The sequence below is a fragment of the Bufo gargarizans genome, chromosome 3 (genome assembly GCF_014858855.1).
Source record: "Bufo gargarizans isolate SCDJY-AF-19 chromosome 3, ASM1485885v1, whole genome shotgun sequence".
Lineage (NCBI taxonomy): Eukaryota > Metazoa > Chordata > Amphibia > Anura > Bufonidae > Bufo > Bufo gargarizans.
The window spans coordinates 479,353,651-479,407,116 of record NC_058082.1 but is presented as its reverse complement, the minus strand read 5'-3'; the positions used below and the strand labels follow the sequence as shown (position 1 = coordinate 479,407,116).

The 53,466-nt window shown below is 45.7% G+C and overlaps 1 protein-coding gene across 1 annotated transcript; it reads right to left on the bottom strand.

The window, feature by feature from the left end:
- Positions 1 to 3,699: 3,699 nt before the first annotated feature.
- Positions 3,700 to 52,565, bottom strand: TMIGD1 (transmembrane and immunoglobulin domain containing 1). Its single transcript, XM_044287935.1, has 6 exons — positions 52,514 to 52,565; positions 44,841 to 44,910; positions 34,995 to 35,273; positions 32,262 to 32,537; positions 20,242 to 20,345; positions 3,700 to 4,292 (listed from the first exon to the last, which is right to left on the bottom strand). The coding sequence occupies exons 2-6, from the start codon at positions 44,896 to 44,898 to the stop codon at positions 4,260 to 4,262; spliced, it is 750 nt and encodes a 249-aa protein (XP_044143870.1). The 5' UTR covers positions 44,899 to 44,910; positions 52,514 to 52,565; the 3' UTR covers positions 3,700 to 4,259.
- Between the last annotated feature and the right edge of the window lie 901 nt (positions 52,566 to 53,466).

Here is a 53,466-nt window from a genome sequence, read left to right as displayed (position 1 = left end):
GCTGAGAAAAATGAAGCTTTAGTATATGTAAATGAGCCTCTAGGAGCAACAGGGGCGTTACCATTACACCTAGAGGCTCTGCTCTCTGCAACTTTTGTTCCCCTCCCTGCACTTTGACAAGGCCAGGCAGTGAAAATGTCATCAGCCTTGGCCCTGTCAATCAAGGTGCATAGAATAAAGCGCAGTAGTTGCAGAGCCTCTAGGTGTAATGGAAACGCCCCCGTTGCTCCTAGAGCCTCATTTGCTTATATTAAACCATCATATTTCTCAGCAATGCGGGCACATATGAACATGGGACCAACACAGATGTCTTCAGCTGCCAAGCGCCCATGTAACAGGTCAGCCAGTGTCATAGGTACAAAACTGCTGACAGATGCCCTTTAAGGTAAGTACAAGCATCTCCTTAGCGATAAGCATCTGTGCGCTTGGAGAGAGGCGGTCGCAATGGCTGGACAGGATAAGAATAGGGAACATGGCTTCACTTTTAGAGAAGTGAACTGGTTGTCACCTCCTGGCCACTTCCTATTTGCATATAGGGAACCGCTGCATCACTCAGGAGTAGCGGCATTTAGCAGGTATAGACAGCATTTTTCCGAATTGTGACAGGTCCTCTTTACCTCTGCCCTTCACGGTGATATGTCCCAGCTAGCTGAATTCTTCATGTTGGTTCAGGTAACACAACCCTTCATCTATAAAGAAAAAGGGGGTCAGTCAGCCCATCCCAATGCGCAGGGGCACGGTGCTATGGCTGAGAACAACACTAAAACAAAACATACAATGCGACAGCTCTCTGCAAACCAAATAAAGTACAACATGTATTTGCCAAGCATCTGTAATTTATAAGTATAGCATTAGCAATTATTATGCATTTTTGTACTTTATTTGGTTTGCAGAGAGCTGTTGCATTGTATGTTTTGTTTTACAACCCTTCATCTGTTTATGATTCAGTTTTACTATAGTGCAGGGATCAGCAACCTCTGACACTCCTGCTGTTGTGAAACTACAACTCCTAGCATGCACACTTGCCCAGCTGTTCTTGGAGCTCCCATAGAAGTGAATGGAGCATGCTGGGGGATGTAGTTTCACAACAGCTGCAATGCCAGAGGTAGCTGACCCATGCTGTAGGCCAGGGGAGCACAACCTGCGGCCCGGGGGCCACATGCAGCCCCTTTATACCATTCTGTGTGGCCCCCATCTGGTAACAGACATGTATGTCTGTCTTGTGGCTGCTCACATGTATCTTTCATGTATTCTCCCATTAGATGGGAGTCCTGGAAGTGTAACTAGACATTAGAATTCAATATGTCATAAATATAGTATTTCAGTTGGTAATACCCATTTAAGTTTTATTTTCAGCCCTTGGAATTGGTTCAGGCAGACAATGTGGCCCCCAGCCAGAAAAGGTTGTGCACCCCTGCTATAGGCTGTATAAGATGTATTATTTTTTTTTTTCTAGTCTGCAATGTAAGCTGCTGCGCTGACATCTAGTGGCCAAACTGAAAACTTCATTTTATTACATAGATTGACAAGACAAAATTAAAAAATAACATACTGACAAAAGAAGTTTTTGACAAAAAATTTTATTTTATTTTTTTGCTTTAGACAAAGATCCTAATTGATATAAGATTTTATAATACAATTATTTCCTATTGTCGCCAAGGAAAACAAATATATTCTAGAATAGGTGAAGAATTCTAGAACCTTTTGTCCTTGGGCAGATAAGTAGCCACCAGTGGTTTATATCATTGGCCCTTCCATTCCCAACCCATACATGTTGTACCATGGGGGGCTGGCGAGATAGTGGTCTGCCAAACTGTCAGCTATCAACAATGTATGGCCAGCCTTTGAAAGTGAGCTTGTGATTATCCGGCCATATAATCAGTTTATACTAGAGATGGCACCAAGAAAGTAATGTTTTGCTATTTTCAATAAAGACAGAAGTAAATGCATGTACTGCAGTCTCTTAGATGTTGATGAAACTCCATAGACAAAGACAGTTTCCCTCAAGATTGCACATCTTGTTCTTAAATTAAATGGAGGTCGCCTATGTAAAATGCCAGTCCTTTAAGGGTTAAACAAACATACCTGAGCATATAGTGGCTATCATATGCAGAGAATACATAAAGCATACCTGTGAAAACTTCTGCTGTGCCATAGGGAAGTTTACATTGGTGGGTTCTTGAGCTAGGACCCCATGCTATTGCTATCGCGCGATGAGCCCCTATGGATTGTGGCATGGACATCTCCAGATCTCTGGGCGGAATATGAACAGCACTTCCATAGATTTCAATAATGTCTATGTGTGGAAGCCCCCATAAGAGATCTGGAGATATCCAAGTCATGCTGCCTATACTTAAAATGTTGGTGAGGCCGTCTGCTCACCACTGGGTCTGGTTATACAGAAGTGGGAGGTTTGCCTAAAAGGGTTGTATAGAACTTGAAAAACATGGCTGCTTTCTTCCTTAAACAGAGCCGCACTTAAAGAGGTATTCCGCTTATAACAAGTTATCCTCTATCTGCGGCGACCGGGTTCGGGCGCACTACTGGGGTTTTCCTAAAGTATATATTTGTCGTGATGCAAGTTGCAGTGAAGCAACAAGGGCACAGGGCCCCTTTTTAATAGTGGTACCCAGGTGTAGAAATGCCAGAGTGGTGTAGGGTGGCCTAAATGTCCCTTTAGGTGTACTTGTGCATGTGTCACGGTGCTCCTACCTGGATACACTGGAACCCCAGCCATGGCAGTCCGGAAGCGCAGAAAAGGGGTAGTAGTAGTAGGGGATGAAGAATAAATAGAGTCCAGACCTTGTGATGAGGTTGATAACAGCTTTACTTTAATAAACTCTTCTCTAAACAGTTTACAGGCTTTATCTTGGTTTCCAACAGGTTTTGGCATTAATGGTGGCAGGCAAACTCCTCACTGCTATGTCTGTTGCTCTCTGGCTCTACTGTGCTAACAGGATAACTGTAGAATTTAGCTTTAGCTATATGCTGCACTTTACTTCTGTAGTCTGTCTCTTAAGTTATACCAGGGAACTTTTTTCCTGGCTTCTGAGGCTTTTAGCTGTGGCCTTCAGATGCAGCTGAGCTGAAGATGCTCTAGCTGTTCTAGACAAGGCTCGTCCAACAGTGGTTACTCTAGACCAGGGATGTCAAACTCGTGGCCCTCCAGCTGTTGCAAAACTACAACTCCCATCATGCCTGGGCATACTACAGCTATCAGGGAATGATGGGAGTTGTAGTTTTGCAACATCTGGAGGGCCATGAGTTTGACATCCATGCTCTAGACTCACTCCTAACTAGCTAAGCTCCTCCGTAGAGGAAGAGAAGACAATGGGAAGAGGGGTTCTATTCTGGGTGAAATAGCTCTGCCATTTATGCCGCCATCTGCTGGTGAACCAGGCATATTACACTTGAACATAACAGTTACATGGAAATTAAGTAACTACTTGCCTTTACCATGTAATAACAATTCTGGAGCAGCTGTTCTTACGACTCGTATGTGCCAATCCTTTATTATTCCTCCTAGAAGTAACAAGTGAATTGCTAGCAGTTTGCAATGAAGGTCCAGATGGGTTTTTTCCAGTTGGGGATGTGTACCTGCACAGTCTGACACTGGCAGCACTGATTGGACAGTGTCAAACACTGCAGGGGCACAGCCCCAACTGGTAACACCCATCTGGACCTACACTGTAGACTGTTTGCAATTCATTTATAATTTCTAGCAGTAATAATAAAGGGATAGCACAACAGAGAGTTAGAGGAATAGATGCTCCAGAATAGTTTTTTTTCATGGGGAATGCAAGTAGAAACTAAAACAGACATGTCAGGAATGGTGACAGGTCCTCTTTAAATTCAGACTCAGAAGGCGCTATGCAAGTAATATAGCAGCATTTTATAGACTGTCTTAGGCAATTACACTGCAATTCACAATGCCACATCGATAATCATGAATTACACCAGGAGCGGAGATGGTTTTGTAATGTCCATGAGTCAGAATTAGTTTGATGGTAATATACTGACTGATGAGTTCAAAGCCCATTGTGCCTCAACCCCAAAGAAGGAAATGCTGTAAAACAATTCCTGAGCATCAGTGGAAAGGTTACAATGTCGGTAATCGGGTGGAGTATAAAGAGAACAGCTGTAACCTGAAGAAAGTTTCTTGCAAAGAAGGAGTTGCAGTAATGAAAGCAGACATGGAGTACTTATGGAAATCAATGGCTTCTCTTGATAAAGATCCAGCAGTCTCTTCTAATACATCACTACATGGCGGTCTCGTCTTCTGCCTTCTTGCACTGCAAATGGAAACAAGATGTTACCAATGGTGGAATGCGTAAAATGTCCCTTTGGGGTTTCCAGACTCCAAATGGTGGTAAATAGCTTATAATAAGTTCTGAAATTACATTTCACACAAGGGAGAAATCTGCAAGGTAGTGGTAGGGTATAGGCTAGGGCGAATGCCACGCTTTCCTGAAGAGAACACCTTTTGTTTGAAGGGCAAAGCTTTACGGTTGCAAGGCTGGAAGAGTTAGGGCTATTTCACGCGAGCGAGTCCATTGCGGGAATCGCGCTCCGTGTGTGAGTGCGATCCTCCGCTCTGGACTTGCAGGAGCGCACAGCATTATTATGATTTATAATGCTATGTGTCTCTGCGTGGCCTTTTTTCCACAGAATCCTAGTGACATCAAGCTGTCAGTATGATTCTGTAGAAATAAGGTCAAGCAGAGGCACACAGCATTATAGATCAGGATAATGCCGGGCGCTCCTGCAAGTCCAGAGCGGAGGATCACACTCACACACGGAGAGCGATTCCCACAATGGACTCGCTCGTGTGAAACAGCCCTTAAATTTGCAGTAAGGTGCATGTCAGAACATCAAGAGCAGAGAAATGTAAAGGTATATACAGGAAAGCTCAATGAAGCAGTGCCCATGGGACCTACTTAAAGGTCCTCAGGATAGGCCATCACTATCAGATGGTCAGGGGCCCGACTCCTGGCACCCCTGCTGATTTTATTCTCTGTTTATCAGCTTGTCGTCACAACCCGGTGGTGAGCAGTTGTAATTACAGCTATGGCATCCCCATTAATTTCAATGGGACGGCTCCAACCTATTCACTTAACAGGACAGAGCCGTCCCATTGAAGTAAATGAGATGGCTTAGGTGTAATTACTGCGAGCGCTCCTTTCTCGTCAAACAGCCGATCAGTGGGGCTGCCAGGAGTCGGGTCCCCGCCGATCTGATATTGTGAACTATCCTGAGAATAGGTCATCGATATAAAAAAAAGCGGACAACCCCTTTTCTCCTTATAGTTGTGAGTTGCACCATTTTTGTTCCAGAGTTTGTTGCACTGGTAGGCCACACTGGTCCATACTGGTAACGGGGCCTATGAAGTTCTGTAAATCATCTCTATGGGTTATTTCAGGGGCTCTTGGAAATTAACATATTAAAAAATGAGGGACCTCCGTTACAAAGCACTGCGTTAACCCAATAATCATACTCTAGGACTATACTGATTTGTATACTCTGCTCACGGTATCCCAAAATGACTCATTGCCATAGAACAGGCATGCCCAACCTGCGGACCTCCAGCTGTTGCAAAACTACAATGCCTGCACAGCCTACAGCTATTAGAGCATCCTGGGAGTTGTAGTTTTGCAACAGCTGGAGGGCCACAGGTTGAGCACCTCTGCCATAGAATTTTTCCTCTCCACTTCAGTCTCTTGAACAGATCTAATGCAATGCTCGGGTGCTGCCCTATAATAAAGGTGACCTATTTAAAGGGCACAAGTGGCTCAGTCGTTAGCACTGGTGCCGTGCAGCGCTGGGTTCCTGGGTTCGAATTCGATCAAGGACAACATCTGCGTGGAGTTTGTATGTTCTCCCCATGTTTGTGTGGGTTTCCTCGGGGTGCTCCGGTTTCCTCCTACACTCCAAAGCCCTACTGATAGGGAGCTTAGATTGTGAGCCCCATTGGGGACAGCGAGCAAGAGTAATGTTTGTAAAGCGTTATGAGTTGACCCATGTAGGAAAGATACTGGTGGTGTCACAGATCTAGTACAAGCAGCTGGGAAGATCATGACCCCATTTTCAACTCTCCACTTATACTGTATAATTGTCATGCGTCACTAGCTGTGAACCTTTGAGTGCACATGATCGCGTAGGAAAGAAGCCTTCACAGAACATTCCCAGCAAGATGCAGCAAGTCCGACTGAGGAGCTGGAGTACAAGGATCATGAGCTAAGGAATGAGTTCACACCCTACGATAAACCTTAAGTAGGGCAGCCAGTCTATACTTGGATACTGGATTACTGCTATCATCAGATCTGATAGAGATCATATCTGTAATCCTTTACATCTGATGTATGTGAACATAGCCTAATACAGCATGGGACCTGAAGTTGGATACATTTCACTTTGCTCCCTATACGATCAGGGTATAAATTAGGACAATGAGGTCTGCAGATATCATTTATTGCTGCACATGTATTTTCTCTGAGAGTTGATCTAATGCTATAGTCGTCCTGTTTAATCTGAAACAACCGAGAAAAAAATTCAAATAAGTGACTGATCTGATAGTGTGAAATGGGTCTCCAAGACATGACACCATCTTGTGGAGTCCTGGTAGGCCAGCAGATAATTTCAGGAATGGGGCCATCCTCTGTATATTAGAAGTCACATGTTAGAGCGGCATGCAACTTATCTGACATGAGAAATGGACAGATCTTCTAAATCAGGGGAGCACAACCGGCGGCCCTTGATACCAGTCTGTGCGGCCCCCAACCATCTGGTAACAGACATGTATGCCTATGTCTTGTGGCTGCTCACATGTATTTTTCATGTATTTCTCCCATTAGATGGGAGTCCTAGAAGTGTAACTAGACATTAATGGTATATAATGTGTGTTTAATATGCCATAAGTACAAAATTTCAGTTGTTAATACACCTTTAAATTTTAATTTCGGTCCTCGTCAGTGGTTCAGTCTGGCAATGTGGCCCCCAACCAGGAAACCTTGTGCACCCCTGTTCTAAAGAATGGGAAGCGTGTCATTTCCAGCCATAGAGAATATTCCTTTACTTCACCAGTACATTTGATCCGGGCTGATATCTAGAGGTTAAGTAACTGGATTTCCGAAGTAACCCCAACTCTAATGTGCTCTCCTAGTTCCATATGTGATGATAATTCCCAGAAGTCGCTCTTTCAGAATGGAGTATAGTGAGTATGTCAATCCACATAACACATTTCACCACCTGTTGAAAACCCACTGCCGCCGTAAGATTATACTGCAGGTGTCTGAAGGAGGACACTTACCTTGCTGCAATTCCTGTTCTGCTATACATAAGAGCATCTGCTTTTGTCTGTGCTTAAATGCAAACTGTTGCTAAGAAAATGCAGTGTAATCTGCAGGCAGCGTATTATAGAGCAGGAGGAGCAGAGCAGATAGGTTATTTTGTGGGAAATGATCCTGTATAAGGCCTCAAGTGTGGCTGTGGGGAGGCCAGCATGATGAGGAGAGGCGTCAGCGAGATAGGTTAGGCAAGGATTGGTGTGTTTAAAGGGAGGGGTGGAGTGCCAAGGGAGTCTTAAATAGGATGGCAGGAGGGGGGACAAGGTCCATTTTAGAAAAGAAGTTAGCCAGACAGAGAGCACAGTGAAGTGCAGGCAGCTCACCTTAGAATGGCTGACATAGATGCGCTGATTCGCCAGATGCACGAGAAGGCAGACGTGCAGAGACCAGAATGGTTACAGGCCCAGCTTCAGGGTTTGCTCCATGTGGAAGATGGAGGGGATGGGTCCATGCAGTCAGAGACGCACCAGCCACAGCGGTCACAGGGTCCAGAGCAGGTCCCCAGAGTTCGACGCCGGGTCAAGAGCCCCTCCAGGGACCCTTCACGTCGAGCAGCAGAGCTGCAGCCTCCTGCTTGCTCGTTCCGTCGTGGGAGGAATCCATGTGCACGGCGGGACTCCAACAGAGGCTGGGTCATCACCAGCACTCCCCCTGCTGGTGAAAATGGCGGCGCAGGACCAGGTTTAGCGGGTCCCCTGGCGGATACAGAGGAGGCCGCCCGGTGCAGTTATGGGAGCGAGGCCCCTCCTTTTTCAGTACCAGTGCCAGCATGAGGTCGACTTTCGGAAAACAAGCAGCAGGATGCTGGCCCTGCCCATTCATCAAACATCACCAGCGCATCTGCTTTAGGGCCACTGGGATCTGCATCCATCGCTGGCACTGGCCTGCCACATCTGGACAATGGATCTGCGGTGGGACTGGATACAGGATCTTCGGCTGGTGGATCACAGCGCCCAGGCAGCCTAGTGAGTTACCAATTGGACCTTTTCTATCTATCGTTAGTAGCCTGGGGGTTGGGGGACTTGGGGAGGGGGCTTGTCAATGTATTAGGGGGTTTGGCGTCGGTAGCAGCGGGGTGGAGGCTGTTTGGCGGGTCGCCACTCCCTGCCTGGGGTATAATGGGGACTGGTTTCAACCCTTTACATAGTGTGGGGACAAATACAGTCTATACACAGGTTGCGGGCATTACAGGGGCCACGTCATCTGCGGGATCGTGTTCTGTATTAGTACAGAAGCAGGCGGGGGGTTCGCTTCAGAATGAGCCAGTTAGGATGGACGGCGCTGCACAGGTGGAAGTTTATGTGTGCTTTGAGGGCCCATTAGGAGCACACTTAAAGGGGTTCTGCACTTTCATTTCACTGATGATCTATCCTCTGGATAGATCATCAGCTTCTGATCGGCGGGGGTCCGACACCCGGGACCCCCGCCGATCAGCTGTTTGAGAAGGCAGCGGCGCTCCAGCAGCGCAGCAGCCTTCTCACTGTTTACCGCCGTGCCGCCCGCCCACTGACGTCACGACTTGTATCAACTAGAGTGGGCGCGGCTAAGCTCCATTCAATGAACAGAGCTTAGCCGCGCCCACTCTAGTTGATACAAGTCGTGACGTCAGTGGGCGGGCGGCCCGGCGGTAAACAGTGAGAAGGCAGCGGCGCTCCTGGAGCGCCGCTGCCTTCTCAAACAGCTGATCGGCGGGGGTCCCGGGTGTCGGACCCCCGCCGATCAGAAGCTGATGATCTATCCAGAGGATAGATCATCAGTTAAATGAAAGTGCAGAACCCCTTTAAAACAGAACGTAAGGGATTGAATTGGGAAAGGGGAGTATGTAGAATTTTTTTAATGCTCCCCCTTGAACGTTTTAATCTGGACAGGGTCAAAAAAGACAATGGTATAAAAGAAGAGGAAGAAAAGCTCCGGTATCAATTGATTCCACGCACATTTTCTAATTGGCTGCAAGCTTTTGCAGTTTTATTAGGGAAAAAGCGCTCAAATGTTCCGCTCTTTTTTTCTATCTTGACGCGATTAGCGAGGCATACCGCATTTATCGGGGCCAAGCCTGGCTCCACTATGACAAACAATTTTGTCAGCGAAAGGCTGTGCATCCTAACAATCGTTGAGACTACAAGGATTTTGTGTTCTGGTTAAAAGTCATGGCGTCGGTTAGAACGGCTCAGTCGTTTCGTGGGGAAGTGGGAGGATCCAGTCAATCCACTTTTGCTACAGCTTCGGCAAAAGGACTGCTTTTTGTTTAACGAAGGCGGGTGTAAGTTTGGGGTCAAGTGCAAATTTAAACACAAATGCACATGGGGTAGATGTTTCAGAGGAAATGAGCAAAAAATTGGGGACGCCGCTTGAAAAGGGGGGTGACGCCAAGGTTGTGCTCCCCTGCTTTAGAAGATCTGTCCATTTCTCATGTCAGATAAGTTGCATGCTGCTCTAACATGTGACTTCTAATATACAGAGGATAGCCCCATTTTTTAAATTATCTGCTGGCCTACCAGGACTCCACAAGATGGTGTCATGTCTTGGAGACCCATTTCACACCACCAGATCAGTCACTTATTTAATTTTTTTTCTCGGTTGTTTCAGATTAAACAGGACGACTATAGCATTAGATCAGCTCTCAGAGAAAATACATGTGCAGCAATAAATGATATCTGCAGACCTCATTGTCCTAATTTATACCCTGGAAAAGATGGAGCCCTTTCTAAATAGGTACCCTGATTTGGCGGCTGCGCATTTGTTAAAGGATGGGTTCCAGTTTGGTATTCGTATTTCATTTGTTGCGGGGAGGCGTTTAAAAAAAGAAAATAATTTGTGTTCGGCGCATGAGCAAAAAGAGGTAGTCACAGAAAAGCTGTTTCTGGAACCGCGACTGGGACGGATGGATGGGCGTTTTTTGGAACCTCCATTGTCTGATTTGTGTTTGTCCCCTTTGGGGGTTGTGCCCAAGAAGGAGCCGAATAAATTTTGTCTCATTTATCACTTGTCGAAGAGTTTGTCGGTCAATGATGGGATAAGATCCCGACCTGTGTTGGGTGGTGTATACATCATTTGACGCAGCAGTCGGGTGGGTGAGAAAATTCGGAGAAGGGGCATTCTTAGCAAAAACCGATATAAAAGTAGCTTTCCGGTTATTGCCGGTGCACTCTGACAGTTTACATTTGTTGGGTTGTTCTTGGGAGGGGAATTTTTTTCGTTGACCGTTGTCTCCCTATAGGGGGCTCTTTTTTTTGAGTGGGCAGTTGCAGACGTGGCCAGATGGACTTCTATCATCCATTACTTGGATGACTTCCTACGTATAGGTCCGCCAGGCTCGATGGTTTGCTCCTTATTGTTACATACGCTGAAGACTTTGTTTGCAGTTTTTGGAGTCCCGATTACGCGATTTGCTGTCGCTTTTAGCAAAACTAAACTCTGCTTGTTGGATCATACTGATGGGCAGAGTTTTTTCACGGCGTTTGTCAATGGTGACTTTGAAGGCGTCAGCACCTCACCACTATGTACAGTTGGGAAGGGAATTGAAAGCCGACTTGCAAGTATGGGGTTTCTTTTTGGCCTCCTAAAATGGGCGGTTACTAGTTTTGAGCGAGGCGGTGGATTGTTTTGATTTTGAAGTATTCTCAGATGCGGCAGAAGGGGACGGAGTTTGGGGTATACTGTCAAGGGCAGTAGTGCGCAGAGAGATGGCCGGAGGGGTGGTTTTCAAGGGGTTGGGTTCGCAACCTAGCTTTGCTCAACCTCTTTCCCATCATGGTAGCAGTTTTCCTTTGAGAGAAAGATTTTGTAACCTTAACCACTTCAGCCCCGCTAGGTGAAACCCCCTTCATGACCAGGCCACTTTTTACACTTCGGCACTACACTACTTTCACCGTTTATCGCTCGGTCATGCAACTTACCACCCAAATGAATTTTACCTCCTTTTCTTCTCACTAATGGAGCTTTCATTTGGTGGTATTTTATTGCTGCTGACATTTTTACTTTTTTTGTTATTAATCAAAATGTAACGATTTTTTTTGCAAAAAAATGACATTTTTCACTTTCAGCTGTGAAATTTTGCAAAAAAAACGACATCCATATATAAATTTTTCGCTAAATTTATAGTTCTACATGTCTTTGATAAAAAAAAAATGTTTGGGCAAAAAAAAAATGGTTTGGGTAAAAGTTATAGCATTTACAAACTATGGTACAAAAATGTGAATTTCCGCTTTTTGAAACGGCTCTGATTTTCTGAGCACCTGTCATGTTTCCTGAGGTTCTACAATGCCCAAACAGTAGAAAAACCCCACAAATGACCCCATTTCGGAAAGTAGACACCCTAAGGTATTCGCTGATGGGCATAGTGAGTTCATAGAACTTTTTATTTTTTGTCACAAGTTAGCGGAAAATGATGATGATTTTTTATTTTTATTTTTTTCTTACAAAGTCTCATATTCCACTAACTTGCGACAAAAAATAAAAAATTCTAGGAACTCACCATGCCCCTCACAGAATACCTTGGGGTGTCTTCTTTCCAAAATGGGGTCACTTGTGGCGTAGTTATACTGCCCTGGCAATTTAGGGGCCCAAATGTGTGAGAAGAACTTTGCAATCAAAATGTGTAAGAAATGACCGGTGAAATCCGAAAGGTGCACTTTGGAATATGCGCCCCTTTGCCCACCTTGGCAGCAAAAAAGTGTCACACATGTGGTATCGCCGTACTCAGGAGAAGTTGGGGAATGTGTTTTGGGGTGTCATTTTACATATACCCATGCTGGGTGAGAGAAATATCTTGGCAAAAGACAACTTTTCCCATTTTTTTATACAAAGTTGGCATTTGACCAAGATATTTTTCTCACCCAGCATGGGTATATGTAAAATGACACCCCAAAACACATTGCCCAACTTCTCCTGAGTACGGCGATACCAGATGTGTCACACTTTTTTGCTGCCAAGGTGGGCAAAGGGGCACATATTCCAAAGTGCACCTTTCGGATTTTGCAGGGCATTTTTTACACATTTTGATTGCAAAGTTCTTCTCACACATTTGGGCCCCTAAATTGCCAGGGCAGTATAACTACGCCACAAGTGACCCCATTTTGGAAAGAAGACACCCCAAGGTATTCCGTGAGGGGCACTGCGAGTTCCTAGAATTTTTTATTTTTTGTCACAAGTTAGCGGAAAATGATGATTTTTTTTTTTTTCTCTTTTTTCCTTACAAAGTCTCATATTCCACTAACTTGCGACAAAAAATAAAAAATTCTAGGAACTCGCCATGCCCCTCACGGAATACCTTGGGGTGTCTTCTTTCCAAAATGGGGTCACTTGTGGCGTAGTTATACTGCCCTGGCAATTTAGGGGCCCAAATGTGTGAGAAGTACTTTGCAATCAAAATCTGTAAAAAATGACCGGTGAAATCCGAAAGGTGCACTTTGTTATATGTGCCCCTTTGCCCACCTTGGCATCAAAAAAGTGTCACACATCTGGTATCGCCGTACTCAGGAGAAGTTGGGGAATGTGTTTTGGGCTGTCATTTTACATATACCCATGCTGGGTGAGAGAAATATCTTGGCAAAAGACAACTTTTCCAATTTTTTTATACAAAGTTGGCATTTGACCAAGATATTTTTCTCACCCAGCATGGGTATATGTAAAATGACACCCCAAAACACATTGCCCAACTTCTCCTGAGTACGGCGATACCAGAGGTGTCACACTTTTTTGCTGCCAAGGTGGGCAAAGGGGCACATATTCCAAAGTGCACCTTTCGGATTTTGCAGGGCATTTTTTACACATTTTGATTGCAAAGTTCTTCTCACACATTTGGGCCCCTAAATTGCCAGGGCAGTATAACTACCCCACAAGTGACCCCATTTTGGAAAGAAGACACCCCAAGGTATTCCGTGAGGGGCATGGCGAGTTCCTAGAATTTTTTATTTTTTGTCGCAAGTTAGTGGAATATGAGACTTTGTAAGGAAAAAAGAAAAAAAAAGAAAAATCAGCATTTTCCGCTAAATTGTGACAAAAAATAAAAAATTCTAGGAACTCGCCGTGCCCCCCACGGAATACCTTGGGGTGTCTTCTTTCCAAAATGGGGTCACTTGTGGCATAGTTATACTGCCCTGGCAATTTAGGGGCCCAAATGTGTAAGAAGTACCTTGAAATCAAAATGTGTAAAAAATGGCCTGCGAAATCTGAAAGGTGCCCCTTTGCCCACCTTGGCTGCAAAAAAGTGTGACACATCTGGTATCGCCGTACTCAGGAGAAGTTGGGGAATGTGTTTTGGGGGGTCATTTTACATATAACCATGCTGGGTGAGAGAAATATCTTGGCAAAAGACAACTTTTCCCATTTTTTTATACAAAGTTGGCATTTGACCAAGATATTTTTCTCACCCAGCATGGGTATATGTAAAATGACACCCCAAAACACATTCCCCAACTTCTCCTGAGTACGGCGATACCAGATGTGTCACACTTTTTTGCAGCCTAGATGCGCAAAGGGGCCCAAATTCCTTTTAGGAGGGCATTTTTAGACATTTGGATCCCAGACTTCTTCTCATGCTTTAGGGCCCCTAAAAATCCAGGGCAGTATAAATACCCCACATGTGACCCCACTTTGGAAAGAAGACACCCCGAGGTATTCAATGAGGGGCATGGCGAGTTCCTAGAATTTTTTTTTTTTTTGAATAAGTTAGCGGATATTGATTTTTTTTTGTTTTTTTTCTCACAAAGTCTCACTTTCCGCTAACTTAGGACAAAAATTTCAATCTTTCATGGACTCAATATGCCCCTCACGGAATACCTTGGGGTGTCTTCTTTCCGAAATGGGGTCACATGTGGGGTACTTATACTGCCCTGGCTTTTTAGGGGCCCTAAAGCGTGAGAAGAAGTCTGGAATATAAATGTCTAAAAATGTTTACGCATTTGGATTCCGTGAGGGGTATGGTGCGTCCATGTGAGATTTTATTTTTGACACAAGTTAGTGGAATATGAGACTTTGTAAGAAAAAACTAAAACAAAAACAGACAAAAAATTTCCACTGACTTGTGCCAAAAAAAATGGCTGAATGGAGCCTTACCAGGGGGGGGAGTGATCAATGACAGGGGGGTGATCAATGACAGGGGGGTGATCACCCATATAGACTCCCTGATCACCCCCCTGTCATTGATCACCCCCCCTGTAAGGCTCCATTCAGACATCCGCATGATTTTTTACGGATCCATGGATACATGTATCGGATCCACAGAACGCATGCGGACGTCTGAATGGAGCCTTACAGGGGGGTTATCAATGACAGGGGGTGATCAGGGTAATCAGGGTGATCACCCCCCTGTCACTGATCACCCCCCCTGTAAGGCTCCATTCAGACATCCGCATGATTTTTTACGGATCCATGGATACATGTATCGGATCCACAGAACGCATGCGGACGTCTGAATGGAGCCTTACAGGGGGGTTATCAATGACAGGGGGTGATCAGGGTAATCAGGGTGATCACCCCCCTGTCACTGATCACCCCCCCTGTAAGGCTCCATTCAGACATCCGCATGATTTTTTACGGATCCATGGATACATGTATCGGATCCACAGAACGCATGCGGACGTCTGAATGGAGCCTTACAGGGGGGTTATCAATGACAGGGGGTGATCAGGGTAATCAGGGTGATCACCCCCCTGTCACTGATCACCCCCCCTGTAAGGCTCCATTCAGACATCCGCATGATTTTTTACGGATCCATGGATACATGGATCGGATCCACAGAACGCATGCGGACGTCTGAATGGAGCCTTACAGGGGGGTTATCAATGACAGGGGGTGATCAGGGTAATCAGGGTGATCACCCCCCTGTCACTGATCACCCCCCCTGTAAGGCTCCATTCAGACATCCGCATGATTTTTTACAGATCCATGGATACATGGATCGGATCCACAGAACGCATGCGGACGTCTGAATGGAGCCTTACAGGGGGGTTATCAATGACAGGCGGGTGATCAGGGTAATCAGGGTGATCACCCCCCTGTCACTGATCACCCCCCCTGTAAGGCTCCATTCAGACATCCGCATGATTTTTTACGGATCCATGGATACATGGATCGGATCCACAGAACGCATGCGGACGTCTGAATGGAGCCTTACAGGGGGGTTATCAATGACAGGCGGGTGATCAGGGTAATCAGGGTGATCACCCCCCTGTCACTGATCACCCCCCCTGTAAGGCTCCATTCAGACATCCGCATGATTTTTTACGGATCCATGGATACATGGATCGGATCCACAGAACGCATGCGGACGTCTGAATGGAGCCTTACAGGGGGGTTATCAATGACAGGGGGTAATCAGGGTGATCACCCCCCTGTCACTGATCACCCCCCCTGTAAGGCTCCATTCAGACGTCCGCATGATTTTTACGGATCCATGGATACATGGATCGGATCCGTAAAAATCATGCGGACGTCTGAATGGAGCCTGACAGGGGGGTTATCAATGACAGGGGGTGATCAGGGTAATCAGGGTGATCACCCCCCTGTCACTGATCACCCCCCCTGTAAGGCTCCATTCAGACGTCCGCATGATTTTTACGGATCCATGGATACATGGATCGGATCCGTAAAAATCATGCGGACGTCTGAATGGAGCCTTACAGGGGGGGTGATCAGTGACAGGGGGGTGATCAATGACAGGGGGTGATCAGGGAGTGTATATGGGTGATCACCCGCCTGTCATTGATCACCCCCCTGTAAGGCTCCATTCAGACTTCCGCATGATTTTTACGGATCCATGGATACATGGATCGGATCCGTAAAAATCATGCGGACGTCTGAACGGAGCCTGACAGGGGGGTGATCAATGACAGGGCGGTGATCAATGACAGGGGGGTGATCAGGGAGTTTATATGGGGTGATCATGGGTGATCAGGGGTTTATAAGGGGTTAATAAGTGACGGGGGGGTGGGGTGTAGTGTAGTGTGGTGTTTGGTGCGACTGTACTGACCTACCTGAGTCCTCTGGTGGTCGATCCAAACAAAAGGGACCACCAGAGGACCAGGTAGGAGGTATATTAGACGCTGTTATGAAAACAGCGTCTAATATACCTGTTAGGGGTTAAAAAATTCGGATCTCCAGCCTGCCAGCGAGCGATCGCCGCTGGCAAGCTGGAGATCCACTCGCTTACCTTCAGTTCCTGTGAGCGCGCGCGCCTGTGTGCGCGCGTTCACAGGAAATCTCGCGTATCGCGAGATGACGCGTATATGCGTGACTGTGCGCAGCCCTGCCACCTCCGGAACGCACATGTGCGTTAGGCGGTCCGGAGGTGGTTAAAGTGCGTTTCCAGTGCGATAATCTGGGAGTGGTACAGGCGATTAATTAATTGTCGGCATTGTCGCCCCAAGTTGTGCAGTTATTGCAACGGTTGGTCCTGGAGCGTTTGTCGCTTAATGCTTGTGTGGTGGTGGCAGTTCATGTTCCAGGGGTCCAAAATTGTATAGCTGATGCGCTTTCTCGTTTCCAGTAGGAGCGATTTCGGCTGCTGGCGCCAGAGGCGGAAGAGGTCCCTCTGTCCTGTCCAACTTTTTTCTTTGGGATCTTCTAGAGGAACAGTAGCAGGGCTGATCCGGTTGTCGTTGGCCCAGAATACGTGGGACGCCTAAGCTAGGGCTTGGATTTGTTGGAGAAATTGGTGTAGCACGACAGCGTGGAAGGTGATTTAGAGGCCCTTATGCTGTTGTTTCTGGGGCATTGCAAGGACGAGGGCTGGTCAGTAGCGAAATTGAACAGAGGGGTGGCAGGTTTAGCTTTTGACTTTCGCTTACGTGGTTTGCCTGATGTCACTAAATTCTTTTTGGCAGCTCAGGCTTTGAAGGGTTGGAGACGCCAAAGGGGAGGTGAAGATGATAGGCGACCGGTATCATTCACCCTGTTGTTACATTTGGGCAGGCAGGTGGAGACTGTTTGCAGGTCGGATTTAGAGGTTTGTTTGCTCGAGCTAGCTTTTTCGTTGGCCTTTTTTGGAGTGTTGCTTTTGGGGGAATTAGTTAGCGGTAGTGTCCAGAGACCAGGTGGTTTGTTGCAGGAGGAAGTCGATCTTTATCCTGATAGGTTGGAGTTTAGAATTAAACAATCAAAGACGGACATGAGTGGTCCTTTTATACAGTTCCAGGATGTGCAATGTGCCCAGTGTGATATTTGGGGGATTACTTGGCAGTTAGAAAGGGGACGTTTCCATTTTCTTGCAGTTTTTCATCGGTGTTTAGCTCGTCTAGGTTTGAATCTTGCAGGTTATACAGCTCATTCTTTTCGCACAGAGGCAGGGGATGAGGTTGTCAAGCGTATTGGTTGGTAGGAATCCCTTCGTTTTATGTCTTGTGTATGTCCGGCTCACCTTTAAAGGGGTTGTCCGGGTTCAGAGCTGAACCCGGACATACCCTTATTTTCACCCCGGCAGCCCTCCTGAGCCTGGCATCGGAGCATCTCATGCTCCGATGCGCTCCAGTGCCCTGCGCTAGATCGCGCAGGGCACAGGCTCTTGTGTTTACATTAACACACTGCCGGGCGGTAACTTCCGCCCAGCAGTGTGTTCGGTGACGTCACCGGCTCTGAGGGGCGGGCTTTAGCTCTGCCCTAGCCGTTTTACTGGCTAGGGCAGAGCCAAATCCCGCCCATCAGTGCCGGTGACGTCACCGGGGTTCCTGTCAGCCCCATAGAGAGCCCCGGTACGTCACCGGAACTCAGAAAAATGCCTTTGCCCTGCGCGATTTAGCGCAGGGCAAAGGAGAGCATCGGAGCATGAACTGCTCCGATGCTCATGTCAGGGGGGCTGCCGGGGTGAAAATGGAGGGATGTCCAGGTTCAGCTCTGAACCTGGACAACCCCTTTAAGGGGTAAGAGGTTATGTTGTGTTCTTTGTTGGCTTTAAATGGCAGTTGATTTCTAAATCGGGTTAATATTAGTGGGCGCCCTATTTTTCTCTTCTTTCTCTTTGCAGTATGGCAGCCGGCCCTAGTTTGGATCATGGGCCATTCGTTTGTTTTTTTGGGAGCATTGTGAGCAGTGGTACAGCAAGATGGGCGACAGATTTCTCAAGAGATGTGGCGGTGATCCGTTGGCTAGTAAAAAGAGGTATGGTGTGCAGTAGTGTTTTACCAGAGGTACATTGGTTTGTTTGCTTGGACAGACCCCCAGATGTTTTGGTCTTATACGTAGGTGGAAATAAATTTGATTTATTGTGGATCTGGGCATTATTCCCTGGCTTGGTAGCCATTTGGTCCAATGTGGTGCTGGGCACGGTTGGCAGACCGTTTGAACAAAGCCCGGATAAAAGTGAATCAGATGGTGGATTTTTTTTATGTCACGAAATGGGGCTGTAGCCGTCCGACATGGAGGATTGGAACAAGGCTCAGGGGCTTTTTGGCACAGTGATGGGGTGCATCTCAATGGGATTGGAATTGATCTCTGGTGTCTCGGCTTGCAAGAGGGCATTGAAACCGCTTTGGGAGTTTGGAGGGACGCACAGGCTTAAGGGATCAAGCTGGTGCGTTCTTGGTGGCGGGAGGTCCTCGGAGTTGGTGGAATAACAGGTTCTCGAGGATGGGAGGGCTCCATGTTTGGGGATGGACTCCCATGGTTGGTAATTTCAGGGCAGGTTTTAGGTCCATCAGTGGTGCCTCCGAGCTGGCGCTCATAGGCTGGGGGCAAGATGGAGTACCCCGCAGAGGAGGTGTCATGACTTGGAGATAGTTTGCCATGACACTTTCACCGAGCATGCTGGTTGCCAGCGGCAACGTGTTGTTGCATTGCATGCGTGTGTGTTTCCCCTTTAAAGCTGTTGCCCTTCCTTTCTGGTGTGCACAGAGTTAAGGTGTGAGCAAGGTGGAGCTGGGTGTGGTCTCAGGTCTCTTCATATACTCAGGCGCTGCCTCCTCTCCTCTTTTTTCTCCTTTTATGTCTCTTCATATACTGAGATCATTGTTATGTCTGTCTTTGTATTCCCTTTGTTTCTATTCCTTTTCCTATCCTCACTTGTTGTTGTGAGAATGGTGTGTTATGTACAGGGTGTTTGTTGTATGTCATTTGGTGTTCCATGTCTGGTCTATTTGGTGTTTGTAGTCCAGCATGGTTGTTTGACATTTCCTGTTTGTCTATACCTCCGAAAGGGGGTCCCTGGGGTTCCCCGGAGGGGGAACTACAACTCAGTTAAGCAGTGCTGTCTGGATCCGCCATGCATCTTGCTGCATGGTGGTCCAGGCAGTTAGTACTGCTTCTGTGTTTGGTTTTGGTACTGGGTCCAGATTTGTGTATTTGGGCTTCAGTGCTTTTCACAGGATCCAGTGGTTGTGGTGCAGACAACTTGTTCCTTTTAGTTGTTGTGGGCAGGTAAGTGACGTTGTGGTCCTGTAGTCTGTTGTCACTCTGCCACAGGACACTTACCTGTCAAGTTTGTCCTCTGCTTACTGTCTGCTCCTCTCTTTGGTGTTAGGCCTGCAGAGACTCCTGCTCTTCCGTGTCATTATTTCTGGGACATAACGGGAGTGGGGTGTGGGCTTGGAATCAAGTGCAATAGCCAATACCTGCGTCATGCGCACAACCGTGTCCGTTTTGCAGTCCGCAAATTGCGGATCTTCAAAACATGGAATGTCCGGCACTCAATAGAACAGTCCTACCCTTGTCTGTGATACGAACAAGAATAGGACATGTTCTATTTATTTTTTTTGCTGGGCCGCAGAACCTCCTCCTGCTCTATAACATGCAGCCTGCAGATTACACTATATTTCATGGCAACATGTTCGCTTTAAGGTTTGTTTGTGTGTGTATATATATATATATATATATGTGTGTGTGTATATATATATATATATATATATATATATATACGCACACATATCTATAATAAATTCTATTTCTTTTAAAGTATTTCAAGACTTACTCTAAATATTTTATCTCTCCGTGCAAAAATTGCGAAGGCGATTATGAGGGCCCCAACCACCACAGCTGCTGCGATTGCCTCCACAGGAAGTTCCTCTTTTCGATCTGTAAAAAGAGACACCACATATAACATTTTATTTTGACCACAGTGCCAAATTATCTGCGGACAGGAACCAAGAAAAATCTAATAAAATATTATTACTACGGAAATTATTATGGAAGGTTTGAAACAATATATAAATCACTTACTTAGGGAACCCGCCGAACTACAATCTAATGGAGGAATGCTGTCTTAGTCAAAACGGCAGAGACAGAATTAGGGTTCTTAGTACAGTGATGTTACTTATCTGCCTGGAAGGAATCTGTATTATGGTGTGTCCATATTCTGCAATGTGCTCATGCCAAACCTTCATTGCATGCCATAAAGGCACCGCACAGAGTGCCCTCGGGTTCATAGTGCATTCTACATGTAGGAGAAAATCTATGGCACACCATGGCACTTATCTCTCTATGAGCACCCACCTCCAAGAGGTGTGCAGATCTCAACAACCAAAAATGTAGTGCATTCTACAACTTTAGATAAATGTGTCCTGAGGATAGGTCACCAAAATGTACTGGCTGCACAGCCCCTTTACGGACTAAGCAAAAAAGTTAACATAACATAACATTAACATCAACATAGCCATATGAGGGCTTGTTTTTTTGCAGCTTGAGTTGTACCTTTTAATGGAACAATTTAATGGTTAGTAGAATATATTTAGAAACTGTAACAAAAATTGTTTGTGAGGTGGAAATGGAAAAAAGCGCAATTCCGCCATTGTTTTTTGGGTTTAATTTTTACGGCATTCACTGTGCGCTAAACATTACAATTTTATTCTGCAGGTCAGTGACAATACTACAGCAATAGCAAATTTAAATAGTTTTTATGTTTTACTACTGGATTGGTAATTGGATCTTTCACACAATGTCCCTCTTTGACCATCCAAAAGGTTTTGTCGTATGCAATCGACACCCTGTGACTACGTCATGGAGGTCCCGATCAGAGCTCATGAAATCATAAACACTCATTTAAGCCATATTCTTATAAGTTTGGTAAGAGTTTAGTTATAATAAGTGTTTATGAGGCCAGGAGAGCAGAGATAAGGCTTCACATGAGCAGTCAGCTGATGGAACTCAGAAGGGACAGTCTGCAAATAGATTGATTTTTAACCACATGTATCACAAAAATTGCTGAAGATTTTATTAAAACCAATTAAAAAAATTCTTTTTAGCTCAAAACGATAAAAATGCAATTATTAACAAAAATTTCCCCAAAGGTGTCCATAGTCTTTAATACAGTGCACTGCTCGTGCCGGTAAAGGATTTATGCTTTCTCGATCAGGATAACCAGGTACCTGCTATAACTACCAGCATCAGTGAATACTCCGATGCCAGAGGTTTAACCTCTTAGATGCGGGGTTCAATGGTGACTGTCATATCTAAGCAGTTTACGGAAGGGGGGGCTCACTTACAAAGACTTTGGGGCCTGCCTATGAAGAAGCCTATGAGGCCAAGCCCAATCTAAGGCCCCCGAGCGTTCCTCCCGCAGCGAGTCCGTATTGCAGCACCCGGCCTGACCGCCCAGCACTGACGGGATTCACATAGAATTATATTGATTTATGATACTACATAACCCTTACAGTTCTGGAATGTACTGGATAACACTGGCAGTATTATTAACACTGGTCACTATGTGACCCCCGGCAGCACTAGGAGGTTAAGCTGGGAGCTGCGTTGCGGACTCGCCGCGGGAGGAACGCTCATCTCCAAGGGGCCTAAGAAGCGTGGTGTGAGTCTCAGATGGCACCTGTTGGGCACAGCATAGTGGCACTGAAATGGAAAATCTATGGAAAACCTGCAATTTTAATTTTGCACAGTTCACTTTGCATTAATTTCCGCAAACTACCAGTGGCGTCAAAATTCTCACTCCACCCATTAATACCATAAGGGGCAATTTCAATATGGGGTCATTTTGCGGTGGTACCATTTTTTATTTCATCCCAGAACCTGTAACGTTGTCAGCAGAAGCTATCACCACACTGGGCTACAAATGTGCGTGGTGCTCTTTTACTCCTGAGCCCTCTCCTACACAGACAAAAGGATAGGGCCTCATGTAGGGTATTTCTAAAACCTGGAAAACAGCATAATAATAAGTGGACTTGCTTTTCACACTGGTGCACGATGGGCACAACTTATTGGGCACCAAAATGGCATATCTGTGGAAATTAAAATTTTTACTTTGCACCCTCTGATGCATTTATTTTTGCAAAACACCTGTGGGGGTCAAAATTCTACCTACATCTTTGTTAAATTCTGTGAGGGGTGTGGTTTCTAAAATAGGGTCACTTCTTTGGGGTTTGTTTTTTATTTAACCTCAAAGCCTCTGCTGTTATCGGCCAGTTGTAGAATTCACCAAGTAGGACTTAACTGTACATGGTGATCTTTCTCTTCTTAGGCTACTTTCACACCTGCGTTCGGATCAAACGGATCCGCACCGATAATGCAAACGCTTGTATCCATTCAGAACGGATCCGTTTGCCTTATTCTTTCAAAAAAAAGTCAAACGGATCCGTCCTGACTTACATTGAAAATCAATGGGGGACGGATCCGTTTTCAATTGCACCTTATTGTGTCAGTGAAAACCGATCCGTCCCATTGACTTACATTGTAAGTCAGGACGGATCCGTTTGGCTCCGCATCTTCAGGCGGACACCAAAACGCTGCAAGCAGCGTTTTGGTGTCCGCCTCCAGAGCGGAATGGAGGCTGAACGGAGGCAAACTGATGCATTCTGAACGGATCCTTATCCATTCAGAATGCATTGGGGCTGAACTGATCAGTTTTGGGCCGCTTGTGAGAGCCCTGAAACAGATCTCACAAGCGGACCCAGAAACGCCAGTGTGAAAGTAGCCTTAACTGTGCAGTGTGCGCAAACAGCAGTTGATGACCACATAGGTGGTGTTGTCTTACTGCTTTTTCTCCTAATACCACTTATCAAAATGAAACATCTGAAGCTAAAACTACATATAATTGAAATCAAATGTAATTTCTAAATTTCATTTCCCAATCTTAAAAAATTCTATGAAACGCCTGTGGGGTCAAGCCAATCACTATACCCCTAGGTGAATTCCTTGAAGGGTTTAGTTTCCAAAATGCGGTAACTTTTTGGAGTTTTTAACTGTACTGCAAATGTGACATGGTGCTCAAAACCCATTCCAGCAAAATCTGCCTTTCAAAAGCCCAATGGCGCTCCTTCCCTTCTGAACCATGTAGTGTGCCAATACAGCAGTTTGCAACCACATATTGGGTGCTGCCGTACTCAAGAGAAAATTAGTACCAAATGGCGGTGTGCTTTTTCTCCTGTTACCTTTTGTGGAATTGAAAAATATGCGGCAAAAGCAACATTTTATTGGAAGAAATAAAATTTGTAATTTTCACAGCCAAGTGTTTTCTAAATTCTATGAAATACTTGTTGAGCCAAAATACTCACTACATCCCGTTACTTATAGAATACTGAGGCAGTTAAAGAGGAGCAATAATCTGAGCTTCCACCCTGTCCTTGTCACAGATCCGTATGGCTATCTAGTGGAGTATAGCTGGCCAAATGGACCCCTCCCCTCTTCCCCTATCTGATCCTTCCCTATTTCTCATTTTTCTTATCTCTTATTTATTATTTTGGTTATTATTTTACACCTTTTTGGTTTGTTTATATTCCGTACGGCAAAACTAAACTCAGTGATAGAGGTCTGACTTTCACTCTTTATATCAGAGAGAATGATAACAATGTCTCCTAAAAATGGTGTCAGCCGCTTTACCTTTATTTGCATTTGTAAACTTGAGATATTTGTGAATTACAATGTATGTCATCAAATTCAACTGTACAATTCTGCTGATCAATAAAAAGAATTTTGGGGAAAAAAATACTCACTACATCCCTAAATAAATTCCTTGAGGAGTGTAGTTTACAAAATGTGGTCACTTTTTGGGGGTTTCCACTATAGGAGTACCCTCAGGGTCTTTTCAAATGCTACATGGTACCTGAAAACCATGCCAGGAAAATCTGCCCTTAAAAACCAAATAACATTTCATTCCTTCTGAGCTCTGCCATGTGCCCATACAGCAGTTTATGACCACATATGGAGTGTTGCACTGTTCATGAAAAAATGCATAACAAATTGTGTTGTTTTTTTTTCTCCTGTGAAAAGCAACATTTTATTGGAAGTTTGGGAATTTTCACAGTCAAGTGTTTATAAATTCCATGAAATGCCTTTTGGGTTAAAGCGCTCGATACACCCCATGATAAATTTCTTGAGTGGAGTAGTTTTTTAAAATGGGTTCATTTTTGAGGGGTACCTCAGGGTCACTTCAAATATGACATGGCACCCAAAAAAACATTCCAGCAAAATCTGCCCTCCAAAAACTATAGAGTGCTCTTTCCTTTCTGAACCCAGCAGTATGCCCATATACAACAGTTTACGACCACATAAAGGATGTTTCTGTAAACTGCAGAATCTGGGTCATAAATATTCAGGCTTATTTTGCTGTTAACCCTTTGCCTGTGTTGCAGGGAAAAATGGATTAATATGTAATTTCACCTCCATTTTTCTTTAATTCAAGTGGAACGCCTAAAGGGCTAACAAAGTGTCTCAAATCAGTTTTCAATAATTTGAGGGCTGTAGTTTGTACGGGGGTCATTTATGAGTGTAAGTGTCTTAAAGTCACTTCAGAACTGAACTAGTCTAAAAAGCCTTCTAAAATCCTAAGAAAATAAAATGACATATCCATAATGGTGCCAACATAGACATATGGTGAATGCTAATAACCATTTTATGAGGTATCACTCTCTGTCCTAAAAGCAGAGAAATTCAAAGTTAGAAAAATTGTAATTTTTCCAAATTTTCTGTATATTTCGGATTAAAAAAAGATAAAGTTAAAACATATTGACCCAAATTTACCACTAACATGAAGTACAATGTGATATGAAGAAACAGTCTCAGAATTGCTTGGACAAGTAAAAGCATTCCAAATGTATTACCACATAAAGTGACAGGGCAGATTTGCAAAATGAGACTGTCAGAAATGTGAAAAATGAGTCCTGAAGGGGTTAAATCACATTCTGGGCAGTCACCTGTAAACTTTACTCAATGCCAATCACAAATGACGAAAACATGGTAGTATGGTAGACCAGGTATGCACATATCTGAGTTATCTATTGACAAGCTTAGATATCAATGGTTAACTCCTGTGGATAGGTAGAAACTAGGTGGCTGATTTTCAGTACAACAGAGAGCAGATTCCACATTCCACCACTGAAAATGAGGACATTAAAACATTTTACAGTTCAGATCAATCAGATAAAACAGACATTAAGGCTGGGTTCACATCACGGTTTATGCCTCCGTTTGACGTACACATTACAAAAAAAAGGGATACAAAAAACGCGGCACATCACGTTCTTGTATCCCGCACAGTCCAGTAAAAAAAAAGTATATATACAGGTCCTTCTAAAAAAATTAGCATATTGTGATAAAGTTCATTATTTTCTGTAATGTACTGATAAACATTAGACTTTCATATATTTTAGATTCATTACACACAACTGAAGTAGTTCAAGCCTTTTATTGTTTTAATATTGATGATTTTGGCATACAGCTCATGAAAACCCAAAATTCCTATCTAAAAAAATTAGCATATCATGAAAAGGTTCTCTAAACGAGCTATTAACCTAATCATCTGAATCAACTAATTAACTCTAAACACCTGCAAAAGATTCCTGAGGCTTTTAAAAACGCCAAGCCTGGTTCATTATTCAAAACCGCAATCATGGGTAAGACTGCCGACCTGACTGCTGTCCAGAAGGCCATCATTGACACCCTCAAGCAAGAGGGTAAGACACAGAAATAAATTTCTGAAGGAATAGGCTGTTCCCAGAGTGCTGTATCAAGGCACCTCAGTGGGAACTCTGTGGGAAGGAAAAAGTGTGGCAGAAAACGCTGCACAACGAGAAGAGGTGACCGGACCCTGAGGAAGATTGTGGAGAAGGACCGATTCCAGACCTTGGGGGACCTGCGGAAGCAGTGGACTGAGTCTGGAGTAGAAACATCCAGAGCCACCGTGTACAGGCGTGTGCAGGAAATGGGCTACAGGTGCCGCATTCCCCAAGTCAAGCCACTTTTGAACCAGAAACAGCGGCAGAAGCGCCTGACCTGGGCTACAGAGAAGCAGCACTGGACTGTTCCTCAGTGGTCCAAAGTACTTTTTTCGGATGAAAGCAAATTTGCATGTCATTCGGAAATCAAGGTGCCAGAGTCTGGAGGAAGACTGGGGAGAGGGAAATGCCAAAATGCCTGAAGTCCAGTGTCAAGTACCCACAGTCAGTGATGGTCTGGGTGCCATGTCAGCTGCTGGTGTTGGTCCACTGTGTTTTATCAAGGGCAGGGTCAATGCAGCTAGCTATCAGGAGATTTTGGAGCACTTCATGCTTCCATCTGATGAAAAGCTTTATGGAGATGAAGATTTCATTTTTCAGCACGACCTGGCACCTGCTCACAGTGCCAAAACCACTGGTAAATGGTTTACTGACCATGGTATTACTGTGCTCAATTGGCCTGCCAACTCTCCTGACCTGAACCCCATAGAGAATCTGTGGGATATTGGGAAGAGAAAGTTGAGAGACGCAAAACCCAACACTCTGGATGAGCTTAAGGCCGCTATCGAAGCATCCTGGGCCTCCATAATACCTCAGCAGTGCCACAGGCTGATTGCCTCCATGCCACGCCGCATTAAAGCAATCATTTCTGCAAAAGGATTCCCGACCAAGTATTGAGTGCAGAACTGAACATAATTATTAGAAGGTTTACTTTTTTTGTATTAAAAACACTTTTCTTTTATTGGTCAGATGAAATATGCAAATTTTTTTAGATAGGAAATTTGGGTTTTCATGAGCTGTATGCCAAAATCATCAATATTAAAACAATAAAAGGCTTGAACTACTTCAGTTGTGTGTAATGAATCTAAAATATATGAAAGTCTAATGTTTATCAGTACATTACAGAAAATAATGAACTTTATCACATTATGCTAATTTTTTTAGAAGGACCTGTATATATTTTTTTACAATGGTAAAAAAAAGTATACTTTTTATTTTTACAATGGAACTCTATGGTGCATTAGTCTGAGGCATCCGGTTAACGTATACATTTTTTTTGTATACATTAAAAGGATGGGAAAAACGTGATGTGCACTGACCCTTAGTGGTTTTCAGAAAAAAGTGCAACAATCTAGTATGTCGAATAACAGCTATATTAAGCCATGGTTCACGTCTTTAGTGTTTCCTTTCTATCCAGTGAAGTCATTATAGACATTGCATATCTTTTGCATGCTTTCATCCAGAAGCTAGATAATTTCATGATCAGGGAGTGCAATGCACCAACAAGATGTATTGGGGGTCTGAAATTTACCTTCTATCCTCTTCCTGATTTAGGGCTGATTAACACGACTGTATGAATGGGTTCGCATCTGTTCCACAATTTTGCGGAACTGGTGAGGACCCATTAATTTCAATGTGGATGAAAAGATGCGGACAGCACACCGCATGCTGTCCGCATCTGTTGTTCCGTTACGTGGCCCCGCAAAAAATATGGAGCATGTCCTATTTTTGTCCGCAAGAATAGGCATTTCTATAAAGGGCCGCCCGTTCCATTCGCAAAATGCACACGGAGGGCATTTTTCTAGCCTACCCTGTTTGCGATCTCCAAACACCCCCCTTCCCCAAGTATTAATGGTTGAGGGGATGTTCAATTGACGATGGATAATTTACTAGTATCAGACACCTAAACTAACTGCAGTGATTGCAGATGATAGCAGGAGACTAGAGGAAAGAAAAAAAAGAGCCAGAATAAGCAAAGATGCCAGTCCAGTAGGAAAAATTTAAAACCGGCATTACTGTTTACTGAAACGGATTTCCTGAGACTTGTGGTTCCATGATGTTTGGAGGTCCTCAGTACAAAAAGAGAGCACTCCAATTCATCCAAGTGTAACAAAGACAGTACGTCACTTAGCCTTAGGACAAATTCCCCATGCTTTATTAGCTCCACAGCGGGTACATTACATGGGTATAGCTACATACACACCAAGTGGCCAAGAGAAGATGCAGCCACATAGGTATGAAGCCAGTTGCAGTTCTGTGAAGAAGCAACAGGTCCTCTTTAGGTTTTTCCAGGATTACTATGGTTTTTAGCAGATATGCTCATGTAGATGTTTACCTCATGTACATCTTGTTCATGCTTTTTTTTTCAATTTGGACTCTCCTGACCCATTTTCACCATGTAAGCCTATCACTCTGGTTTGTTTCCATCCTGTATGTAGCACTTCCTGTTACTGTATCCAACCAAACCCATGATGCACTTCTCCTTTCTCTGCCACAGCTCTAGCTCCGCCCCTAACAATGTACTGCTAGTTTATAGCTCCTCCCACCCGGCTAGTTACATAGACACTCCCCTATCACTGTCTCTAACACACAGCTAATTTATAGCTTCTCCCACCCAGCTACTTGCATAGAAACTGCCCTATCACTGTCCCTGTATGGATTTAAAGTGGACCTTTCACGTTTTTTGTTTTTTTATTCAAGATAAATACCTTTGCCTGCGGGGTACCCCCCACTGAGGCTGCCACCCTGCCTGTTTTTTTTTTAAATATCGCTCCTGCGCCCCGCTGTGCCCCACTGTATTTTTCCCGCTCAGTATGTTAATACTGAGCATCAGTACAGGGAGGAGGAGACGCCAGGGTTTCTAAATGGGTGTCTCCTTCTCCCTGCCTGTGATGCTCTCTGCTGTGATTGGATCGCGGCACAGCCAGGTAGAAGGAGTCGCCCATTGAGAAACCCTGGCGTCTCCTCCTCCCTGTACTAACAGGGACGTATTTACCAAGGGGCAAAAGGGGCAGCTGCCCCGGGCCCAGTTGCTCCTGGGGGCCCAAGGCAGCTGCCTCTTGAGCCCTGCTAGCCACTGCCCCGGGTGTCCGGCTGTCAGCTACACAGGGGGTGCTGCCATGCCATGCCTGCCAGCACTGAGTCCAGGCATCGTACTGTGTTAGAGCTGTAATCTAGGACCTTAGATGATATCATTACCATGTGACCAGTAACCTAGCAATATTACTGGTCACATGGCTATGAGGTCATCACAGGTCCTACCAGGAGTGTTGCAGAAGTTAACTGTGGAGCCTTTTTGTGTGAAGATTACATCAGAAAAAGGTGACAGGGGCTGTTATGTTAATATACTGTAAACTACTGTATAGTGGGGTTCTGTATACTGTGTGGGACCTGTATACTGTGGGGGAAGCCTGTATACTGTGGGGGGCCTGTATACTGTGGGGGGGGTCTGTATACTGTGGGGGGGGGGCTGTATACTGTGGGGGGGTCTGTATACTGTGGGGGGGCCTGTATACTGTGGGGGGGGCCTGTATACTGTGGGGGGCCTGTATACTGTGGGGGGGCCTGTATACTGTGGGGGGGGGCCTGTATACTGTGTGGGGGGCCTGTATAGTGTGGAGTGCTATACTGCTGTACTGTATACTGTGGGGGTCTGTATACTGTGGGTGCTGTATAGTGTGGAGTGCTATACTGCTGTACTGTATAGTGTGGGGGGCTGTATCGTGTATAGTTTGGGGTGCTGTATACGGTGAGGTGCTATACTGTGAGGTGTTGTATACTGTAGGCTGCTATACTGCATACTGTGTGGTTCTGTATACTATAGGGTGCTATACTGCATACTGTGGGGTGCTGGGGTGCACTGTAACACTAGGGTGAGCCGAGCCCTGGTCTCCTTCCTGCAGAGCGGTGCCCACTTCCAGCCTGAGCCCAGCTGCCCAGAGCACTGATCCTGAGCCACTGGAGTCTTCAGAACTGGAAGTATTTACAGTCATTCACTGGACTCTACCAGGTGTGTGGATTTTTTGTGTGTGTGTTGTGGTGGAGGGCGTGATTGCCTGCTAAGGTGTGGGAAGGCGGGATCCAGGGGGCCCAAGTAAATTTTTGCCCAGGGTCCAATCAATATTAAAGACAGCCCTGTGTACTGATGCTCAGTATTAACATACTGAGCGGGAAAAATACAGTGGGGGCCAGGCCCGGCGCAATAATAAGGCAGACCAAGCGGCTGCCTTAGGGCGCAGAGAAGCCGAGCCAAGGGGAGGGCAGAAAAATGAAACTTTTTTTTAAAATAAATCCCTTGCGTGCCGCCGGCCGCCCACCCGCGGCTGTTCTCCTCTGTGTGGTCCTGGTATCTTCTCCCTGGGCTCCCGACAAGTTTGAGGACCTTTCCCACTCAGCCAATCAGTGGCCGCAGCTGTGTCACGTATCAGGCCAGTGACTTCCAGCTGAGCCAATCACTGGCCTGACACGTGACACAGCTGCGGCCACTGATTGGCTGGTTGGGAAAGGTCATCAAACTTGTCGGGAGCCCAGAGAGAAGATACCCGGACTACACAGAGGAGAAGGGGAGCTGCTGCAGACGGGACTAGGGCCAGGTGAGCATAATGGTTTTTTTACACAACATTTATAGGGGGGTCAGGGGGTGACATGGGAGAGGGAAATGTGCCATGGAGGGGGAGAAATGTGACATGGGGGGTGAAATGTGACATTGAGGGGGATAAATGTGACATGGAGGGGGATAAATGTGACATGGAGGCGGAGAAATGTGACATGGAAGCAGAGAAATGTGACATGGAGGGGGAGAAATGTGATATGGAGGGGGAGAAATGTGACATGGAGGGGAGAGATATGACATGGAGGGGGAGAAATGTGACATGGAGGGGGTGAAATGTGACATGGAGGGGGTGAAATGTGACATGGAAGGGGAGAAAAGTCAAATTTCTCCCCCTCCATATCACATTTCTCCCCCTCAATGTCACATTTCTCCCCCTCAATGTCACATTTCTCCCCCTCCATGTCACATAACCCCCTCCTTTTTACATCACCCCCTTTGTGTCACATTTCTCTCCCCCCATGGCACATCATCTTCCCCCCTATGCCACATTTCCCCCCCTCCATGTCACATTTCTCCCCCGTCCATGTCACATTATCCCCTCTGTGTCACATTTCTCATCCCACCCCATGTCACATCTCCCCCTCCATGTCACTTTTCTCCTCCTTCATGTCACATCGCCCCCTCCTTTTTACATCACCCCCTCCTTTTTACATCACCCCCACCGAATTCTGGGGAAGGGGGAGGCGCCAAAATGTAGCTTCGCTTGTGTTGGCAAAAATCCTTGCACCAGCCCTGAGGGGGGCACAGGAGCAATATAAAAAAAAAAAAAACAGGCAGGGTGGCAGCCTCAGCAGGGTGTACCCCGCAGGCAAAGGTATTTATCTTGAATGAAAAAAAAAACATGAAAGGTCCTCTTTAATATCACAGAAAATAAGGAAAAGCTGCATGGACATGGTCATGTGACCACAGCCTAGAGCAGAAGATAGCAGCAATAAAGATAAAAGAAATACATTACAAAATTACAGCTACCTTCATAAATCATTAAAGGATGTTGATGCAACATTATTGTCATGGATCCCCAATAGGCAATATTACAGACCAGTAAACACACTGTCTGCCACCGTATGGACCTCATTCTATTCTAGAAGTATCTGTAATATGGGGAGAGAAGAACCTCAATAATACAGCAAATAATGGGAGTATGCAATGGCCCTATCCTCGTAGAACCAATGAGAATATAAGCCTATGTATGTCTCTATACAAAATCAGAAGTACGGTAAGGACCCACAGTATTCAGATGTTCTGCAGCTCTGCTTTTAGGATTGGCTGCTGTGTATAAGCAGAAGCCCAGCACATTCTCATCAGCATCTTCATGCGCTGACAGCTGATTTCTCTTGACACAAGAAAAGAATGATTATAAACCAAAAGCAGCAAAACCTGGAGGTTACACAGTAGGGACTGAAGATTGACAATGTGGTGCTTTCTGATAACATTTAGTCTTACCTGCAACAATCAGCTCAAACACTCTGGTGGTCTCAGTGCCGTTGGACAAAGCTACACATGTGTAATTAGCGGAATCTTTCTTTGTCACTTTTTCGATCGTGAGATGCAGACTGTCGGTGGTCATGTCCTGCTTGTAGTGGTCAGGTAATGTGAATAATTTCTCATTTTTTCTCCAAAACATTGCGGCAGCCGGGTTGGCCTTGAAACCACAAATGATCTGGACTGTTTTGCTCTCTTCCCCATTGATGATGGTGTCTCCAGACAGAACAGGATTAACTAGAAAAAAAAATATGATTGAACTATTAAGATCTTCATCTTAAAATGTTAAAGGTGTGTAACATGGACAAATGGAGGTCATCCAGTATACAGTAGTTCCAAGCTGCTGGTAAGAATGTTTAGGTTCCTTTTAAATTGGCAGAATTTTTGTCCAAAATGAGCTGAGCACCTCTTAGCAATATAGCATGTTGATGGATGCTCGCTCATTGGTAATGTGACCATTTGAGTGCATTCAGTTCCATTATTGTTGGTAGCACATTCTACCCTTGGTGTAATGATTCTGATAACTGATGATTTTTAATGCCTCTAAAAAAGATGCAATTAACCAAAAAAATGCCCTATCTATAATACTTAAAGGGAACCTGTCACCAGGATTTTGTGCATAGAGCTGGGGACATGGGCTGCTAGATGGCCACTAGCACATCCTCAATATCCAGTCCCCATAGCTCTCTGTGCTTTTATTGTGTTAAAAAACAGTTTTGATCCATATGCAAATGACCTGATATGAGTCCTGTATCCGGAGATGAGTCAAGCGGAAAGGAGCCCAGCACCGCCCCGCGTCCTCCGAATCTTCTCCTTGCTGGCTGACGTCACAGAGCTGGAGCGCCGAAATCTCGCGATGCGCGAGCTAGCGCATGCGCAGTGTCGGCATCATGTTCATTCCCTGTACTGGCATCAGCACAGGGAAAGAACTACGCATGCACTAGCTCGCGCATCACGAGATTTCGGCGCTCCAGCTCTGTGATGTCAGCCAGCAAGGAGGAGATTCGGAGGACGCGGGGCGGTGCTGGGCTCCTTTCCGCTTGACTCATCTCCGGATACAGGACACATATCAGGTCATTTGCATATGGATCAAAACTGTTTTTTAACACAATAAAAGCGCAGAGAGCTCTGGGGACTGGGTATTGCAGATGTGCTAGCGGCCATCTAGCAGCCCATGTCCCCAGCTCTATGCGCAAAATCCTGGTGACAGGTTCCCTTTAACATTTAATCGTTCAATTAAAAAAAGCCCAACAAAATAATTATTAAACAAAAATTACAGCAAGTAGTGCAAGTAAACCAGTGCGCAAATTAAAAAAAGGAATGGTCTTGCCCTGGTGTCTTGCCCTGAAATGCCCCTACTTGGCCTAAGCCACGCTTTACGCTCATCTAGCAGAGCACTCGACCTGATAAGGGTGACTCCTCTGAGCCATACCTCAAATCTAACTAGGGCTCCCTGCTGTACCCTAAGTAGAATGGTTTCTCGACTCTGTGAAACGCGTTTCATTGGCCATGGGCTGAAAGGAAGGGGTTAGGGTAAGAAATTGGCATTGGGAAGGGGGAGCAGCGTTTCAGTTTTCAGGCAGCAGAAAGGCTAGGTGCACCCCTGGTTCTGGGTTTGGGAGAAAAGCTGCTGATGTTACCATCTAACTGCAAAACAAAGGATCAGGAATTTTAAAATCTGATATGCCTGAACCGTGTTTTCCCTACTACTGTTGGGGGACAGTTTGGGAACACGCCAATTTCAGCAGGATACACCAGTATAGATGTAATCCATGAGTAAGTATGATTTTATATATTTTTTTCAATTTTACACTCTTATTACTGTCAGATGCTGCATCTGAGGGGTACAATGATGGGGAGCGGAGTACTCGCCATTCCCTGTCATTGCACCCACTACTTACAAAGAAATGCGCTTTGTGACGAAGCAGCCGAATCAAATTTTTGAAAACTTCGCTCATCACTACGATGACCTATCCTCAGATACTGATCGGTGGGAGTCCGACACCTGGAACCCCTGCTGATCAGCTGTTTGAGAAGGCAGCGATGCTCCTGTAAGCTCTGTGGCTTTCTCCGGGCTTTTCCAAGGCCAACGACATCACGTTCATCTGTCACGTGGCCTAGGAGCAGCTCGGCCCCATTACAGCTGATCAGTTGGGGTCCCTTTTAAGTTTCCCTGGATAACCCCTTTAAAACTACGCTGATGATCAATTGATCACATCAGATCCAGCTTTAGAAAAGGAGGCTACTAGAGGGTGAATGTAGTATTACAGTTCAAGCGCTAGTCCTCTACATATATTTGCCGCTGTTCACTTTAGCTCAAAGCCTGGCTTTAAAAGCAGGGCATAACAAGCCTGTACATGTAAACTAAGGTAATGCCATCCTTTACCGCTCATTTGGCCCGTGACTAATAGAAAAGACTGAAATGCAAATACTGGAAGAATATGCTTTATTTATAAAGCACCCACATCTTCTGCAGCATTGTACATTTGTGTTTGCTCACATCAGGTCTCACAGTCTAATCTTACTAACTCAACCATACACATACATGTTGTGGTCTATTTCATAGGAAGTTGTAAAACCGGCAAGCAGAGTATATACTAGACATTAATACTATGTTCCAGAAGAAAGTAGATCTTACAAGGCTTCATTGTTTGGGATCTACTCGACCAGAATAATTGCAGGGATGCTACTCACATGGGACATTCAGTTGCATGGACAGCTTGACGGAGGTGTCACTCTTCAATAGACAGGTAAAGCTCACTCCATTGTCTTCAGAGGTCACGTTTGGGATGCACACATGACTGACATTCACATTGTTTTCAGCCTTAACGTCCACTTGTTGGGTCCCTCGGTACCACATCAAGGTCTCAGCATTTGTGTTGTTAACAACTTCGCAAGTGAGAAGAGCAGGACTACCAATGTTGGCAGGAAGCTGATTGTCACGAATTTCACCGTTCAATTGGAGCTGTGTGGCTGCAGACAACGAGAATAACATCATTATATGGACCTTTCTCTGCAAGAATCCACCGAACTGTCTGCTAAGTTCCCCTCCTCTTCATTCACATAGTATGCATGTACTCTATATACAGGGGCAAATCAGCCATAGACCCTACAGGGAAACTTCTTGGTGGGCCGATGTCCAAGGGGCCACCTGAGCCCTCTTCGAGGCAGCCAACCATGTACATAACTCCACCTACTTGAGTTGGCCTCACCTCTTTGGACCCGCTTAAGACATGGGGCCACTTTTAGTTTTTTTCCAGGGCCACTTTATGTTCCTAATCCTTCCCTGTGTATATAATGGTGACATGTAAATGATCATAGTGATTGCACCCACTATCTAACCAGCTTAATAACTTCATCAATGCAATTCCTGTGTAGCTGTGAGTTATCAATGATGGGAAGGCGATCCCCATTAGCAAATTGTAAATGCACTGTTCAGAAACTGAGGGTCCTATTAGAAAGGCAGATATTGTTTCTTTAATGAGCAGTGATCGATGGTTTAGCAGTCATTTGCGTTCAAAAGATGTTCAATTGCATGAAACAATAACCACTGTTCGCCCATAGAGCATTTACACTGTTAACAACCGTCAGATTTCTGATTGGACGAGAGGATTTGGTGGCGACTATTCTTTCAGTCAGGCAGATTTGTCGGACCTACGGACAATGAACGACTTATCATTCGTTGTTTGATTGCTGCACGCTATTTCATGTGACAATAATTGCTCAAATTCGAACGATTATACGTAAATTTGAGCAATAATTGCTCCGTCTAATTTGCCCCTGACATTTAGATTATTAAACAGAATGGGGAAAATTTACAAATGTGATTGTGCCTAGCGCTTATCGTAAAACGTGACAACATTTGGTGCTTTTCTGGAGTATAATGTTTAAATGCCCACTTCAAAAAAAACTTTTTAGGATGGTTGAAAAAACACTTTTGACTTTTTGCCCCAAATGGTAACATTGTAGTTATCCTACAATTTTTCTGTGCCATGTCTAAGGGTATACTTTTCCTAAGGGCTCATGCACACGAACATGCCATGTTTTGAGGTCCGCAAAACACGTATGCTGCCCGTGTGCCTTCCGCAATTTGCAGAACGGAATGGGCGGCCCCTTATAGAAATGCCTATTCTTGTCCGCAAAATGGACTTGAGCAACGGATACACACTCCGTGTGCTTGTCCGTATCTATTGCGGCCCCATTGAAGTGAATTGGTCGGCATCCGAGCCAGAAAAAATGCGGCTCTGATGCAGAACCAAACCACGTTTGTGTGAATGCGCCCTAAAGGTAGACACCTGGATCCACTTCTGGTTGGCATAGCCCCATCTGAGTGCTGAGAATCGTTAATTTCTAACGATAATTTGTTTTCCCTTAGTCCTAACAGCAGCAAAGATGGGGTTAACTGCCCCCGTGGACTGGTAGGACCGGCGGAATTTTTAATGAGCCCAAAAGAATAACCAATAAAAGAACTCCAGCTCCCTTAAAGGGAGGGGTTCATCCTCCAGCCCACCGGGTCTATAACAAGAAAAAAATACTTTAGGGCGGGAAATTTGTGTGCTGCTGTTAGGACTAAGGGAAAACAAATTATCGTTAGAAATTAACGATTCCCTTACGTCCTACCAGCAGCACAGATAGGGAGATAGCAAGAAGAATCCCCTAGGGAGGGTCCTCATGCTCGGCAGAAGTAAGGACTGTCTGCCCAAAGGCCGAGAACTCTGATACCCTAGCATGAATCCTATAATGAGAGATGAAGGTTGATTCAGAGCTCCAGGAAGCTGCCTTACAGATCAACTCTAGGGGGAGAAGACTTCTCTCCGCGACAGAGGTAGCTACGGCCCTTGTAGAATGGGCTCTCACAAACTCCGGAGGATCTAAGGATTGGGAGATGAAAGCTTCCCTAATGGCTTCCTTGATCCAGCGACTAATAGTCGTTTTAGACGCCTTACGGCCTTTAGACTTACCGGCAAACAGGATAAAGAGATTTTCATCCATCCTGAATTCTTTGGCTCTATCCACATAGATCTGGAGGCATCTAGATATATCCAGTGGATGTCGGACTGGAACATCAGAGGAGGAGGCAGAGAGTAATACAGGTAGAGAGATTACCTGATTGATATTCTGAAAGGTTAGAACTTTAGGCCTAAAATAAGGTAGAAATTTTAGAAGGACCCTATCCTGTAGGAACATGGTATATGGGTATAACGCGGAGAAGGCTTGTAGCTCTGAAATTCTTTTGGCCGAGGTTATGGCCAGAAGAAAGACCATCTTGAGTGTTAGGAATTTAAAGCTTGCCTCCTCCAAGGGTTCAAAGGGGGGGGGATGCTAGCCCCCTGAGAACAGCTGACAAATCCCATTGAGGAACGGGTTTCAGTATTGTAGGCTTCAATCTTTCCGCTCCTTTAAGGAAGCGTTTGATGAGCGGGTCCCGAGAATATGGCCTGTTGAGACAGGCCGAGATGGCAAAAACTTGGACCTTCAGGGTAGATGGGGAGAGACCTCTGTCTATCCCATCCTGAAGGAACTGTAAGATCGCTGCGAGGGGCTGATCTGCCGACGCCACCTGGTTGGAGCTACACCAAGAGGTGAAGATCCTCATGATCCGGGAGTAGGCCTTTTTGGTAGACTCTGCTCTGGAATGCGATAAAGTTCTCAGGACCGACTCAGAGAGCCCATCCACTCTGGGAAGGGACTGATCAACCTCCAGGCTGTCAGGTTGAATCTGGGCAGAGATGAGTGTCCCATGACACCAGGGTCTGCTCCCGGGGGAGTCTCCAATATTGTCCCCGACTCATCTGAATGAGCTGGGTAAACCAGGATCTCCTGGGCCAAAATGGTATAATGGCTATTACCGAGGCCTGATCCTGACGGATTTTCATCAATACCCTCGGAATCATGGAAAAGGGAGGGAAGATGTACGCCAGCCTGAACCTCCACGGTATTGTCAGAGCATCTATCGCCAGGGGGTTGTCCTCCCTGTATAGGGAACAGAACCTCTGTACCTTGGCGTTGAACTTGGTTGCCATGAGATCTACCTCTGGCATCCCCCATCTGAGGACTAATTGTTTGAAGATCTCCGGATGCAGTGACCATTCCATGGTCGGTAGGCCGCGACTTAGGCGGTCCGCGATGACGTTGAGGGAGCCTCGGATGTGAGTGGCGGATTGATGGGATAAGTTCAGCTCTGCCCACCGCAGAATTACCCCAATCTCGGAAAGAAGGGGTAAGGATCTTGTGCCTCCCTGCTTGTTTATATAAAGCACAGCAGTCATGTTGTCTGACTGGACTTTCACTGCTTTGCCCCGAATCTAAGGGGCGAAGTGAAGGAGGGCTAGCCGGATAGCACGCATCTCGCGGAGATTCGAAGAAAGATGCCGCTCCTGAGGAGACCAGGATCCCCGAACTGGGGACCCGACTAAATGGGCGCCCCAGCCTACAAGGGACGCGTCCGTGGTCAATATGAGCCAAACTGGTTGGGTCATAGACTTCCCTTCTGGTAGATGGAACCACCATCTGAGGGAATTTCGGGTTTGGTTGGATAGGGAGCACAGGGAATCTAGCCCCGTAGGGCTGCCGTTCCATTTGTTTAAGACCTCCGACTGAAGGGGTCGGAGGTGCCATAAAGCCCAAGGGACTGCATCCGCAGCCGCTGACATGAGCCCCACCATCTTCATGAGGGTCCGTATGGAGACTCGTCGTGGTACATAAAGGAACCTTGCTAGGTCCTGAATCCGCGTTCTTCTTTCTGGCGTCAACTGGAGGGACATCTCCAGAGAGTCGATTATGAATCCTAGATAATGGATAGAAGTCGAAGGGCTCACGTTCGACTTCTGCCAGTTGATAATCCAGCCCAGGCGGAGCAGAAAGGAAATTGCGACCTGAAGATGATGGGAAAGTAGAGGGACTGAAGGGGCTAGAAGAAGCCAGTCGTCCAGGTAAGGGACAATGGTCAGACCCTGGAGTCTCAATGCTGCCACTACCGATACTACCACCTTGGTGAAGATCAGGGGGGCAGAAGAGATTCCGAAGGGAAGGGCGGCAAACTGGAAATGCCTGCACACTCCTGATATCTGGACCGCGATCCTGAGAAATTTACGGGAGGAAGGATGGATCGGGATGTGGAGGTAAGCGTCTTTGAGGTCCAGAGTGGCCATCACATCCCCAGGACTGAGGAGGTGGCTGACTGACCTTATGGTTTCCATGCGGAATCTGGTCCTCCTTATGAAACGATTGAGAAATCTCAAATCTATAATCATCCGAAGATCTCCCGTCTTTTTGGGTACCAGAAATACTGGAGAATAAATCCCTAGACCCTTCTCCCCTGCCGGTACCTCCTCCAGGGCTCTCTTGGAAAGGTAGTCTTGAATATAGGATTCCAGGATCCTTTGCCTGGCCGGCGAAAAGAGTGTAGCAATGAATCTTCCTGGGGGGAGAGAAACAAGGTCTATTAGATAGCCTGTGGCTACTATATTTTGGACCCAGGGATCCAGGATTTCCTGGGCCCATACGTGCCTGAAGAAGAAAAGACGCCCCCCTACAGGGAGGTGGGGGAGGGGTACGGGAAAATCCAGAGGCGTAACGACAGGGATAGCAGGGTTTATCCAAGAGCCTCTGAGAGGCCCATAGTCAGGAGGGCTTTGCCTCCCTGGTGGGTTTGCAGGAGCATCTAGAAAACTTTCTAGACGCCCCCCCCCCCCCAATCTCTACGTCCAGCCTGCTGTCCTGGTCGGCCCCCGCGGGCTTGTCTACCCCTGCCTCGAAAGGTCTGTTGGGGGAGACTCTTCCCCTTTTTATCTGAAAGACCCTCCATAATGGTGTCTAATTCGGATCCAAATAGACGACCTGGTTCAAAGGGGAGCCCACAGAGGTTATATTTGGACGCATTATCTGCATTCCAAGGTTTCAGCCACAGAGGTCTCCTAGCGGCAGACACTAAAGCCATTGTCTTGGACGCCAATTTTAGCTGAAGTTGGGCTGTGTCACATAGAAAATCCATGGCCAAATTGACGGATTTAAAGGCAGCGAGGATATCGTCGCGAGAGACACTTTGGTCGACATCCGTCTGGATTTGATTCAGCTTAGCTCTAAGGAAGGAAGAAACCTCTGTGGCAGCAATGGATGTCGAGGCCGAGGCTGCGGCCGCCGAGTAACCCCTTCTGAGGGTGCACTCTGCCCTCCTATCTAGAGGGTCCTGCAGACTAGACCCATCGTCTGCAGGAACCAGAGTGCGCCTGGACAACTTGGCAATCGCCATGTCCACCTTAGGAATGGAACCCCATGATTCCACTAAGGGTTTAGCCATTGGGAACATTAGCTTGAATTTCCTGGTAAGGACTGGGCCTTTCTCCGACTTTTTCCACTCTGTGCACATCACAGAGAGAAGGGTCTCATCTGCCCTAAAGACCCGCTGGGTCCGGCAGGCGGGATCGGAAGACTCCCCTACGTCAACATCATGGTCCCCCGACCTGATGGACTTTAGAAGCTTCTGTGTCTTTTCAGGAGGAAAGAAACAAGAAGTCGATTCTTCCTCATCAGAGGAAGATGACCCCACAGAAAGGGGCATTGGTCTATCAGTGGGGGCGGCCACCTCCATAGGAGTTTGAGAGGGAATAGGTAGCCTCTCATTAAGAAGACGTACGACTAATGGAGTCGTCAATATAAGTTTTGGCCCACTGGTACATGTCCTGCATCGAAGGTTCTGTAGCAGTGGCGGAACGGCAGCTGTCACACCTGGAAAAAGGGCAGCTCTCGTCAAGAGGCGTATTACAGTCGTAACAAGCCAGGTGTCTCCTCTTGGTTGCTGACTTCCGTGGCTGATCGGGCTCTCTGGGAGAGGCCATAGCTGAAAATAGAAAGAAAAAAATTAAAGCATCCTAAAAAAAAAATAAGGGAAACCATCCATTTGATTTAGGAGCACGAACCAGAGGAGAAGTGAATACAATGATAAGCTGAAAGCTGAAGGAGACTCTGGAGCTAGCTTGTAAAAGCAACGCAGCCAGAGACCGACTGAAGGGAATCAGGGAGCTTAAATAGAGAAGCTCCGCCCAGGGGAGTGGTTTGCATGATAAACCCTCCCTCCTAACGATACTGTTATCCATACAGTTTTCCCCTAAGAAAAAAGGCTTATGCCTAAGTGAGGGGAGAACCCTCACACACACATCCCCCCTGGAATAGAACCCGGCCGGCAAACTCAGCTCGAGGACGCCGACGGCCGGGCCGAGAGACCGGAAGTGACGCCGTGCTAGGCTCGCGTCACTTCCGGTCATGGCGGCGCCCATGCCAAACCTGCAGCGGAGCGCCGCCGAGTCACATCGCAGGAGGGGAGCAAGCATGCCAGGTATCGCAAGGCGAACAAATGTAACTAAATAAGGCGCAGAATATAAGCGCTCTTATATAAAGGGAAAAAAAGAGGAGACAAAGGGTGACTCAGATGGAGTCAGAAAACGTCTCCAACTCCCCAAAAGGAGAGAGAAAACTCGCCAGTCCACCTGTCCAAAGGACAGAAAAAAACACGGTGGGCTGGGGGATGAACCCCTCCCTTTAAGGGAGCTGGAGTTCTTTTATTGGTTATTCTTTTGGGCTCATTAAAAATTCCGCCGGTCCTACCAGTCCACGGGGGGCAGTTAACCCCATCTGTGCTGCTGGTAGGACGTAAGGGAACCTTTAGTTGTAACTGCATAGTTCTCCAGCAAATAAATTGGTCCATGAAACGTGACAGAAACTGGCACAAAGATGGAAATAAACATCAAGCCCTTCGTTCCTGAGTAGCATTACTAGGCACCATAATGGAGGATCATTATGATCCTGTCTATGGGGACCTTTTTCTTCTATGTATGCCACTGGCCGTGTCATTTTGACTCACTCCCCCCCCCCCCCCCCCCACCAATTCAACTATATCATGGTTCAAATTTCCTGATTCAAGGGTAAAACCAGATATATTCTTCATATACTAACAGTACAAAGCAAAGTAAAAAAGCTGCATAAGGATTACAAAACGCAGCCCATTCTACCAGTGAAGTGAACAGCTAAATAACCGTGGAAATTCCCTTCAATATTTACAGCTTGACATTCATTATGTGGTCTAAATACTTTTAACAGTCATGATGTCTCTGAGATAAAAAAAAGAAAAAGAAAAAACATTTACCATAAAATATTCAGATTACACATTAACTAGAGTGGCGTCAGATAAATTAGCTCCGCAGTGAGGTGCGCTCCAGTTACAGATATTACGTACTTTTGGAAGTGCTTGACGATAACTGAATATCTACAGGGCTCTCTGGTGGGGAAACATGGATCAGACAGGGTAGATTTTTCACTACAGATAAGCCTTAGGCCTCATTTACGCGACCATGTGCGTCACCATTTATTGCAGCTCGGATGCGGACCCATTCACTTCAATGGGGCTGCAAAAGACGCGGACAGCACTCCGTGGGGTGTCCGCATCCGTTGCTCCGTTCTGTGGCCCCGCAAAAAATATATAAAATGTCCTTGTCTGTTTTGCGGACAAGAATACGCATTTCTATTATGGGCAGCCCGTTCCGCAAATTGCACGAAACACAGGACGGTCGTGTGCCTGTAGCCTTATACCGTATGTTTTTTATCTTCATGGTATCTCTATCTTTGGACTATTCTATGATGTAATATGAAAACTGTGATCTCATGGATTAGCAAGACCTCAAGCAGGAAAAGCTGAGACATACAACCAGTGGGGATAAAGCCTCATTCACACATCCGTGTCCGTGCTCATATCTGTAAGAATGAGGTCAGTGATGCATCCGTGTTGGGTCCGTGTGTCCGTTTTTTGCTGTCCGTGTGCCATCCGTGTTTCACTGACACTGAACAGCTGAAAAATTATTTTTAAAGCATCTCTTGCATCCATGTTGCATCTGTGGTTTTCCCGGACCCATAGACTATAATGGGCGTGATGGATCCGTGAACACAGACAAAATAGAGCATGCTTCCGTGCTAAAAACACGGACCCACAAACCATGCAAAAACACTGATGTCTGAATACACACATTAAAATGATTGGGGACATGTGCTGTCCGTGAAGAACACGTACAGCACATGTCCGTAAAACTCTGACGTGTGAATGAGGCTTAAGTCTCTACATTCTACCCAGTGTACGGCAGTGCATAAAGTCTCCTACATGTGTAGCCGCTCCAATGCTCCATCAGATGTCGTGTGTACGGAGCTGTTCCCACCTATGGTACATGATGGAGCATGCTCTAATTTTTTTTCATATGGAATATGATGGAAAAAAAACTCAATGGGGGAGATTTACTAAAAATTGTGCATTTACACTGTCTAAGAATACGAATCAAAGTCTTAAAGGGGTTGTGTCATCTCTGTCATCTAGGACCGCGACTGCTCTCCATTCATTTCTATGGGGCCTCCGAAAATAGCCGAGCGCTGGCTCGGCTATTTTCAGGGGCCAATAGGAAGGTTTGTTGGTGTCTGGACCTGGCACCGCCAGCCACCACTTTGCCGGCCTCGCGTTAAGCTTCGTTTTAGAGAAAGGTGTGGGTCCCTCATTATCTGAGATGGGAATACCTCTTTAACATTAGACAAATTTACTATCCTGGAGCATGGACCTTTATAAATATGTGGCAGATTTCCACTAGAATGCTGTCCATACACCAAAACTTTGTTTGTGCACCACAATTTTACACCACCTATAAGTTGGCATAGTTTTATTACAAAAATGCGTCAACATTTTGATGCATTTTTTACTGCATGGAGGCGCATTTAGGCCAAAATGCTTACAAAAGTGTGTAAAATTAAGCTCCAAGCGCCTCGCTCTATTATGGCTCCATACGAAACAGAGGGCTCATATTACTAGGTGCATCAGGCCTTTATGTGATGCGTATGTTTATTATTATTTTATAGCACCATTCATTGCCATGGTGATATATATATATATATATATGGTAATATATAAGTATATATATATATATATATATATATATATATATATATATATAATGAAAAAGTCCAGCGGGAGCACCAACCAAGCAGCGGGTGCAATGTCCACAGGGGCCGCGACAACACCCCAAAAATGTAACTTGAAGAAAATGGACTGCACTCCAATTAAAAGTGAAAAATAGTGAATTTTTATTCACCCATATTGTGGCAACTTGTGCAACGTTTCGGCTATGGAAGAAGGCTCTTGTGAGCCGAAACGTCGCACAAGTTGCCACAATATGGGTGAATAAAAATTCACTATTTTTCACTTTTAATTGGAGTGCAGTCCATTTTCTTCAAGTTATTTATATATATATATATATATATATATATCGGTGAAATGAGGGCAGCACAAGACCGGAGTGCTGCCCTCATTTCACTGATTTTGTTCTACTGTTCCTTGTCCAGGAATTAAAGTGGTATTTGCACCTGGCAACCTAAAGAGTGCTGCTGCTTCACTTTCGTTTTTTTTAATTTATTATATATAAAATATAATTTTTTTTATTAATGGTTGTTTGGGACATGGAATGATATATATTTACTTTATCATATTGCAAGATTTCTTTGTATATCACTCACCTGAAATTTCATGCAAGAAAGCCAGAAGTACAGCTAATAACCTCAGAGATTTCTTCATTTTTACTCGGGGCTAGTAGGGATAAAAAATAGAATTTAAAGAGTTTCTATGCACTTTAATGCAATTTATGTACATTGTGCACACAAGAACGTAAGAAAATATTGATGGCTTTATCCATTTGTATTTCTGTATCAGACAAAAGATAATTAGTGTTGAGCGAACTTGTGTTTTAAGTTCGGCGTCTAAAGTTCGGGTTCCGGTTATCGAAGAATCGCGTTATGGATTCCGCTACCACGAACCATGGAATTTAGAATCCATAACGCGATTCTTCGATAACCTGAACCCGAACTTTAGGGGTCCTCTTACCACATGTTGCTTTCATTTATACACTGAGCAGATGGCAGATCTCCCTTCCCTGGTCTGCATTGCTCCAACCCTGCATTATCCAGCTCTGCTGAGTGAGGGAGCATCTGCCAAGCGCAGGGACAGGGAGAAGTGCACACAGCCCAGGCACTGTTATAAGCTGCTGGGGAGGACCTGGCTTTAATCATTTACACACAGTCCCTGGCTGTCAGTAATCTGACCTTGCACGCTGCCTGCTTCTGCGTCCTCCGTCCTTTAACACATAGACGGACCATGTCTAGCAACCTTATTTTAAGCACAGGTAAAAGTAGGCAGTACAGGGAACAAAACTGTGGAATTAAGTGGTAATTGAATACGCAGGGAAAAGTTGAAATCGGGCCACCAAGGAGATATTAATAGCAACAATCCAATACTCCAGAAGAGAGATTAGACTGAACCGCAGTGAAGATAAGGACTGAGTGGATACATTTTATATACGTCACTTTATAATTAGGGATGAGCGGACCCGTGGATGTTTGGGTTCTCCGGGTTCGGCCGAACTTCATGTCAAAGTTCGGGACTCGAACTTGACCTGAACTCGAACCTGAATGGGGACCCGAACTTTGGTGCACTAAAATTGCTGTAAAATAGTCATAGTAAGAGCTAGAGGGCTGCAAATGGAAGCAAAATGGGGGGTAAGAGCAGGACAATTGCCCTGCAAACAAATGTGGAAATGACTTAAAATAACATGGAATATAGAAAAAAATAATCTTGAACTAGGAGGCGGAGGTCAAAGTGGAGTAGGAGGTTGAGGAGGCTGTAGACGTGTTGGTGTAGATGGAAGCGGCGGTGGAGGAGGAGATAGCCAAGACTGTTTTTGTTGAAAAGAGAACGCAAAGAGAAAGTGCGCTGTAGTATAACAATGGCTGGTTAAGGCCGGTATACATGTCTACTCAGCACAAGGTACGGACAAGTTCTGAGAAATCCATGCCTGGTTCATTTTAATGAATGTGAGCTTGTCCACATTAGCTGTGAACAGGCGGCTGCGCTCGTCTGTGTTGACGCCCCCTGCCGTGCTAAACACACATTCGGACAATACACTGGCCGCAGGGCAGGCCGGCACCTCCAAGGCGTAAAGGGCAAGCTCAGGCCATGTGCCCAATTTGGAGACCCAGAAGTTGAAGGGGGCAGACCCGTCATTCATTACGTGTAGGCGTGTGCACACATACTGCTCCACCATGTTGGTGAAATGCTGCCTCCTGCTAAGATGTTCCATATCAGCTGGTGGTGTTGGTTGTTGTGGCGTGCTGAGAAAGCTTTTCCACATTTCGGCCATGCTAACCCTCCCTTCTGAGGTGCGTGCGGTGTCCAAGCTGCATTGGCCACTTCTTCCTCCTCCTCTGCCTTCGCCTTGTGCTTCCTCTGAGCCCCCGCTGTCAGGTAGTAATGCCATCAGCAGCGAATCTACCAGCGTGCGCTTGTAATCGCGCATCTTCTGATCATGCTCCAGTGACGGAATTAAGGGCGGCTTGTTGTCCTTGTAGCGGGGATCCATCAGGGTGGCCACCCAGTAATCAGCACTTGTTAGAATGTGGGCAACTTGGCGGTCGTTGCGCAGGCACTGCAGCATGTAGTCGCTCATGTGTGCCAGGCTGCCCGGAGGCAACGACAAGCTGTCCTCTGTGGGAGAAGTATCGTCTGTGTCCTCTGTATCCCCCCAGCCATGCTCCAGTGATGCCCATGAGCTGCATTGGGTGCCACTCTGCTGTGAACACTGTTCCTTCTCCTCCTCCTCCTCATCCTCCAGAACTGTGTCCTGGCTGGACAGTTGTGTACCTGGACTCTGTTGGTGCAGGAACCCACCTTCCAAGCCACTTGTGAATGACTGGCCTAATAACCATGGAAATGATCCCTCTTCCTCCTCCTCTTCCTCCTGTGCCACATCCTTTTCCATCATCACCCGAAGCGTTTTTTCAAGGAGACATAGAAGTGGGATAGTAACGCTGAGGACGCAACACTGCACACACGTCCCGTATGGAGGCCCACTCGTTGGTGGTGAAATGGTGCTGTTCCGCAGAGCGACTCACCTGTGCGTGCTGCAGCTAAAACTCCACTATCGCCTGCTGCTTGCACAGTCTCTCCAGCATGTGCAAGGCGGAGTTCCACCTTGTGGGTACGTCGCATATGAGGCGGTGAGCGGGAAGGCCGAGGTTACGCTGCAGTGCAGACAGGCGAGCAGCGGCAGGGTGAGAACGCCAAAAGCACGCACAGATGGCCTGCACTTTCTGCAGCAGCTCTGACATATATCGGGGTAATTTTTCAGGAACTTCTGCACCACCAAATGCACATGCACCAGGCAAGGGATGTGCATCAAACCGGCTAGGCCCAGAGCTGCTACGAGATTTCGCCCGTTATCGCACACAGACAGGCCGGGCTTGAGGCTCAGTGGCACCAACCACTCATTGGTCTGTTGTTCCATGCCCGTCCACAGCTCCTGCACGATGTGTCCCCCCCCCCAAACAGATGAATTTCAAAACAGCCTGCTGTCGTTTCCCTCTGGCTGTGCTGAAGTTGGTCATGCAGGTGTTACCTTGACTGGATGAGGAGGAAGCGGAGTAGGAGGAGGAGGCAACAAGAGACGTCCTGCAATCCTCGGGGGCGCCAAACTGCTATCCACCTCAGGCCCAGCCACCACTGCATTTACCCAGTGTGCAATTAGGGAGATATAACGTCCCTGCCCATGCTTGCTTACTGGTCCATGTATCGGTGGTTATGTGGATGTTGCCACAGATGGCGTTGCGCACCTGATTTTGTCCGCCACTTTGTTGTGCAGGGCAGGGATCGCTCGCCTGGAAAATGAGTGGTGGCTGGGAACCACGTACTATGGGACAGCCACCGCCATAAGGTTTTGAAAAGTCTCCGTCTCCACCAGATGGAATGACAGCATTACAAAAGTCAGGAATTTTGAAACGCTGGCATTCAGGGCCAGGGATCGCTGGTGGGTATTGGGGTACTTCCTCTTTCTCTCCAGTGTTTGGGGAATGGACAGCTGAACGCTTCCATGGGACAGTGTGGACATGCTTGGTGACTGTGGTGGAGGTATTGCTGCCACATTCTCTGTTTGCGGGGTGGCAGGTGCCACTGTCACTCCAGAGGGGGAGAAAGAGGCCGAGACTGCAGCAGAAGAGGGAGCAGGAGGAGCCTGAGATCTTTTGTGGTTTTTGAGGTGTGTACTCCACTGCAGCTCGTGCTTTGTATTTAGATGCCTGGTCATGCAGGTTGTGCTCAGGTTTAGAACATTTATGTCTCGCTTCAGGCTCCGATTGCACAGCGTGCAAAGCACTTGCATTTTGTCGTCAGCACATTGTCTGAAGAACTGCCACACCAGGGAACTCCTTGGAGCTGGCTTTGGTGTGCTCAGTCCCTGGGTGCGGTGGGCAGTAGCAGGCGTACTTGCTAGGGGACGGCCACTCTGCTTTTGCACCCTGCTCCCTCTTCTGCTGTGCGGCTGGTGCTGTGTGACCACCACCTCTTCCTCCGAACTGCACACGTCACTTGCATGACCTTGATTCCATGTGGGGTCTAGGACCTCATCATCCTCCACATCATCTTCCACCCACTCCTCACCCCTGCCCTCCTTGCCGATCTTCACACTGCAGAAAGGCGCAGCAGTTGGCACCTGTGTTTCGTCATCATCAGAGATGTGCTGCAGTGTTCCTCCCATGTACTCATCCTGAAACATAAGTGATTGGCCATCAGTGCACTCAATCTCTTCCACTTCTGGGGCAGGGCTAGGTGGATGGCCCACGGAAACCCTGCCAGAGTCATCAAAAAGCATAGGAGACTGCTGCTCAGGGGGCTCAGACTGCTTGCCTGATTTGCAAGGGGGGTGAGGTGAAAGACAGATGCCCATGGGCTGCAGGTGCCAACTCTGCGCTTTCAGCAGGGGACCGGCTGGCAGACAATGTGAAGGAACTGGAGGCACTGTCAGCCACCCAATCTACTACTGCCTCTACTTGTTCTGGCCTCACCATTCGTACACCCGTATTCGGGCCTACAAAATAACGCTGAGCGTTCTGTCGCCTACGTGCACCTGAGGAAGGTGTTTCATTTGGGCGTGTAGCTGACACAGATCGACCAAGTCCTCTCCCTGCAAAAGGAGCTCCACCAACACCAGCAGCACCTCGACCAGGGCCACATCCCTTATTTGATGCTCTCCTCATTCTTTGAGGTCACCCACCGAAGTAACAGACCGATTAACCATATTAATTTTCCTGTCACGTATGCAGTGCAGGTGTACCTCACACCAAAAATGGGTATATGTCACCCACTGAACTAACAGACAGATTAACTATTATATTTTTGTGTCAGGGGTACAAAGATGGTGCATTGCACCACAAAAAATAGCTATAGGTCGCCCACAGAATTAACAGCCAAGTTCGGTATGGACCCGAACTTTGCAGTTCGGGTTCTCTCAACACCATTTATAATATATATCATGAAAAATAAATAGTTATATAGTGCAGGAGAACCCTCATTGTATTATATATACAATAAACTACATGGAAATGTCCAAAAATCTCCAGCTACTGTATTTCTGTAGAAAGAAGCCAAACATATCTGATTATCTTTCTTCACAGTCTTAATAATCTGATAAGATGTAGGTAGAAGAGCAATTATGATTACGGCTGCTACTGAAGCTTCTGTCACAGATCAGCGGATGTAAACCCTCTGTGCCACTGACTACCAATACTCTGGAGGGGAGTAACTAAGAAACTACCCAGATTTCACTAGAGCCTCAGATAGTGAGGATAAGCTTGACCATCGGTAATTGCCAGGGGCTACTCCAGAGCGTAAACCAATCAGTGGCAGCTGGTCCAGGCAAACCAGGAGGTACCTGCGTTGGTACCGACAGTACAGACGTGGTCAGACAGGCAGGGTCGTAACCAAGAGCAGCAAGAAAGTAACCGGAGGAAGAGGCAGAGAAGTAATCAGAACAAGCACAGGGTCAGGGCAGGCGGCACAGGAACAAGATCAGACAATCCGGGTCGGCAATGGGAGAGGCGATGCAAGCAGGCAGGGATCAGACGAAAAACGAAGTCAAGGAACGAAGTATGAAGTCAGGAACACGAGTGGTAAGCAAGCTCTTTAGCACAAGATTAGGACCTTGACTCTGAGGCATCTGGGTAAAGGGCTGAGCCACTTAAATACCTGCAGAAGAGCCAGGGTAGGTTAACGAGATCACATGACATGACTCAGCCACGCCCAGGGAGTGATGCGTACTGCCACATCAGCAGCCAAGTACAAGTAGTGTCCAGGTTAAATGGAAGCTGTGGAGCGGAATCCACATAGGTAATACCAACCGCACAGGCAGAGTCCAGAGCTGCGACAGAGGCTGGAAGTAGAGATCACAGATAAACACGGCACCCGGGACCACGGTGATGAGTGGAGGAACAGCGCCGCACAGAGGTCGCTGTTACAGCTTCCATGAATATCAGAGATTTCAGTGAATGTTGGTTGAAAGCAATATGTAGCTATTTCTACAAACCGTTTCCAAACTTTTAAGGGTACAGTAAAAAGATACTCCTAAAACCAGAGGCAAGTAATATAAACGTATGATAAGAATGGCAACAGAAAATAATGGATAAATACGCCATTTGTCTCCATGGGGGTTCATTGTCTTGACTGTGCAAGTATCAAAAAGAACATTGTTGGCTGAGGAAATTACTCTATCTGCAGCCACACAACTAATCTAAACAATAGACATAAGGAGTTATGTTTAAAGGGCCACTGATGTTATAGAGATTAGAGACATACTAAAAGTTTTGATCAGTAGGGGTCTGAGGGCTGAGACCACCACGATCGCTAAAATGAGACAAGAACACTCACATATCACGATCTCGGTCCTCGATGTAGGAGATAGAACTGAGACGTGATCATAGACTTCTAATGAGCTTGTCTTGGCTGATTGGTGGGGGTCACAGCACTCAGACCATCACCAGTCAAAACTTTTGATATGTCTCTATGACATATCGAAACTTTGTTGAAAACTCAGTGACCCTTTAATAATTCAACCAATGTTTTTATACTGATAACCCTATCCATTCTATTCTAAAAAGTATGTGTTCCAACTGCTGTAAATCTGTAATGTTTTTGCAATTACAATTCTAAAAAAAAATGCATGTTGACCAATTCAAATACATGGAAATTCACACAATATGAACATTTTCCTCCTCAAATATCTAATGGAAAATATATTTTTGTGTATGTCCCTTTCCCAACGAGTGTTCTAATTTAAATCAGAATGTTCACTGTATTATGGACAAATCTTTACATCTATTGCCAACTTAAGAAACAAAGTGTGCCAGAAACAAGAAGTTTTAGCAAAAATGGAGAGACAGATTTAAAGAGAATTATAAGTCATTTTTTAAAATCAATTTAACTTAAAGTTTTACAATAGATCTACCATCTCACATTTTGAACAATTCTGTTCTTGTGTTTGTTTTTTAGTTGTAACATTACCAAACAATTAACTTAAATTCCATATTTTTTATACTGATGACCTATTCGCTGGATAAGTCATTATTATCAGATCGGTGGGGGCCGCCACCTTCACCAATCAGCTGTTATGGCAGCCACCTAAACTAAACAGTGGAAGAAGCCATAAGCTGACGGTTCTGTCCACTATGGCTTCCATTTAAGTGACAAATATATTTTTGTTTATGTCCCCTTTGTTTGCCAATCATTGCCAATTTTTATATCTATGGACTAGTTCATTCATATAAGTTTAACAACCACAGCTTCTAACCCTATTCAACTTCCATGGCTGAGAGTATCCATCAAGATAGCCATACCACTAGATGTCTGCACATGAAAACAGGATGGACCACCAACCATCTAATCTATTTTATGGGGGTGTCCTGGCTCTCCCCTAACAGCAGATGTTGAGGGAAAGAAGGATCAGGCAGTTGGATTTCAACAAGCCTGATCCTTTTGCTATCAAGGGAGATAAGGTGCCTCTAGAGATGTCTGGCAGTGGCTTATTCCCTGCTTGGTCGAGTGGAGAGGACTTCACAAGGCAAGAGTGCTCTACTTTTTACCTAAAGAACATTTCTTCTTAGAATCAAATCACAAGTAAAGAGAAGTCAATTGGGCCTTTATCTTTTTCTAAAAACCGTATGACAAATCCTATACAAGTTTTCGTCAAAACTAAGAAAAGCCTAAGAAACTTCAAAAGAAAATCACTACTTTTTAATTTTAGGTGGAAACTGACCTAGGGACAGTCATAAGGCAGGATTGAGCCCACGGTCTAATATCTCCACAAGTCTCTTACGCTCAGTGATGATCCAGGAGTTCCTCCGCTTAGCTGTGTCTGTGAAGTGAGAATGTTTCTATCCTTGGTTCTGTTCTTGTTCCCTTGAAGTTCTTTATTGACGTCAGGGTCAATGCCTGAGAAGTTACAGGTCAAGGTCTACACTGTTTTATGGACTCTGAGTAAATATAAAACCACTCTCAAGAAAAAGCTTCTGCATTGTTGAGTAAGGAAAAAACTGGTTGCTTCTCCATTTAATGACTTTGGGTGAGGCTTTTGAGTCACTAAGAAATGCAAAGATTTCTGGCATCTAGAATGATTTCAGTGCCATTCACCCCTATAAATCTGCAAAAGGTTGTGGAACTGGAAAATAAGCTCAGTATTTTTTCCCCCAGAAACATAGCATACTAGAGAAGAAAATCCACTGTTCTTTTGCAGAAATACTAAATTAGAGGGGTTGACTCTAATAAATAAAAATCTCGGACAAGCCCCACAATTGCCTAAAATCACAAAAACACTGTTATACTCCTGAGGGCAGTGATTGGCTGCAGTGGTCATGTGCTGTGTCTCGATGCCTCACCACTCCTGTTTGTAAACAGACTATGGCATGAGAACCGGAGCAGCGCCATTTGTTTGTAAACAGACCTTGGCATGAGAACAGGACCAGCGCCACAGAGAATGGCGCTAGATAAAGCAGTGAGAATAAGGTTTGTTTTTTTTGTTTTGTTTTGTTTAAGCCATTTTAGGGGTAACCCCTTTAAGAGTCCTCAAATTCTAAAGGAAAAGTCATGACGTTGTTCCATAGTCCAACATAATGCCTCATCGCTACGACTTCTATGTGGGCAGTCCTAATCAGTGGCATTACCACTTCTGCACCCCTCTACTGTCTTTGTTAGTTAACCTAATGTCATCTATGCGTTTATTTCCAGATCCTGTATAACGGGCTTATCTATTTCTATGCAACTGTTTATTTT

What these genes read in the sequence shown, in the direction of transcription:
- TMIGD1 (XM_044287935.1), bottom strand. Translation starts at nt 44,898, where the DNA reads ATGAAGAAATCTCTGAGGTTATTAGCTGTACTTCTGGCTTTCTTGCAT. An exon ending in CATGCAACTGAATGTCCCAT is followed by an intron (nt 32,538 to 34,994) that starts GTGAGTAGCATC and finishes TTTTTTTTCTAG; the next exon opens with TTAATCCTGTTCTGTCTGGA. An exon ending in GGAGAGATAAAATATTTAGA is followed by an intron (nt 4,293 to 20,241) that starts GTAAGTCTTGAA and finishes TTCCATTTGCAG; the next exon opens with TGCAAGAAGGCAGAAGACGA.